The 60564-nt window shown below is 38.6% G+C and overlaps 13 protein-coding genes and 2 pseudogenes across 18 annotated transcripts; 4 read left to right on the plus strand and 11 right to left on the minus strand.

Annotated features, from left to right (window-relative positions):
- The first annotated feature begins 3153 nt into the window (after positions 1-3153).
- LOC106415045 (F-box/kelch-repeat protein SKIP20-like) lies at positions 3154-4845 on the plus strand. The gene has a single exon (XM_013855657.3). It carries the CDS (start codon positions 3395-3397, stop codon positions 4661-4663), a length of 1269 nt encoding a protein of 422 aa, XP_013711111.2. The 5' UTR covers positions 3154-3394; the 3' UTR covers positions 4664-4845.
- Positions 4846-5489: 644 nt separating this feature from the next.
- Positions 5490-8867, minus strand: LOC106415046 (annotated as a pseudogene).
- Positions 6833-8007, minus strand: LOC111208468 (alanine--tRNA ligase, mitochondrial). 5 transcript variants are annotated; one of them, XM_022707461.2, is made up of 4 exons: positions 7739-8007; positions 7463-7583; positions 7345-7387; positions 6833-7063 (listed from the first exon to the last, which is right to left on the minus strand). In XM_022707461.2, the coding sequence occupies exons 1-3, from the start codon at positions 7955-7957 to the stop codon at positions 7362-7364; spliced, it is 366 nt and encodes a 121-aa protein (XP_022563182.1). In that variant the 5' UTR covers positions 7958-8007; the 3' UTR covers positions 6833-7063; positions 7345-7361. The 5 variants fall into 5 exon arrangements, with proteins under 5 accessions (XP_022563182.1, XP_022563186.1, XP_022563185.1 ...); XM_022707465.1 differs by having other exon boundaries at positions 7473-7583; positions 7739-7991; XM_022707464.2 differs by having other exon boundaries at positions 7473-7602; positions 7739-7979.
- Positions 8868-9072: 205 nt separating the features above from the next.
- LOC106413341 (putative histone-lysine N-methyltransferase ASHH4) lies at positions 9073-11840 on the plus strand. Of its 2 annotated transcripts, none has more exons than XM_022709001.2 (12): positions 9073-9329; positions 9414-9501; positions 9581-9692; positions 9757-9856; positions 9945-10023; positions 10109-10280; positions 10364-10444; positions 10524-10677; positions 10803-10818; positions 10916-11006; positions 11135-11183; positions 11262-11840. In XM_022709001.2, the coding sequence occupies exons 1-12, from the start codon at positions 9309-9311 to the stop codon at positions 11331-11333; spliced, it is 1035 nt and encodes a 344-aa protein (XP_022564722.1). In that variant the 5' UTR covers positions 9073-9308; the 3' UTR covers positions 11334-11840. The 2 variants fall into 2 exon arrangements, with proteins under 2 accessions (XP_022564722.1, XP_013709591.1); XM_013854137.3 differs by having other exon boundaries at positions 9075-9329; positions 10803-10833.
- Positions 11841-12066: 226 nt separating this feature from the next.
- On the plus strand, positions 12067-15300 carry LOC106414932 (methylenetetrahydrofolate reductase 1-like). The gene is made up of 10 exons (XM_013855515.3): positions 12067-12606; positions 12703-12785; positions 12858-13031; positions 13382-13555; positions 13653-13753; positions 13868-13979; positions 14197-14277; positions 14386-14563; positions 14655-14989; positions 15086-15300. The coding sequence occupies exons 1-10, from the start codon at positions 12144-12146 to the stop codon at positions 15161-15163; spliced, it is 1779 nt and encodes a 592-aa protein (XP_013710969.2). The 5' UTR covers positions 12067-12143; the 3' UTR covers positions 15164-15300.
- LOC106414934 (aminoacyl tRNA synthase complex-interacting multifunctional protein 1) lies at positions 15252-16411 on the minus strand. The gene is made up of 3 exons (XM_013855516.3): positions 15854-16411; positions 15567-15773; positions 15252-15474 (listed from the first exon to the last, which is right to left on the minus strand). The coding sequence occupies exons 1-3, from the start codon at positions 16310-16312 to the stop codon at positions 15331-15333; spliced, it is 810 nt and encodes a 269-aa protein (XP_013710970.1). The 5' UTR covers positions 16313-16411; the 3' UTR covers positions 15252-15330.
- An 88-nt stretch (positions 16412-16499) lies between these two features.
- LOC106414933 (methionine aminopeptidase 2B) lies at positions 16500-19611 on the minus strand. The gene is made up of 11 exons (XM_022708265.2): positions 19291-19611; positions 18945-18996; positions 18760-18858; positions 18456-18555; positions 18219-18364; positions 18042-18133; positions 17870-17964; positions 17498-17594; positions 17225-17368; positions 16924-17141; positions 16500-16834 (listed from the first exon to the last, which is right to left on the minus strand). The coding sequence occupies exons 1-11, from the start codon at positions 19460-19462 to the stop codon at positions 16724-16726; spliced, it is 1326 nt and encodes a 441-aa protein (XP_022563986.2). The 5' UTR covers positions 19463-19611; the 3' UTR covers positions 16500-16723.
- Positions 19612-19858: 247 nt separating this feature from the next.
- On the minus strand, positions 19859-21561 carry LOC125591187 (SKP1-like protein 4). The gene has a single exon (XM_048764841.1). It carries the CDS (start codon positions 21215-21217, stop codon positions 20756-20758), a length of 462 nt encoding a protein of 153 aa, XP_048620798.1. The 5' UTR covers positions 21218-21561; the 3' UTR covers positions 19859-20755.
- Positions 21562-22707: 1146 nt separating this feature from the next.
- Positions 22708-24192, minus strand: LOC106414537 (SKP1-like protein 13). The gene has a single exon (XM_013855177.3). The coding sequence runs from the start codon at positions 23377-23379 to the stop codon at positions 22894-22896; it is 486 nt and encodes a 161-aa protein (XP_013710631.1). The 5' UTR covers positions 23380-24192; the 3' UTR covers positions 22708-22893.
- Positions 24193-26329: 2137 nt separating this feature from the next.
- Positions 26330-28369, minus strand: LOC106411934 (F-box/LRR-repeat protein At1g06630-like). The gene is made up of 3 exons (XM_013852799.2): positions 26999-28369; positions 26758-26907; positions 26330-26688 (listed from the first exon to the last, which is right to left on the minus strand). Exons 1-3 carry the CDS (start codon positions 27953-27955, stop codon positions 26434-26436), a joined length of 1362 nt encoding a protein of 453 aa, XP_013708253.2. The 5' UTR covers positions 27956-28369; the 3' UTR covers positions 26330-26433.
- A 1437-nt stretch (positions 28370-29806) lies between these two features.
- LOC106414876 (SKP1-like protein 1B) lies at positions 29807-30698 on the minus strand. Its single transcript, XM_013855459.3, has one exon. It carries the CDS (start codon positions 30412-30414, stop codon positions 29953-29955), a length of 462 nt encoding a protein of 153 aa, XP_013710913.1. The 5' UTR covers positions 30415-30698; the 3' UTR covers positions 29807-29952.
- Positions 30699-45823: 15125 nt separating this feature from the next.
- On the minus strand, positions 45824-46691 carry LOC106413339 (SKP1-like protein 13). Its single transcript, XM_022708892.2, has one exon. It carries the CDS (start codon positions 46467-46469, stop codon positions 46011-46013), a length of 459 nt encoding a protein of 152 aa, XP_022564613.2. The 5' UTR covers positions 46470-46691; the 3' UTR covers positions 45824-46010.
- Positions 46692-47522: 831 nt separating this feature from the next.
- LOC106363647 (SKP1-like protein 1A) lies at positions 47523-52033 on the minus strand. Its single transcript, XM_048764842.1, has one exon. The coding sequence runs from the start codon at positions 51065-51067 to the stop codon at positions 50576-50578; it is 492 nt and encodes a 163-aa protein (XP_048620799.1). The 5' UTR covers positions 51068-52033; the 3' UTR covers positions 47523-50575.
- A 2421-nt stretch (positions 52034-54454) lies between these two features.
- On the minus strand, positions 54455-57913 carry LOC106413337 (annotated as a pseudogene).
- A 172-nt stretch (positions 57914-58085) lies between these two features.
- On the plus strand, positions 58086-59596 carry LOC106411818 (E3 ubiquitin-protein ligase RDUF2). The gene has a single exon (XM_013852652.3). The coding sequence runs from the start codon at positions 58489-58491 to the stop codon at positions 59353-59355; it is 867 nt and encodes a 288-aa protein (XP_013708106.1). The 5' UTR covers positions 58086-58488; the 3' UTR covers positions 59356-59596.
- The last annotated feature ends 968 nt before the right edge of the window (positions 59597-60564 follow it).

Genomic DNA, 60564 nt, shown 5'->3' on the forward strand with positions numbered 1-60564 from the left:
GGCAACTAGAAGCCACACCTGACTGTATAGAGCTTCCACATTCGTTCTCAGTACTGCATCTCTAGTCAATAAGGCATACACAGACTTAACAAAAAATAGTCCATCTTTACTCTCTCCCCACGACTATCTATCTCGGGCGCCAGTAACATCATCAATCACTACTGAAGCCAATCTTAACCGATTATGTAATGACATATACGGCTCGATAACTAGAAGTAGCAAGCCGGTTCCATTCTGCCATAGATCACAGGCCCTTGCTTCTGAGACTGGCTCCGAGATATGCACCATACTTAATTCGTGTAGGGGCTCGTTCAACAACCAATTATCTTTCCAAAAATGGACCGACGACCATCCCCTAGGATCCAACACGTTCCTGGAATAACAACTTCTATGATCCCTACCGCTAAGCTTCTCCAAGTCGGTGACCAAGTTCCCTGAACTATCAACCATTTTGGATCATATAACTCCCCCACTCGAAACTTTTTCCGAGAATTTTGACCCATAAAGTATCATGTGTATTCAACAATCTCCATCCAAGTTTTGCTAATAAAGCAATATTCATTTCCTTTGCCAACCTTATACCAACCCCCCCCCCCCCTTCTCTCTTAGGTTTGCAAATTTTATCCCAAGACACCAAGTGTTGCTTTATGTTGCTACCCCAGATAAAGGCCCGAGCGATCTTATCTAGTTGGTCCAGAGTTGATGTCGGCAGAGCTATAGTACTCATCGTATGGACTGGAATAGATGAGAGAACAGATTTGGTGAGTGTTATCCTTCCCGCCAAGCTCAAGAATCTCTTCTTCCATCCAAAGAGTTTTGAGGAAACCTTCTCAATCACTTCCCCAAAAGTCTCCTTATTAATCATCTTCTGCAAAACTGGCATACCCAAATACTTTTTCAACTCCTTAGTGCCTTTAATAATAATGTTTTTAACACTTTGAATTTTTCTAATTTTTCTTTTAGCTTCCCAAATCCCAAAAATTATCGATTACAATCAAAATATATTAATAATTAATTATTATATTGTAAAAGATAAAAAAAATATGAATTAAAAAAGGTGGGATAAGGTGTTGAATTTTATTAAACAAAACTATTGTAGAAGTTAAAAAAGAAGTGGGTGTTGAATAATTAGGTGGAAGAAAAAGAAGATGACGTGGAGTGTTAGTAGGGTGTTTTTTTTTTTTGTAACACGTTAGTAGGGTGTTGAATGTAGTAAATCATTGTAAATACTCTTATAACTTAACATGATGTAATATAAGATGGTCTACTGGTTTCTACTAAAGAAAGAGTTCTCCTATTAGTCCAGATTAGAGATCGATTTTTCTCTAGTAGGAGATTATTAATTCCGTGTGTGGCCACCGTCAATTAATATGAAGAGAAATCGGCAATCTTCCGGAATGTTTCGGTTCCGGTTAGTCAGGTTCCGTAAGGTGTCTGGATACCCGGATCATATAAAAAAAAAATATATACGCAAAAATATATATTCTGTAAATTTATTATAAGACTTTTATTTTGTTCAATCACTAAATTTGTTTTCCTAAGATATATAAATTGGAAATTAAAAGCCAAAAGGCATGGAATATTTGTGTGGCTTCAGGCGTAAGAATACCCACTTGTTTGTTTCCACCTTTAAAGGCGAAGCAAACGAGTACTACAGATGACTGGTCTTCTAGAAAGCATACCTCGTTTTTCATATTTTTAATTTCATTACAATTTTTGTCTTGGCTACAAATCTATACCGAGATTTAATTGCCACAGTACAATTGTTAAAGAATAAGAATGATACAATAAACACTTTACCGAATGAACCAATAGCGCATACAAAACAAGCCGTACGAAGAAAAAGTGAATAGGATGATAAAACAGAAACAGAAACATCAAACATCAGACATGACTTCACTATGAAACATCACATTAACGATCTTTTTATTTTATTATTAATCTTGCAAAATACTCTGATTAATAAAATAATCCTACAAACTTTATAGTATGGTATCACTATTAGTGGTAGTTGATTGGAAACGAACATCAAATGGGGAAAGGGGAGAAAATTAAAGACAAGGTTGGCACACAGTAGGAGTTAGGGATTGGTATTTGGTAGAAATGGAACAGCCCTTTTAATGTCACACCTTACAAGTCCTGTAGATAAATAAATGTCAGACCTTCTCATTACTATTGATCGAGTATGTGATGTATAACCATTACCATATCATCCATGCATTGCTCGAGTTTAGTTTCTCGAGTTTGTTTTTAGTTTGGGCTTAATCAACGCTTCTAAAAATCTATAGCTTTGTTCCTTGTCTTTGGTTCAACTTTTACAGCACGTGAGGTTTTTGTCTAATTTGGTTAAAGAAAAACGAAACAAACATCAAACAAAACCTCGAGGCCGGTAACACAGTTGTCGACGCACACAAAATAAGGCTCTAACAACATCGTCACTCTTTGCAGTATTACTGTAAACTACACAAAATCTTTATCTATTTTGGATTCGTTTTGTGATATTTATCTTTTGTTCGAACAATGAGAGGTTGTGATATCTACGGTGCATGGTCCGTCCATGTGTCACCGTAGTGTCGTTTGGATAAGAAAGAAGATAAGTCATCATATCCACATGGACATCTTCTAGAACCATTTTTCAGAATAATTGAATTTAATTATTGTAAACAAGATATCTCGTACTATTTTGGTGGAAAAAAAAGAAAAAAGAAAAAGGAAAGATCAGAACCTTCACGGCATTTTACAATATTTAATGCGTTTACACACATCTAAAAATAAATATGAATAAAATCGAAATCGTGTGGCCCATTCCATATATGGGGAAATTAAATTATCAGTAGACATTTGAATGAGTTTATTCAGTGTGATCTGATAGGAGTATAATTTTTAAAATATTTGGCCGACATGTATGAAAAATGAACTATTAAGTAGACATTTGAATGAATTTATTCGGTGTGGTTTGATACGAGAATTTTTAAAATTAAAATTGCTTAATTAGCCTGCGTCAGATCGTTGTTTTTTTTTTTTTTGATCAAAACGTCAGATCGTTGTTAGTCCTACAAATAATGCAATATATATTTAAATTCCTATTTCACAGTATTTTTGTCCGTTTGTTCGGAAATATCAAAAATAATTAAGTGATGACAATAATAGAGACGCGGCAAAAATTATTCCAAAAAATAAAAATAAAAAGGTGATAATTATCTAAGGGCCGTCTTCTTCAGAACTAGGCCTATTCAGAATCTTATCCCCTATAAAAGGACCCCCTGCCACTTTGCTTACCAATCACATCTTCTTGAGTGTCTTATACGATTTTCAGTCAAAATCACAAAACATTTCTTCATAATCTGTGTATTTTAAGAAGCTTCCAGGTCTTGTAATAAGAGATAACCAAATAATGAGTGCGTCGGAGGAATTTAATGTAACAGGAGGCTTTCAGAGTCGTCGGGATTTAATCTCGGGACTGCCGGAGGAATTAGCGACGGAGTGTTTAGTTAGAGTTCCGTTCGAGTTTCATTCTTCCTTGAAATCAGTTTCACGGTTATGGCAAAGCCTAATCTCCGACCGTTCTTTTGACCGGGAGCGGCGAAGAGCTGGAAAAGATGAGTCTCTTCTCTGCCTTGTTCAGCCGTTGACTTCACCGTCGTATCCGGTTAATTCATCCGTGGACGGTGAGGTGAGTGAGAAGAAGAAAGTGGAGGAAGGCGAGTCTCATTCTCATCAGCACCAGCAGCTTCAGCAGCCGCGTGTGATTGGCACGCCACTTTACGGATTAAGCGTTTACAACGCAACTTTAGACACGTGGCACCGCGTCGCGATTCCGGAATGGATCCCTTTGTTCTGCGAGTGCGTCGCGCTTCAGGACGCGGGAAAAGTGCTGTTGATCGGCGGGTGGGATCCGGAGACGTTGCAGCCTGTGAAGGACGTGTTCGTGCTGGACTTCTCCGCCGCCGGGAGGAGTTGGAGGAGAGGGAAGCCGATGTCGGCGGCGAGATCGTTTTTCGCCTGCGCGGCTGTTGGTCCGACGAAGGTTTACGTCGCCGGAGGGCACGATGATCAGAAGAACGCGATCAAGTCGGCGGAAGTGTACGATGTGGAGAAGGACGAGTGGGTGACGATTCCTCCGATGACGGAAGGGAGAGACGAGTGTCACGGGTTCTCGATGGCGGCGGATCTTGGATTCTGCGTGTTGAGCGGTTACGGGACGGAGACGCAAGGGCAATTCCGATCTGACGCTGAGATTTACGATCCGGTTTCGAATTCATGGTCTGTTATCGAGAATGTTTGGCCGTTTCCGGATCTGAGCCCGAGAGGTCGCACCGCCGCGGTTATTGAATCCGCCGGAGATTTCAGAGGTTGCAAGTTATGGTGCTTTGTTGACAGCCAGAGACAGTGTCAGCCTCGCTGGGAAGTTGAGGACGATTCGATGAAATGGAGGCTGGTTATGGAGACGATTCGGCTTCCGGTGACGACGATGACTTCGGTTTTCGCGGCAAGCTTGAGTGGTCAAGCGGTGGCGATGATTGGCGGCGGCGGGGAAGAAAGCGGGACGACGATGATGATGATGATGACGAAGGGGGAGAAAAATGGCGGGAAGTGGAGCCACGTCAGCACTCCGTCTGTTTTTTCAAGTCTTCCTTTCTCCTATGCTTCAATCTACGTCTAATGATCTGAAGCTCTCTGTTTTAAGATAATTTTGACTTTTAAAGTCAACTTTTTTTTTGTTTGGGAAATGGTGGGATTTATACGAGAATTCAATGTTTTATATAGTATAAAACATGAAGTATATAGGTTGATATATAAAACATGAAATATTCGTATCAACCTTAATAGAACTGTATTTCACTATTTTGAGATGTAAAATGTAATATTTCGGACAAAGGCACAAATGGATTTAGGGAGACTGGTTAAAGTAATTGCCACTCATCTTCATGCTCCTCACAAGTACATGTCACAGTGCTGGTTTCTGCGATTCCACGATCACCAGTTCTGTGAGATTTAGTCACCGTAAACAACGGAGCGCCATTGGAATCTCCGGCTAGCTTGGTTGCTCGGATGCAGAAATCATCAAAGTCATCTGTGTTACCAAGTAGCAAGTTAATATCAGCAGGGTAATTCGGACCGTACCTCAACAAACCAGTTCATATTGTTTAAGAATATCTTAAAACTCCCAAAACCAAACCGAAACTGAACTTTGCAATCAAACAAACGTAAACCGGAATGGAGTTCAGAGTGTAACCAAAACGAATTAGCATTGGTTTAAAAACTGGTTTCAATAAAGGAAGAACTGAACCGAAACTAAACCAACTTATCGTTAGAAACCAGTGCAGTACCTTTATCCCGGCAGTAGAATCCAAGAGCTAGCGACGGGTCGAGTGACTCCAAGGGAACATAACGTACAGTACTGTAGCAGATAAGCATGAGTAATAATACGTGAAAAATCATGAGGAGACAGAGAACTAAATGAGGCAAAACTGAATCAATCAAGTCACTCACTTGCAATGGTAAGAGGAGGTGTCAACATCTTGAGTTTCTTTGTTGACTGTCACTACCTACCAACCATTACCGATAAGGTTCAACCAGTGAGACCAAAATGTGGATGAAGCACATGGACTGTGATTTAATATCAGTCCCCAAACAGATCATTCAATCCCCAAACCAATCAGACAATACATAGATTAATGTGAAAGAGACAATATAATGAATATGGACCCCCTTGATGTCTCAAACATCAAATCAAAGTATGCCAGATCAAAAAGTTGAGTAATTTTCGTAATTATGATTCTATCCAGAATCTAAAAACGTGGATTCAGAAGGACTGGTCTGGAAAAACCTGTAGGACATCGTGCGGATCAAGGTAGAAGCCTTTATCTTCTTGAACTCCAACTATGTAAGTTGATGCACCTGGTTTGCCACCCAAAATGCCCAGGCTTTGAGGGAATGTGAAAGTGGCTAACAGTGATGGAATGTACCTGACAATAAATTAAGAATCTTTTTATTTCAGAAACATGTCAATGATTGCACACAAATTCCACTAACATCATATCTACTTTATACTGTATATTTAGATTCATGTGTGTATGTAATTAGAAGCGATCAAAATTTTAGACGTTTAGTACATATCTCCTAGCAAACAATTTGATAAAATCACAAACCTTGGGTTCACTTTGTCAAGTCCAAGAACCAGTGGGACCAAGAGAAGAACTGACGTCCACTCAGTTTCTCCTTTTGAATATTCCAAACACGTTTTGGTAACATCTTCTATACAGAGAATCGGAGCTCCACCTCTCTCCCCATCTTCGCTGCCAGAAACGATATGAACAGCCATGGAACACAAATGGTCTTTAACATCAGTTTCTTCTCTTCTCTTCCGAACTAATGCTTCCCATGATCGACAAACAGCATATGGTCTAAGATCTCTAAGTATCCCTCTTCAGGTGGCTGCATTTTCAAACCAAACAAGCTCATTTTCAATGTTCTGGATTCGTGACTAATCAGATGGATGTTCCCAGTACTGTATATTCAGTAAGTAAGACAACATAACTAACCTCAGATTCCTTTTTCCTCCAAGACCTTCCCAGCCTTTGAAATAGCAAAGCCTGTTAAAGATGGATTTTAGACCATATGTTAAAGAGAACTTTGAAGCATAAGAGCATCATTAACCCACAAACTCATTTGGATCTCTTAATGACTATTATATTAATTAAATATTGATAAGAACTTTAATTAAGAGACATCTAGATTTTGTGCTCCAATGCTAGTTTCTTAATAAGGGTTTTTTAAAAAAAAAATTAAAGGCAAGAGAAAAACCTCTAGGAAAAGAGCTTCCTTCTGCACCTCATGCTTTGCAACAGCTGCTGGTTTTGGAACCTTGTGATTCGCTACATACATGAAAGACACTCACCACACAGTCATTAAGTGGATTTCGAGACATACCAGGACGAGAGCCATCAGCGATAGCAAATGAGAGCGTCCTAATATGATCCGCAACCACTCTATAAGCCATGTCAACTCTATCGACAACTTCCACACCAACTTTGCCAGAATATGGCCTAGCTCCTGTGGCCTAAAAATGTGAAAGAATGAACACCACAAGTTAAGATTCACTGCAACTAGGGGAAAAGGTTGTTTTTTTTTGTTTTTCTTGACAGTTTTATATTCAATGTAGCTAGATTCTGCACCTGACACAACAACCTACATTGCGCTCTACCATGAAACAACACCTATCTATTCCATGCTTGTCAAAAAACTATGAATATTAAGAAAGTTTATTTGGTCTCATCAAGATGTGTTTGTCACTAACCAAGTGACATGTTCTTTGTTATGAGTTTATGAAAAGACCAATACCTTGTAGATTTCAATCACTACCAATTCTGAAACTTTCCTACTCCTGCAAGGTCACATGATATTTCTTAAAGACAAAACCAACTTCAAAGAACACATTCATGGAAGGAATCAAAAATACTTGCAGATACCCTTGGACTAATGATCCGAGTAAAAGGATCACCAAGAGTAAAGAGCTTAGCTTTGATCTTTCCATAAGCAGCATATGCTGATCTTAAAGGAAACATCTCCACCATCGTTTTCTGCAATTAGAATCCCAATCTGTTAAGCTAATACACTTTTCTTCAGATTCATTCTACAAAATTAATCATCAAAATCTGAAAAACATTACCCTGATGATTGAAAGTTGGATCAACGAATGTTTTCCTAATCAAACCCCAAGCTTCCGCAAGATTACCTGATCGTGAAGAGAATCTCGCTTAACGACGGAAGAAGCGGCGGAGCAGGCGAAGGCAGTCAGAGACAGCCTGAAACGAGGTCCGAGCAGGTCGCGACACAACTCCGTCGGCGGCTTCTGAGAAGAAAGTTGAGAAACGGTGGAAGCACCAGAAGAAATCGTCGTTCTTCGTCGAGTGAGAGAGAAACTTTTCCTCTGCCCAATAGCAATTAAACACATGTTTTTAAGAGACGTATCTTCCACACCCTAATTAAGATACGTGCCTAAACTTAATATCTATTTTTCTTTTTCTTTTAATTACAAATTTCATTAAGAGACCCCTTAAAAGACTGCGTTAATGCTGCTCTAAGGCTAAAAGATGATAACTCCTTACAAAACCGGACCTGTGCAAAGAGCATTTGGCCGCTTCTAAGCATGCAACCCCAGTTGACATCACTAGTATAAGTTGTGTCTCCAATGGCCTCAAAACCTATAAAAATAACACAATGAGTTTCATGTCACCGCTTAAGCTAGCTTGAGTTGAAGGGGATATACAAACAAACCTCTACGGTATGTCATTAGTACTAAGGACGAAAAGTCTTGCGTAAATGCGTCAGCTACTTGTGAGGATTCATTTTCTGAGATTTTATAACAGACACCCAGTAGCCATATCTCGCTTGTACTGTTGGGAATGCCGGCCTACTCGGCCCTAAAACACGGTCTTGAAGTCTCCTAATTGCCCCACTAGCCATAGAAGCTGTTTTAAGAATCACTGTCCAACCATTATGTGGGGTGCAAATTGGCTGATGCTCGGACGTTGAAGCCTCCCTAAACGTTTGAGAGACTAAGGGAAGCGTCGAATCTGAGACTAGAGACGTTGGGGACTGATCAAGGTTTTCATCGGCGTTTGACGACGAACATTTTGAAGGAAGAAAACTATCACATATAGCTTCCATTAAGTAGACGTAGAGCACCAAATGCAGCATGTCTTGCGGCCTCATCAATCCCAGAGAAGCTACCTTTTTGTCTGCAATAAGAGATCAAAACAAGATCAGGTTAACATTGTAACAGAATTTATCTCTCAAAGTCAGCTCAAAGCACACAAAAGTTATAACCTAGAGGCAAAATGATTAACTAACAAGCGTAACTCACAAATTATCTTCTAAACTCCTGGATAAATGCTCAATCAGTCAACTATAGAGTATTGCCATTAGTATATGCGTATTTTATTAGATAAATGCGACAAACTAAAAATATAACTATCCACGTAATTAGTCTGTTTAGCACGATGAATGCTTCGTCTTGGGTTCGTTATGGGCCAGTACATTAAAGCTCATTTGTTTCTAAACCTGAGATTAGCGGGCCTGCATCAATCAACACAATGACAATATTGCCCTTTAGTCCCGACTTGTGGATTTTATTTATTTTGAAAGGAAACGGGTTAACTAACTGCCCGCTCGTTTCTCTCTTCGCGTCTCTTCACTCCCTCACGATTCATCATCTTCTTCGTATTCAATTTGATTAGAGTTTTAAAAAGTTTCAGAGATCTATACGCTTCCATTGAAGATCTTTGATTGTTGTCTCTATTGCCATGAGTACCGCCAAGAAGAAGGTACGTTCGATCTTAGCCTTCAGTTCTTTTTAATTAATTTCTCTGTTTCCTATCGCCTTAAAACGTTTCCTCTGCTTTTTTTAGGGTTCCGATCAGAATCAAAAAAGTAAAGGGCTCATAAAGTTCTCGAAGAAGATTTCTGAATCTGAGGAATTGAACTTCATAAAGCGCAGTATCTTTTTCAATTTGTTACTAGTTAACTTTCCACACACGCTTTTGGATTTGTTTTCACATTGATCCTTGTTTTTAAGATATATACCTGAATAAGAAGTTCAACAAGAAGGTTAAAGATCATGGCATCTTCTGTTCTTGCTCTGTCTCTCCATCCTCTTCAACTCTCTGTGGCAGTGACTGCAGTTGTGGGTATGTAATGTATCTTGTAGCTAGTATGTTACTTAACCATTCATCACATTTTTATTTTTTACAGGATACTACTCTCTAGCTGTTCATCTAGTTGCCAGTGCAGATGTCAGTGCACTAACAAGCCGTTCCAACAAAGACATATCAAGAAGATGAAACTAGTTCAGGTTGGTACTCGGTAGCTACAAGTTGTTGTTGGCCTTACAAAAGAATGTTAAGTTTTAAGTGTAGCTTTAAGTAAGTTGTTTATTGTAGACAGAGAAGTGTGGATATGGGATTGTAGCAGATGAAGATATCAACGCAGGAGAGTTTATCATCGAATATGTTGGGGAAGGTGATTGTGATTATCTGGTTGCTTATTTCATTGCTTACCGTGTGACATTTTACTTGTCTTCTTACGTCACTATTACTCATTGTAGTTATTGACGAAAAGACTTGTGAAGAAAGACTTATGAAGCTGAAGCATAAGGACGTGACAAATTTCTACTTGTGTCAGATAAACGGGAACATGTTGATTGATGCTACATACAAGGGGAATAAATCAAGATTTATAAATCACAGTTGCAATCCTAATGCAGAGATGCAGAAATGGTTTGTTAACTTCTTCTTATTATCCATCTTCTCACTTTACTTCTGAACAAAGTAACTTGTTATGACATTTTTGTATCCAATAGGATAATTGATGGAGAGACAAGGATTGGCATCTTTGCGACCCGTTACATAAACAGAGGAGAGCATTTGACCTACGATTACCAGTAAGAACGTTTCCTTTACAGAATTTTCATTATCGATGGCCACAATACTGTGTAGTTGTGATACTAAGAGCTATAGCAGGTTTGTTCAGTTTGGTGCAGATCAAGATTGCTACTGTGGTGCAGCGTGTTGCAGGAAAAAGCTAGGTGCAAAAGCTTGCAAAGCTAAGAGCGTACCCTCTGATGAAGCTGTGAACCTAACGGCATGTAAAGCAGTGACCTGGAAACCACCCAAGGTAAGACCTGTATTGCTGAACTGTTTTGAGTTTATGTCTCATGATCTTATATTTTGTATTCCAACTATTAAGTCATCTATATACTCATCTCTTGATTTGGTATGCTATACACAATGTGGTGTTAGGTTAAAAAGACTCGAGGTAGACACTCCCCCGGTTAGTATAAATTCTTAAAGCTCGATTTTCGACAAGCTTCTCGATTCAGAGGTAAGGAAAAAACACAATTTGGATGCGTCAGGACAATCTAGGAACACTCATGGCCAAAGGAAAATATGTTGCCCGAACTGCATTGGTGTGGTAATCATGTTGGCACGTTCCACAAACCAGACGTAAACTTAATTTTCCTCTTAAGTCAAAATGTTCAGTCAGATACATTTGTTATGCTCACTGAGGGCCTCTTTAGTCTTGTATCCTGTTGTTCTCGGACTCTTTTGAGTTTAGTATTTGACATTTTCAGGTGTTTCGGCATCATTAGAGAGTTTGATGAGTGTTCAAGAAAGCATTTGGTATGACTCCAGCTCAATTCTGTTGTTCACCTTCGTTTTATGAATCTATAAAAACAAAAATGTTTGTCTTTTATCCAGGTCATGTACGAGGATGGTGTTACTGAGACCATCGACTTGTCCAGAGAAGTTTGGAAGCTCATAGATGTTTGATATTTGCTTCAGCCTACGTTCTGATTCATTCCATTCTTTTACCTTTTAGTTTCTCATGAATTGTTGAAAATTGTCGTTAACCGGGGTGTATGTGCTATAGTAACCAACCAAACCGTCTCGGTTGGCAAAGGATGTGTGTAATGTAGACTTTGTTGTTGTACCAACTCGAATCATTGTGTGTGAAATATTTTTTGGACAAGTGGTTTTGATGTTAAGACCAGAGGGGTTTGGTTATTTGAGGACCATAACCAATTACCGGTTTGTTCTGTTCGCAAGTCCAGCTATTTATTAAATGAAATAAATAAGCGCACGTGTGGGCAAGCAGCGTTGGTAGATTAGTATTCGTTGTAGCAATTAACACCCACGCGCCGGTGAACGACATGGGATTGGCTTCCGGTGGTAGGTGATGTGGGGCCTTAATCTCACCAACCTTAGCTGAACAGTTTAGAAATTTATAAGCTTAATTATATGTTTAGTTTTTGCATAAAACATGCATTTAAGATTTAACGAAATAGTGAAGTATATATAAGCAGACACCATTATTATTTTTACCACTTCTTGAGTTTTATAATATAAGTAGTTCTAAAAGTTTTCTTTTATTTTAAAATATAAATTATTTTGGCATCAATGTAATTTTTTTTAAATTTGTTAGTTATTTTGTGACCAATTAAATTACGTTAATTTTTATAACTAATTTAATTTATATACTAAATAATAATTTTTAAAATATAAAAGATCTATAGTGAGAGACCACTTGCCTCTCCACCACTAACTCTTCCCACATCTAAGATTCGAATCTCATCAACGACGATGAAGGTAGTCGACAAGATCAAATCCGCGACGGAGCAAGGCCAAACCGCCTTCTCCTTCGAGTTCTTCCCGCCGAAGACCGAAGATGGCGTCGAGAATCTCTTCGAACGGATGGATCGTCTGGTCTCGTACGGACCTTCCTTCTGCGACATCACCTGGGGCGCCGGAGGATCCACCGCGGATCTCACGCTCGAGATCGCCTCGAGGATGCAGAACGCGATCTGCGTGGAGACGATGATGCATCTCACCTGCACCAACATGCCGGTGGAGAAGATCGACCACGCGCTCGAGACGATTAGATCCAACGGGATTCAGAATGTGCTCGCGCTTAGAGGGGATCCGCCTCATGGGCAGGATAAGTTCGTTCAGGTGGAAGGAGGGTTCGCTTGTGCGTTGGATCTGGTGAATCATATTAAGAGCAAGTATGGTGATTACTTTGGGATCACTGTTGCTGGTTATCCTGGTATTATTCAAAAGTTGCTTCCTTTTTTTGAAACTTTGTTGTTTGTTTTGTTAATGTTTCTTTAATTGGGTTTGTGGGGTTTTTGTTTTGAATCAGAGGCTCATCCGGATGTGATTGAAGCTGATGGACTTGCTACTCCCGAGTCTTATCAGAGTGATCTTGCTTACCTGAAGAAAAAGGTTTAGAATTTGTGTTATGGCTTTGTTGATTTGAGTTGTTTTTTATCTCTGATGGGTTGGTTTGTGGAATAGGTTGATGCTGGAGCGGATCTGATTGTGACGCAGCTGTTCTATGATACTGATATTTTCCTCAAGTTTGTGAATGACTGTCGGCAAATTGGGATTAATTGTCCCGTTGTTCCTGGGATTATGCCCATTTCTAACTACAAGGGGTTCTTGCGTATGGCTGGTTTCTGCAAGACCAAGGTTCGTTTCAGTGATAGAACATGTTGTCTTTGTGCTTAACTGCGTAAGATTAGATTGATACAGCTTGCAATGTGTAGACGCATGTTTCTTTCTGCTTAAATGCGTAAGATTAGATTGATATAGCTGGCAATGTGTGGAAACATGTTGTCTTTGGGCTTAAATGCTTTAAGGTTATATTGAGTTTACTGCATATATGTGGTTGATTATTGATCATATTTTACTGCATATATGTGGTTGATTATTGATCATGTAAGCACAGGGTGACATCTTTTAGACCCTTCGTTTTGTCTTTAGCTTAATGTTCTCGGATTTTTTTTTTTAATATTCCATTCATGTTATCATTGCTATAGATACCTGCTGAGCTCACTGCTGCGTTGGAGCCTATCAAGGACAATGAAGAAGCTGTTAAGGCCTTTGGTATTCACTTTGCAACAGAAATGTGCAAAAAGATCTTGGCTCATGGAATCTCTACCCTTCATATCTACACATTGAACATGGACAAATCAGCTATTGGGATATTAATGGTTGTTTCTCATTTCCTTGTTAAAGTTTTTTTTTTTTTTTTTTTTTTAAATGTCACTGTGGACACTGGAGGACTTAACAATGGTGCTGATATTGCAGAACCTTGGTCTGATTGATGAGTCAAAAATTACTCGTTCTTTACCTTGGAGACGCCCTGCAAATGTTTTCCGAACTAAAGAAGATGTTCGTCCTATTTTCTGGTAAACCTTCATTTTATTTCTTGTGCTCTGATGTAGTCTCACCAATCGATGCAAATCTTAAACTTGTATGTACGGAGAGAATAATACTATTTGTTTCTCTTTGAATCTTTGCAGGGCAAACCGTCCAAAGAGCTACATATCCAGAACAAAAGGCTGGAATGACTTCCCACAGGGACGGTGGGGTGATTCACGCAGTGCATCATATGGTACACTTTCCGATTATCAGGTACCACATATGTACAAGACTTGATAATCAACTTTTAGATTTCCTAAGTTGAATTATGAAGGGTTCTCTCAGTTGCTCTACTTTAGCAGCTTAAGATTGTATTTGCATATTACTGTTTTCCACTAGCGTTATAAAGAGATGCTTGATTAATGTGTCATCTTTTTATGTGTCTTTCATTGCCAATAACTTGCACTGATCTATATGCATTTGTTGATAGTTCATGCGCCCACGAGCACGTGACAAGAAGCTTCAACAAGAATGGGTCGTCCCATTGAAAGGCATTGAAGATGTGCAAGAGGTAGCCTCTCCTTTTCGTGGCAGTGTCATATAAACTGATTCGTTCATATTATTTTCACCTTATACACAATTACTTACAAGTTATCTTCGAAACAATGTCACAAACCAGAAATTCAAGGAGCTCTGCCTTGGAAGCCTAAAGAGCAGTCCATGGTCTGAGTTAGATGGACTCCAGCCAGAGACAAAGATCATTAACGAGAAGCTCGGCAAAATCAACTCCAACGGCTTCTTGACCATCAATAGCCAACCATCAGTCAACGCAGCCAAATCTGATTCCCCAGCTATTGGTAATGATCGATCCACTTCTTAGAAGCTTATTCATTGGGTAGTTGTGTTAGCTTATACCAAAAATGTTTAACTCCATTGGGAAATTTGCAGGATGGGGTGGTCCTGGTGGATACGTCTACCAGAAAGCTTACCTAGAGTTCTTCTGCTCAAAGGACAAGTTAGACACATTCATGGAGAAATCCAAAGCTTTTCCTTCCATCACCTACATGGCCGTGAACAAAGCAGGGAACTGGGTATCAAACGTTGGCGAAGCCGATGTGAATGCAGTTACTTGGGGAGTGTTCCCAGCTAAGGAGATTATCCAACCGACAATCGTGGATCCAGCCAGTTTCAAAGTCTGGAAAGATGAAGCCTTTGAGATTTGGTCAAGAAGCTGGGCTAACTTGTACCCAGAGGATGACCCTTCTAGAAAGTTGCTCGAGGAGGTACATAATCATCTTCTCCATTTATATTCTCTTCTTATCTCAAACCAGATTCGTGTTTAAACTGTAATGATGATTGGTATATAATCAAATGTGCAGGTGAAGAACAGCTACTTCCTGGTGAGCTTAGTGGACAACGACTACATCAATGGTGATATATTTTCCATCTTTGCTTGATCTCTGAGAAAACCAAACATTCGATTTCCAGTGATTTTTTGTTGTTGTAATCTTTCCTTTTTAAAGATGTGATTGATGAACCAAGGAAAAAAAAAACATGAGTTTCATTGCAATGAAAGTACTTTGTTCTGCTTTTATCTCTCTGTCAAAAATCAAATAACATTAAATCAAGAAATGTTGGCATTTTTCAAAGTGTTGGAAGTGACAAGACCAGAAGATGTCCGCATCAAATGCTCCTTAAGCATGGAAACACCAGACTCATCAGTCTTCAAAAGCGGTTGCACAGCTTCCCACATCTTCTTCTTCTGAACCTGCAACCAAATAGACAATCAATCACTAGCAACACTAAGAGACCTTTGTTACTGAAAATGAACAAGTCTTTGCAATGGCTTAAATAAAAGACCTTGTTAGGAGGTGAAGGCTCAGGAAGCTGCTCGAGATCTTCCTCATTACCAAACCAAACTCTGTCCCCAGGAACAGAGCCTTGTGGTGGAACCAAAGGCTCAACATTCTCATGAGATGAGTCAGAAGCGCAGAGAAGCATACCACATGACTTGACTCCCCTCATGTTCCTTGGCTTCAGATTAGCCAACACCACAACTGATGCACCCTAATACATTCACACCCCTATGGTCAATTCGATTGTTCTTTCAACCTTAATAAGAAACGTTGGGAACAATGAAAGCTGACCTGAAGGAGATCGAGAGGTACGTATTTGACGAGACCACTGCAGATGATTCTTGGCTCAGCTTCACCTATGTCGACTTCTTCAACGTACAGAGAATCAGCTTCCTCGTGTTGCCACGCTTTCACGATTCTTCCTACTCTTATGTCTAACAGATTCGCCGTCTCCTTCACATTCTCCTCCACCTCCTCCACAGACTCAACCTTCTTCTCCGGTTCAGACACTGGAGACACAGCATCAGGAGCCGCCGTGCAGAAAGTAGTAACTCGAGGCCAGGAGCTTCGACGGCGATGGTTATTGACGGCGGAGACTACAAGAGATCGAGAAACTGAAGCTACCGTCTTCGATGAAAAGGAGAAGCAACGAGGGAGCTGGCCACGGAGAGGAAGCGATGAGATTTGGGAGGCGAAAAGTCCAGCCTTTACTTTGAGACCACCGGAGATAACAGCTGCCGTCGCCGCCATTGACTTAGCTAAGATCTCTCTGTTTTAAGTGTTATCTCTCTGAACTCTCCATCTCTACCATATCTGTTATCTAATTATATATTCGAGAGGATTTTGTTTGCTTCTCTCTTTGACTTTCTCTGAGGTTAGGCATCTAAAAGGTAACTTTTTTTTATCACAAAGCAAGAAGCTTTCAGCACTTTTTATCTTCTTTAATGGAAATTGCTTCATTTTCAACGCAAATACAAGTGTTTTGAACAACCATTGAAGTTTTATAAAGAGGGTTCAAAGACGTCAAGACAGAAAAAAATAACAGTGTACAATCTCAACTCTCAAGACAGAGGAAAAGACAGGGGATCTGAATAAGTACTCAAGAACAGTATATGATATGAAAAGAACAGAGTAAAAAAAAAAGACAGAGAATCTGATAAATCAGTAGTCATCTCCCTTGGAAACAACTTCTTTGCAAGTCGGTCGGAGTAGAATGGTGTGCTCATATTGTGATACATAGCTTCCCTTCACATCACATAGAGGAGGATACGGCTGAAAACAAAAACAAGACAAGAGAACAAGATTTAGCTCTTTTTTCCTCTCGTTAGGATCATTTAGACTGGTGTGTGAAGAGTGTTTACCTGAACAATGCCGGCATCGCACAGATTCTTCAGAGCCATCAAGTATTTGGTTTCACCAATGCGGTCCAAGTACCTTCTGCAGAAGGCTAGAGTAGAGAAATTGTTGTTGATGGTGGCGAGGAGTTGTTTTGCTCTAGGCAACCTCAAAGGGACATGGCCAGCATCAAAATTCTTCATGTAGTGGCTACACTCCAAGTCTTCTCTCACAAATCCTTTCCCTGCAACAGAATCAAAATACAGAGGTTCAGCCACTGGTGAAGCAGTGACCTTTTAATAGCTCATGAGCTGAGTTTTCATTTACCAGTTGATCCGAATGTTTCAATGGCATAGAATTCACCCTCTTCCATCTTTGTCTGCTCGCCTCCTTTAACTATAGGTACTGATTTGCCAGCGTGTATCTGATAAGGTCCGATGCTATGGCCATTCAAGTTCCGGATGCTTTTAACTGCCCAAAAATGACAACAACACAGGTTAAGTTTTATTACATTAGGCAACTAGCGCTGATGTAACAGTTGTTATTAGATTTGACATTAGATATTACTAATAGATACTACATTAGGCATCATATTAGTACCTGGGAAGACCTTTCCATTGATTTCAACCTCATAAGACTCCATGACCTCTTGAATTGCAGCACCAATGTCGCATAGACGAACATCGATTCCAGCTTCCTGAACCAGCCAAAAAAACACACCAGAAAGGTTAAGAGTAATAACTATGAAGTTACTAACAATTCAAAGCGTAAATGAAATCACTTTTACAGTGAGCTTATCTATATGCTTATAAGCGCAAAACTCAGTTACATTTCCATTAAAGAGACAGGACGAGGGACGACATAATCAAGCAAGCTGAGTAGAACAAAGCACTACAAAATGCTTCATTTCATACTAGTAGTAGTTGTACGTTCATCAAGCACTGGATGTTAGCCAAAAGAACAATTAAGTACCTTGATACCGGTATAAGTAGCTTCACGGGAGGCTGCTAAGAGAGGATCATACATAGGATTGAACGCAACTGTAAATGCACAGTCAACAATATGTCCTGCACACAAAAAAAAAAAAAAGAGACGTTAATTTCAATCTGACATTTGTACATAAGAAGCAAACCTGGTGACATACCATCAATATGTGTTCCAAAATCTAGTTTCATAACATCGTCGTATTGAAGCACAGTCTTGTCTCCAGAGTTTGGTGTCCAATGAGCAGCAACCCTGGAATGTTAAAAAAGCCGTTAGAGAAACATGACGACAAAAGAAGTATAGAAAGAGAAGGTTGAAGGGAAAAGTTATAACCAACCAGTTCAAAGAGCATCCTGTAGGGAAGGCAATGCCAGCTTTCAAGCCATTCTCTGATATAAGCTTACGAACAGTATCCTCAAGTGTCTCACAGATATCAGTCATCAACATTCCAGGCTTCACTATGCTTCTCACATATTTTCTAACCTGAAAAATTAGCAAAATAATATATATAAAAAAAGTGCCAGGAAAAAAAAAGCAATCATCTATGGTCATTTTATCTGAAAGAAGGATCAACCTGGCGATGAACTTCTGCAGCCTGGCGTACAGAGTTGTATATTGGTTTATGCAAACGCTCCAACTCTCTCTTCTCTTCAGATGTTGTCCTCCACAAATTGCTACATTACACAGATCATGACCATACCCTTATCAGTTCAAAGAGTGTGATAAAAGGTAACAAACAAAGAGTCTTGACAAGAAAAAAAGACTGAAAATCCAATGGAGTTTAACAGATGCAAAGACAGAAGTTGTATGAACTAAATCCACAAGCTTGTTGCATGCTATAAAGCTGTCCAGATAGAGTTAGTTGTAAGGAAACTTACTCATCCTTATACTGTTGGATTTCACCTTCAGGAAAGTCTCCAGATGGGAAAAGCTTAACGACAGGGATCGTTGGTGGATCAGTCTGCTGAGGCTTCTTCCTGCAAAGATAAGCAAGAGATTATCACTAAACCAAACATCTAAAGCGGCAAATCAAAACAAAAAGACGAACAAACACACTTCTTACTTGCTCTTATTCTTCTTTTTCTTCTTCTTTGTTGTCGTCGTCGAAGTCTCAGCTTAGAACAACAACAAAACACGAAGTAACATATATTAATCAACCATAAACTTGTGGATCAATCTAAAAACATCAAACCACAAGGGACAAGGACATACTTCAAGTCTAAGAAAGCTAGTTCCTGTTTATCAATAATCTAAAACATTCAAAAACGTCACCTTTTCACAATCTACTTGATCAGTAACACATAGAGATAGCAAAAGGATCCTTTTTTTCTCTTAATGGGTAATTGAATTGGAGACACAGAAGCTCAAAACTACATGATCAATCAGAACACTAAGAATAAAGTACTCACCTTTGCTTCCTTCTGCTTCTTCGTTGTTCTCCTCTTTAGCATCTTCTGTGATCTCGAGCTTCTTCGAAAGCTCAGACTCCAATGATTGTTCCTCTTTTCCTTTGGAGGAGGGTTCGGCGCCGCCGTTCTCCACCACGTGAGCTACAACAACCTCAGGGTTCTCGCTCGCCATCTCAATCGATTCTTAATGCACACGATAAAGAAGAAGAAGAAGGAGGAGAAGTAAACAAGTTATAAAGTCTCTCACTTTTACCCTATAGCTCTCTCTCTCTCTCTCTCTCTCTCTCTCTTACACACCTCCCCCCGATACTTTTTATGTCTTGCCTTTGTGGAAGAAACCCTCGAGCTATATCAACTCACACGGTTCCGCTCTTATTGGGCCTTTCCGACATCTCTTTTTGGGCCGGATTGGGCTTTATAATGCTACTTAGTTATTCATCATATAAAACTCTCAAACAGACTCCTTGTTTGGAGAGCAATGGTCTTTTGATTGAAGAAAAGTAGTCTGATTCATTTTACACAAAGCAATCCAACCTCTGTACAAATGCTTGATGGTATTGTTTTACATATATATATATATATATTCAACTAAGAGATTGGAAAATAAAGACTTAGCTGAAGCACTTGTTGTTGCTTCTAAGGTTATGGACAGAGCATTACACAAAATGTTGGAAACTACATGTCAATGAGGTACAAGGGATGGAGCATTTGGTAGCAAGAGTGAGTGAGTAGAAGATAAGGATCATTGACACAAGATTTTTGGACTCGAGCAGGCTCCTAATATATAAAATGTACTTCTACATTATATGTACACATTATAATCACCATACTTCAGTTTTTAGAGTTTTGAAATGCCTTTCTCTTGTCTTTTATGTTGTTCAACGTTCTCTAAAGAGTCTAACTTATCCAGCACCAAAAGAAGAGTCATATTCATGTTGGTGAAAACAACTCTGGTTCTGTTGGTATAGATTTAGTTGCAGCTATAAATTTTTTGAGTTTGTGCATAGGAAAGCCAATGAAGAAAAGTACTTTAAATCGATGGAGAACTTGGTGCCAGACTCGGAACTAGTAGAGAACGATCATTGACAGGATATTTCTTAGAACACAAGCTTCACATGTACAAAACTTCTTTTAGATATATGCAGTTTTGTCATCATATCCTCTGTTTTCGTAATCTTGTTTAAGAATCAAAATTTGCCTTTTCTTGTTCTGCACGCAAGAGACGAGTCATGTCTAGTGAACATAACTCTCTTGGTTCTTACGGTAGGGATTAAGTTGAAGCAATGCAACAATATAATCGATGTAAAGAGATCCAATTCGCAGAAAGCATAAAAGGAGTTGAATACTCAATTCATAGAATCAAGAACGGATCGCTTCAGAAACCAAAGACTTTACATAATACGGTTCATATCCACAAAATTCAAAACAAGAAAGCGATGTTTATCCTAGTTTAGATTTAACCCTCTCACTCATTCTCCTTGAGAACCTCTGCTTCCTCCTCCGCTGTGTAGTCACTCACGATGCCGAACTTTGCGCGAATCTCCTTATGGTCTTTGCAAGCTGCGATCTCATCAGCGACTCTCTGGCACGTGAGATCAAAAAGACCTTTGATGTTTAGGTAGTTCGCAGTCATGATGAGGTCAAAGACCATGGACAGATCCATTCGCGTGATGAACTCAGCGTCCCACTTCTTGAGAGCATCACCGGAGGAAGAAGAATTGGCACCACCGTCGACGACGACTACGACGTGGTTCTTGCAGTACTCGACCACCTTCGAGAGGACTTCGCCTGTGACCTCGTCAATCTTGCATTCACGAGCGCCGCTGCAATCTTCAAAAAGATTCGACAAGAGCTGCGACTGAAGTACCACCGCTTCGTCCACTTCAAAGGATTCATCGTCGGAGCTCTTCAACACGAACATCTCCATCGTCCTTCTTTGCTGCGTGGCGATTTTCTCGTAAGAAGATTTGAACGAAGAATGAAACAAGTAAGCGAGCGAGTGGATAGAAAAGGTGGTGAATGAAGTTATTATGGGCTCATGCACTCTATTTATAGGCGTTTAGTAGGAAGCACACATCAGGTATCTATTGAGAGTCAACTATTTAACTGAGAAAGCTAACAGAAATTCATGAAATATACACATTAGCACCAACGGAGTTACTATTTCGATCCTAATGAATTGGTACCATTATCATCACATCATCATAATGATAGATATATATCTTTTCCATCATAATCATATCAACGTTTGAATTATAAAATACGAAAGTAGATATCTTTTATTGGACTTTTTTTTTAGTTTGGGTTCCCAAATTTAAAGTAAGGAAAAATACTCAACTAATATTTTACTAATTACTTTTGAGATATTTCATTACACCTTCCCAATGGAGATGATCAAGATGCATAAATTTGGTAGTTTATAAAACTCCAAAAAACAAAAAGTCCAAACAAAGAAAAACTCCAAACCATGGAAAGACAACTAAATCCAATCAGAAAAAAAAAAACTAGATATCAAGCGAAACTTCTAGAACCTTAGAATATATCGAAAAAAGCAGTAGATGTCGGTCGCTAGCTCTCACAACATTAACGAAACAATCCAACCTCTGGACAAATGCTTGCTGGTATTGTTTTACATATATATATATATATATATATATATATTCAACTAAGAGATTGAAAAATAAAGACTTAGCAGAAGCACTTGTTGTAGCTTCTAAGGTTAGCCGAAGCACTTGTTGTAGCTTCTAAGGTTATGGAAAGCATTACACAAAAATGTTTGGAAACTATATGTCAAAGGTTAATCAGTTACAAGAGATGGAGCATTTGGTATCAGAATTAGCAAGAGTGAGTGAGTAGAAGAGAAGGATCATTAACACAAGATTTCTTGGACTCGAAAAGGCTCCTAGTTTATAAAACCTTCTTCTACATATGTACACATTATAATCACCATACTTCAATTTTTAGAGTTTTGAAATGCCTTTCTCTTTTCTTTTATGTTGTGCAATGTTTCCTCTAAAGAGTTAACTTATCCAACACCAAAAGAAGAGTCACGTCATGTTAGTGAAAACAACTCTGGTTCTCTTGATAGAGATTTAGCTATACAAGTTTTGAGCTTGTGCATAGGAAAGCCAATGAACAAAAGGACTTTAAATCGATAGAGAGCAAAGATCATTGACAGAAGATTTCTTAAAACGCAAGTTTCACATGTACAAAACTTCTTCTAGATATATGAAGTTTATCATCATCCTCTGTTTTCTTGATCTTGTTTAAGATTAATCAAGAATTGCCTTTTCTTGTTCTGAAAGCCAAAGACGAGTCATGTTTAGTGAACACAACTCTCTTGTTCTCATGGTTATCGATGTAAAGACTCTACTATAGTCTGAGACTTTGAAACCCAATTCAGAAAGCATAAACTCATACGATCAACAACATCTTGCTTTATAAGACTTCTGTTCATCTAATATACGATCAAGAACACTGTTCATATTCACAAAATCGAAACAAGAAAGCCATGTTCAACTATTATCGATTTAAAGATCCGTAAACACAAAGATTCGAAAAGAAAGAGTAGCTAGGGTTTAGATTAACCCGCTCACTCATTCATCAATCAAAAGCCCACTCGTTCTCCTTGAGAACCTCTGCTTCCTCCTCTGCTGTATAGTCACTCACGATGCCCAACGTTGCGCGAATCTCCGCGTGGTCTTTGCATGCCGCGATCACGTCAGCGACTCCCTGGCAAGTGAGATCAAGAAGTCCTTTGATGTTTAGGTAGTTCGCAGCCGTGATGAGGTCATAGACCGTGGACAGATCCATTTGCTTGATGAACTTATCGTCCCACTTCTTGAGAGCATCAGCGGAGGCGGCGGAAGAAGAATTGGCACCACCGTCGACGACGGCGACGTGGTTCTTGCAGTATTCGACCACCAACGCGAGGATCTTGCCGGTGACATTCTCAATCTTGTGTTCAGGAGCGGTGCAATCTTCAACAACATGCGACAAGAACTGAGATTGGAGTACGACCGCTTCATCGACTTCAAAGGATTCATCGTCGGAGCTCTTCAACACGATCATCTTCTTCTCCTTCTCCATCTTCCTTCTCTGCTGCGTGGCGGTTTTCTCGTAAGAAGATTCGAGGGAGGATGAAAAAAGTAATAAGAGAGCGAGCGAGCGTGCGAATAGAAAAGGTGGTGAATGAAGTTATGAGCCCATGCAGTGTATTTATAGGCGTTTAGTAGAAGCACGCATCAAGTATCTATTGAGACTCAATTATTTATGAAATTTTCAATTTTATATTCTGAATGAAGTTATGAGCCCATTGTTCAAATAAATTTATTAGTTAAACCACAATTTTTAACTGAGAAACCTAACCGAAACAGATCTTTGATTGAAAGTATTCAAGTTTTGTCCAATGGAAACAATATGTCCAAAGACTCAAAGGTTAGTAAATTAGTTTAGATTTGAGTTCAAGATAGTTTCAAGTAGTATTAAAAAAAAAGTTAGTCATTTAATTCTGATTATATTTTGCAGGTATAAGAGTCAAGAGATGGAGCATTTGGTATTAGAAAATTAGCAAGAGTGAGTAGAGGAGAAGAATCATTGACGTAAGATTGTGAACTCGGGCAGGCTTTTTATGCATAAAAAAAAACCTTTTTCTACATATGTACACATTGTAATCACCATTCTTTGTTTTTGTAGAGTTGTGAATTGCCTTTTCCTTGTCTTATATGTTGTGCAGATTGATGAAAGTTCTATGAGAAATCAACTTAATTATCCAGCACCAAAAGAAGATCAGTCACTTCATTTTAGTGAAAACAACTCTTGTTCTGTCGGTAGATATTTAGATCTGCAGCTACATAAAATTGACGTGTAGAGATCATATTATAGAATTTTGAGTATGTGCCTATTAACCCCAGTTCACAGAACGAATCAAAGTTGTTTAAATCCCAATACATTTTGAAGGCAAAGGAGATGGACAGTTTGGTGCAAGATGGAATTAGTAGAGAATGATCCTTCAGAGAGAGAAGATTATGGACTCATCGTTAGGCTTCACATGTACAGAACTTCTTCTAGATATATACACAGTTTACCATCATCCTCTGTTTTTACTCAATCTTGCTTAGGAGTCAAGAAAGGTTCTAAAGATTCACAAAAATCAAAACAAGAAAGCCATGTTCATCTCATAAAGATTCGAAAACAAAGACTATCTAGCTAGGGTTTAGATTAACCCGCTCCATTCATCAATCATAAGCCCATTGGTTCTTCTTGAGAACCTCTGCTTCTTCCTCTGCTGTATAGTCACTCACGATGCCCAACGTTGCGCGAATCTCCTTATGGTCTTTGCATGCTGCCATCTTATCAGCGACTTTCTGGCACGTGAGATGAAAAAGACCTTTGATGTTTTGTTATGGAGGGGAGGATTTCCTTTTTGTCTGGCTGGGTGGTTGAGAAGGAGACAGAGGAGAGCCTTGGGAGCTGTTGATTATGGCTTTCCTCTTCCAAGAAGGAGGCCTCTTCCTCTGCGTTTTGCTTCCATTTGGATTCCCGGAGACTCGCCCTCCCGAAGAAGGGCCAAGCTGAAAACCCGTAGGAAACACATGAGGAGCAGAAGCAGAGGACATGTTTGTTGCTGAAGAGTCAGCTTCATCGTCGTTCAGAGAAGGTAAATGCCCTTCTGAAAGAACATTAAACCGAGATGAACCTTGTTTATGCAAAGCCACCATGTCCTCCGTGTAAGAGAAGACATGACCTTTACCCTTGTCCAGCTCATTAGTGATCTTTGTCCAGCTCATTTTCCAAATTTGCAAACTCTAAATGGCTAAATTTTCAACTGTAATTATTAAATAACCACATTAGTTAGTTCATAAATGAACTGGATTTTTTTTTTCATGGGAGTTATATTGTAGGAAAGAAATGTGATGTTATACACTACTATACTCTTTCTTTGTGCTATGAGTTGTATAAGCTTTGGAATGATGTTGAGCAGAATTTTTTAGAGGTTTTTCATAATAATCAGGATGATAAAAAGCTCTCGAGATTAGAACATATATAGTTTTGCATATAGCTTAAAGAATACGATCTAGTTATAAAATTGCGATTAATGACAGAGGAGATCAAAACTGACAAAAAGATTGAGAAACGACTTGTCTTCCTAGACCATAAGATGCTTAACCGCTTTAAGTGTCGTAGATAGATTATACCATCACCTATTATTTCTACTTTCTAGTCAATGAGATTTTACATTTTTTAATTTGCTGATTTTGGAACATTTGAAAATTAATCTGATTTTGTTTCGAGGATTTAGTAAAAAAAAAATATACGTGTGGGTTAGTCTTCCTCCATGCACAGTCACAAGGTTCTTCTCCCTTAATCTTCTACTCTTTCTAAGTCTCTGCTACTTTACCTTTAGCATGGACATGACGTACGCGTTAGAGTATAAGATGGGTTTATAAACTAGTGTGATCGTTGGAAAGAAAAACTAGTGCAATCAAGACCACTTCTTTAGAAAAACTAGTGCAATCAAAACCACTAGTGCAATTAAAACCACTTCCAGTCGACATGCAACAAAAAATTCTAGATAAAACATATTATGTAACTTGGCCACTATATATATTATAGAAGAGTAAACGATAGAATTACATAACTGGCTTGTGTTGTGTGTGAGAAGATGTTATAAAGCTCAAAACCACAAGCATAAATAACAAGATTATGGGTGAAAGGGAGAGATAGATGTTAACCACCTTGGTCTAAAGAAGTTTATGCATGTTTTGGAATCATTATATTATTATAACCCCGTCTGATAGATTCAAACACTGCCGCTCGAAAGAGCTTTAATAATCTAGTTGCCATCTTAATTTATCATGCGGTAAAGTACCAAATGGAATAGAAGAGGAATCCCCGGCTGTAAAAAGGCGGTTTAAACGTTCCTCAAGGGTTTTCACATTTGAACAAAGGGAGCAAAATAAAATCTCAAGTGAATCAATAAAAAATTTTTGAAAATCAAGTGAATTTAAAAAAAAAAAAAGAGGCTAGCAGTGCGACATGAAACAAGTTTTAATGTTACATGAGAAAAGCAGCTCCATACAAAGAGAGAGAAATGAGACAAAGGAAGCAAATAAATAATGTGGTTTAATGGTACACAAAGGTCTACTCGAAATAAGCGACATCGGTTGAAACAACTCCGACAAGGATAAATAAATCCCTACGGGTTTGGATCATTTTGGCATCATCGACCACAACATCTTCAGGGAACTCCACTTGCATTTTCGGGATGCATTCGGTTCCTGCAAGCAAACTCTTCAGGTGTTGAAGCTCTTTAGCAGTTCCTTTATAACCAACAACATGCAGCTCCTTGACTTGGAACAGACCAATGGTAACATCGCCTGTGTAACTATCCAGACCCTGGGGGAAAAAGAAGAAGAAGAAGTGAGCAAGTAAGTTTCGATTATTAGTGAAAAACAACAACATTACCTGGATGATTAATGTTTCAAGCTTTGGAGAGTGCTTAAGCAGATATGGCAGCAGTTTCCAACCACGTTTGTTTTTACTCCCAAAAGATAAGGTAACCAGATTGTTAAACACCGGTAAAACTAGTCCATGTTTAACACATCGAGAAATCAACTGAAACACACACACACATATGCTTCAAGAATGTCCTGAGTTTTATCAAGTAAGTTACAAAAAAAAACACACACACACAAAGAAGACTTACATCAGTAGAATCGGGAGAAAGATGGAGAGTCTCCACGTTGCTTATCCCTACAAGGAGACCCGATAAATCCGGCCTCTTGATATTTGTTTTAGAATAAGAAATGTCCAGCTTAGCTTTGACTAAGGATCCCAAGTTAACAAGTGGATACTCATACAAGGCATAGTCAGTGTAGTTGAGAGAGACAACACTTGGGGCGTCAAATGATATACGAGACCCATCATCAATTCCAAAATCATAACAATAGAAAACTGTTAGCTTCTTGATTGTCTGACTCGATATCCTGTAATTAGGATAAAAATCAGTCTTGTGAACAACAGTTAACTCCTCAAGCATTGGGCAACCAGGAAGAAGCACATCAGAGAGATCTTGGTCGTCAAACATGATGGTATCGAGGAAGAGACTCTTAAGCGCTGGAAGAAACACATCAGGAGGAAGCTTTCCAACATTAGTATCTGTTCCCAGACGCAGCTTAACCAGTGTCTTGCTCCTGAAGAGGTGATAAGGAAGAAAGCAGTTCCCGTGAACCTCATCAGTATGTACAGGGCCTAGCCAACGAGGCCTCAAAGTAACGTCCACTTCCAAAACACCACGCTCAACGACACTGCTTATCCAGCGACGCTCATCAACCACATCGCTGTTGTTGGTAACGAGATATGTTAGAGAGAATTTCTTGATACGAGAACCACAACCGCATTGCAAAGCGAGTCTTCTGTCCACAAAGTTTCTGAAGCTCTCCTTGAGTTCTTCCCTCCCTTCTTCTGGCGGCGGTTGCAGCAAGACAGTATCATCGAAATCAAGACTGTGAACCAGTGCAAACAGATACCTCCACTTTTTCGAGAGAAGAGAGGTTGAAGCAGCAAGTTTGGTTGGAAGTAAGGACAAGATCTCTACCAGAACCTCTCGAGGGAGACAGCTGATTAAATCTCTCGAGCCCATCTCTAGCTTCTTTGATTCCATGCAGACAGATCCAGTCCCTGAAAAATGAAGTAAGTGATTTGAGCATTTAAACAAAAGTTTCAGACAGGACAAAAAAATAAATAAATAAATAACAAAAGCTACCAGCTTTGTCTGAATTTGAAATTTTTAATGGAAGATGGGCAAACTCTGACTGACTACAAGCGGTAAAACTACAACACAGTTTCATCTGAAACTTGTAGTAGAACAACAGAGTAAAACTAACCATGCATATGGAGAAAACAGAGCCATAAGGAAACTAACCATACATATGGTGAAAACAGAGCCATAAGGAAACTAACCATACATATGGTGAAAACAGAGCCATAAGGAAAGAACAGAGTAAACAAACAACCAAACAGAGAATGAAAACCATAAGAGAGAAACTAAAGCTTTAACCTTTTCGATTGTTTTTCCTATTAATGTTTTCCTAGAAACAACCAAGATATTGAAGATGCTAATATTTTGTATTATATAAATTAATTAATTAAAAGAAGAAATAGTTAAAAAAAGGTAATAGAATCTTTTCGTATTTTCCTATTAATGTTTTATAGAAAATTTTACTCTTTCTTTTTCTTTTTTTCAATCTTTCTAAAATCAACAATAAACAGTTGTCCTTTTTTCCTTTTTCTCCCGATTAAATTTAGACTGAAAAAATAGTTGCCTTTTTGTTTTCATAAGACTGAAAAACAAAATTGTGAGCGTCAGTGAAAACATTATTAGATTTGAGTTATATAAGTACACTTTTAAACTGAAAAGAAAATCTCATTAGACTGAAATCTAAATTTTAAATTTGTGTCAGATAAAGACTTTTTTATATCCACAGCTGTCTCATGACACTTGTTTTTTTTTAATCTGTTTTAGGCTTTGTTTTTGGGTCTTGTTTGCCAATTTATTTCTATTACTCTCTCAAGTCCTAAAACCTTATCATTCGTGAATGAATGTAAAATTTAATATTTTCTAAACGACGACTTTTTCGTTACATTTAATTGAAAGACATGCATCAAAATAGGTACCTGATGCATCTTATTTTTATTTTATACTACGACTGATGTCGTTAGTTAACAACGTGCACAAAACCAAGTTTGAAAAATATTATCTCTTTCCACCATATGTGATGCATTTTTCTAGTTTGAATGTAGAGAGATTTTGTAGAATTGGCTCATGGAATGCACACTACGATCCATTGAATACTTTTTTTTTTTTTTTGAGATGTTAAATAAATCATATCAGTGAAAAAAAATAATAGTTAAACCATGATTATCGGGGTTTGTTAATGGAGTTTCTTTACCAAAATTAGTGTGTGAGCCCCACCAAAATTATAAAACCAGTGAAGACCATATCCGTCGCAGGGTTAAGGAGGGGTTCTTTACTCCTTAAAATAATGAAAAAATTAAAAAAAAGAGGAGAGAAGGAAAAAAAAGGTTCTAAAATAGGTGATTTCAGAACAGGTATTACCCTTTACAGCCACTTATCTTTTAGTTATTGGTTAAGTTTATTAAAGTTTTATTGTTTAAATTAACTAAATTAGAAATATTTAGATTAAACTGTTAAGAAATTCAAAATAGATTTCAACCGATGGAGTTGCACTTTTTTGTGGTGGGTTTTTTGCACTGTTCGCGGGTCTCACGACACGTGATGACCCGCGATTGGTGCGCTTTTAATTTTTTTTTCTTTTTTATATAATCAGACAAAACAAAAAATTTAAGAAACCATAAGGGTTATAGGATTCAAGAAACTTGTGTGGTGATAAAAACAAAAACGAAACAACAGAAAGCCAGGTTCAACTTCGAAAACCTTTCTCATCGTGTCACACCAGAGATAACAACTTGCTTTATAAGACTTCTGTTCATCTAATATCGATCAAGAACACTGCTCATATTCACAAAATCGAAACAAGAAAAGCCAAGTTCAACTATTATCGATCTAAAGATCCGTAAACTCAAAGATTCGAAAAGAAAAGAGTAGTTAGGGTTTAGATTAACCCGCTTAATCATTCATCAATCAAAAGCCCACTCGTTCTCCTCGAGAACCTCTGCTTCCTCTTCTTCTGTGAAGTCATTCACGAGGCCGAACGTTGCACGAAACTCCTTATGGTCTTTGCATGCCGCGATCACGTCAGCGACTCCCTGGCACGTGAGATCAAAAAGACCTTTGATGTCTAGGTAGTTCGCAGCCATGAGGAGACCGTAGACCGTGGACAGATCCATTTGCGTGATGAACTTATTGTCCCACTTCTTGAGAGCATCACCGGAGGAGGCGGAAGAAGAATTGGCACCACCGTCGTCGACGACGGCGACGTGGTTCTCGCAGTATTCGACCACCTTCTCGAGGATCTTGCCTGTGACTTTCTCAATCTTGTGTTCAGGACCGGTGCAGTCTTCAACAACATGCGATAAGAGCTGAGATTGGAGTACGACCGCTTCATCGACTTCAAAGGATTCATCGTCGGAGCTCTTCATCTATAAAAGATAAGGATAAATCTTAGAGATAAGGCTAACTAATATCTTGTAATTATCTACATTCATAAACCTTATCAAAAATCAATGCATCTATAATCTAATGGAATCTCAAAAGAATGACACTATGAGCGCTTGTAGTAGAACAGAGTAAACCATATGGATAAAACAGAGTAAACTATATGGAGGGAACAGAGTAAAACATACGGAGAGAAGAGAGTATGCCTTATTGAGAGAACAGAGTAAACCATAAACCAAGTTGAGTTGATAGAACAGAATAAACGATATTGAGAGAACAGAGTAAGTCATCAAGGAGAGAACAGAGTAAACCATACGGAGAGAACATAGTAAACCGTAACAAAAACTAAAGCAGCTTCAACGTTTTACCTTTCTTGCATGCGTTACTAGTCATATGAAACTACGAAACTGCGGAGGACGTCGAACAAACAAATGGTAGGAGGAGTCTCCAGTTCAGATTTTAGGGGTTTATCTATGCTGGGCTTTGCTGCATTTATATTATAGAATATTGCCATATTTAGACAAATTATTACGAATCAAATTCACTTATTACACCATATTTTATATGAAATATTTACATTTTTTTCCAATTATAATCATCATACTTTTGACATAAAAACAAAATCACCATACCTTTTTTTTATAGAGTTGTGAATTGCCTTCTTCTTGTCTTATATGTTGTGCAGATTGATGAATGTTCTATGAGAAGTTTCACATCATGTTAGTGAGAACAACTCTTGTTCTATTGGAAGAGATTGAGTGGCTTGGTGTCAGACTCAGAGTTTCTTATTTCCTTTGACCAAAAAAGTATTATTATTTCCATTTTTTTTTCTTTTTTTTTTCCACAAACCTAAACATGGAAATCTAATGTCACACTCTTATCTCGCTTAAACAAGACGACATGAATTCACATTGTCTTTACCAATAAAAATACTTAAAAAGGCCAATGCAAATCTCATTCCCAAGGATCGAATCCAAATGTTTTACAAAATCGTACTAAAACGAATAGGAAACGCTTAAAAACCAAATCACCAAGTCTTAAAATAAAATAACTTAAAGAAAATCAAACACCCGAAAAGCCAACATCACACCGAGACGACTACTCCTGCACTTCTTCGAACTCACCTAAAAAAGAAAGGAAGGCTGAGTATTTCGACAAATACTCAGCGAAGGAAGCTCTAGGAGCCCCGAAATCAATCACCAACAATCATCACACAACAATTATCTGTAACTTAATGCTGCCATGTTTCACTCTGTGACAGCATTTACCTTTTTTACTCACCTATCTTTACTTTCACTTTATTACTGCAAGTCTAATAAGATTACTCCCAGTCACGGGTTGCATCCCGGTTACAGGTCACTTGTTTAGACCGTTAGCATTTTCCCTTTATATGTACAACTTTGGCATTTTGCTAGAATCATCAATCATTATCCAAACTTATCTTCTCCCTAAACTCTCTCTCTATCTTGTGCATACGCCATTGACGTCGTATTGCTTTGATCATTGCACTTGAAGGTGACATTTCTTAAACTCAGATCATCTTTTAGTCCTTGATTCTTCTCCTCTTTAGATCTACGGAAGATTTACAGAGAGAAACTATCACTCATAGCTTTTGCTGTCTCATTTTGGTATCAGAGCCATCTCGAACCTCACGGATCTAGATATGGTAGAAACACGTAACCAAGAGAAGACGATGCTCGAGCTGGTTGAGGAAATCCGTACCGGTCAAGAACGCCACACAAACGAGTTCCGTCAGCGCGCTGACTCACTCGACGACCGCTACAACAAACTCGAAAGACTCGTTTTTGAACATGTTTCTCAAACCCAGGCGCCAGGGAAACAACCGTTCAACGACGCCGGTGGCTCTCAGATGATGGACCCAACTTCTGCGGAGTCAAACCGACCCCCAGAACCTCCAGATCTACATCGGTTCCAGCATTACACACCCGGCGACCGTTCTACAACTTCGATGAACACCCTCACCAATAGGCTTACGAAACTGACCTTCCCAGCCTTTGACGGTAAGGACTTTCGTGAATGGATATGTCGATGTGAGCAGTTCTTCGACATCGACAACACAGCCCCCGAGTTAAAAGTCCGACTCGCCGCTATGCACATGACCGGAAAAGCCCTTCAATGGCACATAAACTACTTAGCTGAGCAGTTTGGGATCTTCCCATCCTGGACAGACTACATCATCGCGCTCTCAGGCAGATTCCACGGCCTTTTCGACGATCCGCTGGCTGATCTCGTCGCGCTGAAACAAGGCACTGACTCAGTTGAAGAGTATCTGGAGAAGTTTGAGAACACAAGAACTCGTCTTTCCCTTCCCGAAGCTCATGCCTTAAGTATCTTTCTGACTAACATGAACCCGCATCTTTCTCTTCATGTTCGTCAGTTTAACCCCACCTCCATGTCTGCTGCTGCAAGAATAGCTAGCTTACACGAGTCTTCTTTGGCTGCGACACCTCAGCGCTCCTACAGAGCTCCCTTCAATCCTTCTCAACAACAGAAAAGCTACGGTGGTCAGTACAAACAACAAACCCCACTGTTGCCTGCACTTGAGACTTCAAAGAACAACCTTAAACCCTCTTTCATTCCGAAGAACAACAATGACAGGCCTGCGCGCAAGTTCTCTTACCAAGAGATGCAAGATCGTAGAGCTAAAGGACTTTGTATGTTTTGTGATGAAGCTTTCTCACCTGGGCATCAACTAAAGCACAAACGATCCCAGATTTTCGTCATGGAATGTGAAGATGAGGATGATGATGCAGACTCCTTGATCGAGAATGAGAAAATCACTGACATCACAGATGAGGAAGTTCAAGCTGAGCCCACACCAGTAATCTCTGTCAACGCTCTCAGTGGCTCCACCACATTTAACTGCATGAGAGTCATTGGAAAATATGGAAAGCGCAAGCTTTACATACTGGTGGATCCCGGAAGCACTCACAACTTCTTGGACATCAAGGTCGCTCAAGAACTTGGTTGCACACTTGACGCTTTCAGTCCCATGTCTGTCGCTGCTGCCAACGGAAACAACTTGGTCACAACGCACAAATGCAGCAACTTCACTTGGTCAGTGCAAGGGTATTCTTTCACTACCGAGATAAGAAGTCTCCCACTTGACTGTTGTGAACTTGTGCTAGGCGTTCAATGGCTCTCAACTCTTGGACCGATCCTCTGGGATTTATTGAATCTGAGAATGGAGTTCAACCTCAACGGGATCAAACATGTGCTGCGAGGAGTGACGAAGTCTGGTTGCAAACTGATCAAGGGGGCCCGCCTCAACACACTGATGTTACAGCAACCTCAGATAGCCATGTTATAGATTCGGGAAATAGGATCCTCTGAGAAAACTTCCCAACTACTTCCAGAGTCTCTCTTTTCCCACATCTCAGCTCCTAAGAGTACGCTATCTGATGATCCGATGTTGCAGTCACTACTATCATCTTACTCTGACTTATTTGAGGAGCCGACAAGTCTTCCCCCATTCCGAGAAGGCTTTGATCACACGATACCTCTAAAAGCTGGAGCAAACCCTGTGAACCTCAGACCCTACCGATACTCCTCTCTACAGAAGGACGCCATTGATGACCTGCTGAAAGACATGTTAAAGCAGGGAATCATACAATGCAGCTCGAGTCCGTATGCATCACCTATTGTTCTGGTGAAGAAAAAAGATGGAGGTTGGCGGCTCTGCGTCGATTACAGAGGTCTCAACGCACAGACTGTTAAGGACAAATATCCAATACCCTTGCTAGAAGACCTTCTTGATGAACTCGGTGGAGCAGTCTACTTCTCTAAGATCGACCTCCACGCTGGATTCCACCAATTGAGAATGTCGCCTGAAGACGTGTTCAAAACCGCCTTCAAGTCTCACGCTGGCCACTACGAATACCTGGTCATGCCCTTTGGTCTTTCGAATGCACCATGTACATTCCAAAGCCTCATGAACCACGTTTTCCAAGACATCTCAAAGAAGTTCCTTCTGGTATTCTTTGACGACATCCTAGTTTACAGTCCAGACTGGGAAACTCATCTGATTCACTTGCAAGAAGTGTTCTCCATCTTACGTCAGCAGTAGCTCTATCTGAAAGCTTCAAAATGTACTTTTGGAGCCACAAAGATCGAGTACTTGGGGCACTTCATCGAGGCAAAAGGAGTGAGCACTGACCCTAGTAAAGTCGACTCTATCACGCGCTGGCCCATTCCCACAACCACGAAATAGTTGTGAAGTTTCCTTGGCCTCGCTAACTACTACAGACGCTTTATCAGGGCCTACAACATGATCTCACGTCCCCTCACCATACTCCTCCAAAAAGATGGGTTCATTTGGGGTCCTGAAGCCGAAAATGCATTTGGAAACCTCATAACAGCCCTCAGTTCAGCCCCTGTTCTCGCTCTGCCCGACTTCAACAAAACCTTTATTGTGGAGACAGATGCTTGCAACACGGGTATTGGTGCAGTGCTTATGCAAGAAGGTCACCCAATATGCTATATCAGTCGTGCCTTGGGTCCAAGACAACAAGCGCTCTCAGTCTACAAGAAGGAATTAATGGCAATAGTCTACGATGTTTAAACTTGGAGCGCTTATCTTGCACACCGTCCCTTCATCATCAAAACAGACCAAAAAATTCTCAAATACATGGTGGAGCAGAAAGCCACTACTCCTTTTCAGCACATGTGGCTCTCTAAGCTAATGGGATATGATTTTGAGGTACAGTACAAGCTGGGGAAAGAAAACGTTGCTGGAGATGCCTTATCTCGGGTCTCCGGGTCCCAACTACTCCACATCTCGCTGCCTCATGCTCAGCAAGAGTTCTTCGACTCCCTGAAGCGTCTATGGCAGACAGATTCTCATCTCTCCAAGCTGGTCACTGAGTTGAAAGCCAACAAGCTATCTCACCCTCAGTATACTTATATCAATAAAGAACTGCGGAGAAAAGGGAAGCTAGTTGTTGGGAATGATGTGGAGATCAAAACTCACATCTTCAAATGGCTGCATGACTCGGCTGTTGGAGGTCACTCGGGCAGGGACGCAACTCTCCACAGGATCAAATCGCTTTTTTTTTTGGCCAAAGATGTCTCTGGAGGTTCAGAACTATGTGAGAAACTGCAGCGTTTGTCAGAAAAATAAGTATGAGAACGTGGCTAAACCTGGCCTGCTGAAGCCTCTACCGGTACCGCAAGGTGTTTGGGAATCAGTCAGTATGGACTTCATCGAAGGACTCCCTCCTTCCTCTGGAAAACACTGCATTCTAGTGGTCATCGACCGACTCAGTAAGAATGCACACTTCATACCTCTGTCTCACCCCTACACTGCGATCGAAGTTGCTCAAGCCTACTTAGACAACATCTTCAAGTTACACGGTCTTCCGAAAGATATTGTGAGTGACATAGACCCTACATTCCTAAGTGAAGTGTGGAAGGAACTGTTCAGGGTACACGGCGTCGACCTGCGATACTCAACAGCCTATCACCCTCAAACAGACGGGCAGACTGAGATCACAAACAAGACTCTAGAGACCTACTTGAGATGCATGACAGCTGAGACACCGCAGACATTGGGCAAATGGCTTCCATTAGCGGAATGGTGGTACAATACAACTTATCACTCCGCCATCAGAAGCACACCCTTCGAGATTGTTTACGGTCAACCACCTCCACTACACCTTCCTTACCTGCCTGTTGAAAGCACTTCTACACTAGTTGACAGAAGCCTACGTAAGAGGGAGGAGGTGATCTCGATGCTCAAGTTTCACCTAATGAGGGCTCAAAACCGGAACAAGCAAGCTGCTGATTCACACAGGTCACAGAGGACATTCGTTGTGGGCAACTATGTGTATCTCAAGCTCCAACCTTAGCGGCAAAACACACCAAAGAACAGTAAGATTCCACACAAGCTATCTCCTCGATACTACGGTCCCTTCAAAGTCAGTGACACTGTCGGCTCCGCAGCGTATCGCTTGGAACTCCCGCCTGAGGCTGCTATTCATAATGTGTTTCATGTAAGCCAGCTCAAGCTCTGCCCCAACCCACCAACCTCATCACCCACGGTACCACAGTTCTGGTCTGATCTGGGAACATCTAAAGAACCCGAGGTGATTTTGGAAACAAAAATGGCAAAACGTCGCAATTTGGCTGTCACTAAAATCTTGGTGCAGTGGAAGGGAGAACGACCAGAGGATGCTACATGGGAGTTCTACAAGGACTTCATTGCCAAGTATAGACTCTCAATTTTTATGTATTTTCTTTATGCTTTAATTCAATGTTTTTTTTCTTTCTTTTTGTAAGTAAACAATTTTGTGGTAGTCTCTCCTTTCTATTGTATTCTTTTTCATTTGTTTGTTGTAAGATTAATATTTTAAAATGTTCATGTAATCTACGTTTGGAAACCCAAATATATGAGGTTGACAAAAGAAAAAAGGAAACCCAAACATCATCGGACAGGTAATCGTTTTCTAGAATTGAGAGGGCATGTGTTTGGACACTTTGGAATGGTCATTATTTTTCTTTTATCCAAGAGGCTGTTAAGGTTTTGATAAAATAATTTCCATGGTAGAATCATTTTAAAAATTATCAGGTGTTTTTCTCCTAATGTATGTAGGAACTTTTGGGCGAGTTTTTTGGTTTCAAAATCGAAAAGATCCAAGACTGGATGTGTATCGGTTCTAGTGGCGGTATACCAATGGGCGTCTCGAGTCATCTTCTCATTCTGTCTTTTTTAGTTTTGAAACACCATTCTGTCTTCTTTACAATGAAATTTTTTGTAATTAGTTAATAGTTTGACCAACTTTCAAGAGGGAGATAAAGAGAGGAGTCTTCCACTATCTTGTTAAAACATAGATGATTTAATAACCCAGTTTTCATAACAGAGGAAATAAACCATGCTTTCTTTTGATTGGAGAATTGGAGGAGAGGTTAAAAACTTATCTTTTCAGTTTTCAGTTAGATTAAGTGATGGGTTTCCTACAAAAGCAGACATTGATGGAGTTAAAGGGAAAGAGGTTGAGAGATAATCATATAGAGAGATTGAGAGATAGTCATATAGATTGAGAGAGATTAGTCGGGCACTGCATTCAGGTGAGAAGATATACGTTTTTGTCGCCTTTTCGATTACAAATGGCGATGTTGAAACCCAACTACGTACGCCTAAAAGAAACCCATCAGAAGTTGATAAGGCTTAGCAAAATGAAGCCACCTCTTAAAACATGTGTTACCAACTCGGGATAACACATAAGTCACAAACGGTGCCGAAAAATAGAACTTCTTTAACGCCGCCGGCGAGCATACCAAACATCACGAAAGCTCCTTCGACATGAGCACCGGCGCTAACCGAGTAATAGTCTTGAGTTATCAATCAATTTCTTCAAAAAGAAGTAGGAGCTCTCATCCTCATCTCAACTCCATCTCCTCCCAGATAATCTTCGCCATACACTTCCGACGAAGTCCGCTTCACACTGAACGGCAGTGGTCGTAAGGCCGCTTCACCAATAATTTTAACTGCAGTAATTTCTATAACATCTGTGAGAAGATAATCGCTATTAGTACATCATATGGATAAAACAATATCTATCAATAAAACTCTCTAAGCACATATATATATATATATATAAAAGACTGTTTCAATAGAATCTATAAAACTATAAGCCTATATATACAAATGCCGTTTCAATTAGAGTAATTTACCTGGTACTAAAAGAGATGAGAGAAAAGATGATTCGAAGAGCTGAAGTACTGACATATTTATACCGTAAACACACACCGCCATGCCGACGTGAACCATACATTTAAGAGACCCCATCGTGGCCGATCGAGTTAATGGAATTAATCACAGAAGCCATCGGGCCGTTTCAGAGATCGGGGAAGCAGAACAGAAGAGGAGAGAGAATGAGAGACGAACCTGATCCTAGATTCCTCCCGTAAGAACAATTTGGGTTGACGATTGATAATGGTCCACCGGGCCCATTGGGATAAAAATGTAAAAGATACACGGGCAAATGAATAAGCCTAACAAACATAAAAAAACGATTAAATGAAACGGTGTGCAGCGAAGAAGCCTCGATGAAGTGTTGCGTTTCGTATTTTCAGGACACGTGTCGACACCATAGAGCTCGAATTTATGCGCTGGTAGCTGAGGTGGACACCCTGAGAGAGAAACAAAACCTATTAAATATATAAAGATATTTACATTTTTTTCCAATTATATATAATCATCATACTTTTGACATAAAAACAAAATCACCATACCTTTTTTTATAGAGTTGTGAATTGCCTTCTTTTTGTCTTATATGTTGTGCAGATTGATGAATGTTCTATGAGAAGTTTCACATCATGTTAGTGAGAACAACTCTTGTTCTATTGAAAGAGATTGAGTGGCTTGGTGTCAGACTCAGAGTTTCTTATTTCCTTTGACCAAAAAAGTATTATTATTTCCATTTTTTTTCTTTTTCTTTTCACAAACCTAAACATGGAAAACTAATTACACCATTGAAGGAGGTTTAAAATCAGTTAGCTTCTCCATTTATATTTTGTACTCGCTTGGTATTAAGGGTTAATTTAGGAAAAATTAGAAAAATAGGATACTTTGAACTTTGATTTGTCACAATAGTATTTGTAGAAGATGTTTTAGGAAATTAGGATTTTAATTCCTGTAAATACCATATTACCCTTAATTTTGAATTATTATTATAAATTATAATTTTCGTAATTGATTTTAAATATTAAAATATTAAAAAGTTAAAATAACAAAAATTTAAAATAGACAAAAGGGAGACGTGGCCACCCCTATACCCTAATTTTTTTTTTCTTCTTGTCTTCTCCGCCGCAGAGTCGTGGCTCTCTTCCATGGCGATTTAGGATTCAACGGAGAGAAGCCACGTTCTTCGTCGGTGTTTCATTTGCCCGTAATCTCTAATCTCGTCTTTGTAAACACAACAATTGGTTCCTGGAATGTGGCAAACCACACCTGTTTTTACACATGTAATTAAGTCCCATCACGCGTTGGTTCTCCGACCATATAAACGTAGTCAAAACTGATTCTCGTGTGTTTTGTCTTCTGCTTTCTTTCTGCTGTGTTTATTGTTCGGTTTTATGCATGATAAAAACTGGTTTATATACTTGTTGTTCTGACTTTTTATGGTTTATTGCTGCTCATCAGGTTGCTGATTATCTGAATACTGCAAAAGAATCCCTTCTGATGAAGATGGCGTGGGAGATGATGTACCCTAAGTACAAAAAGGTATTTTTGATTTCATCCTGTCTTTGATCTTCTTGATTTCTGCTAACTGTTATGTTGACGTTCTTGTTAATGATACTTACATTTTCTATCGATTATCAAGGAATGCAGAGGAAACCTACAACAGTGAAAAAGAAAGATCCTATTAGTAAGACTGCTACTCCTCCTGGTAAGAAAACTTCTACAACGACAAGCCTAAGCAATGCAGAAAGCAAAAAGAAAAAGGTCAGTGCTACTCTTCCTCCAGCTCGTTTCCTGTTATAGTTTGATATATCTTTGGATCTTCTTTAGATTTTCATCTGTAGCTAAATTTCTTGTGTCTTCTTGTGTACAAAGACTTAGTGCATATATCAATTTGGATGTCTTGGATAAGCTATTTGATGATGTAAGTTTACCCCCGTCTCTCTAGCATTATCTGTCACATTATCTAGCCTCTTGTTTCTTTGTGTAATCTCTTATGTGGATTCACTTCTGTGTAGGAGAACTCTCCAAAGATGACTAAGTTGGAGAACCAGTTGTTGTTGGTGACCAAGTGAAAAATTCACAGCAAAGCAGCGAAGAAGAATGCCTTTTGGTACCTAAGGGTTTTGAAGAAGATGCACCAGAAGAAGATAAACCAGTCTGGAACAAGGATTACAGTACTGAAGAAGCTAATGGAGGAGAGGACGAATTCTATGGCGGAGCTGATCTTGAATATGAAAATCAAGATGAAGCAGAATATAATGAATATATTATTTGGTGATCTCATCTTACATTGTGAATTGATCTCAACAACATTGATTATTATTACTTTTTTGACAAAAATTTCTGAAATTACATTCATCATCTTTCCCAATCTAATAAATGAAAGCCTTCCACACTGTTCAAAAGAGTGCGTCTCTATTTTGTTGTCCTCTGCAGATAGAGTAGTAGTTTCTAATGGACTAGTAGTTTCTAATGTTACCATTCGACCACACCTTTCTTTGTCTACTACGAAACTCCACTCTTCACTGCGACTAGACATCCATTCACCAGATTTAACATAGATTAGAACCATGTTGTATTGATAGAGAGAAGAGATGATTATGTGGATGAAGAAGAGAGAACACACAAAAAACGAAGAGAAAAAGATCGTGGGAGAAGGAGAAAAACGTGGGAGGAAATATTTTATGAGATATTTAGGGAAGATTTAGTTTAGATTTAGGAAACATCTTTAACCGAATATGGAAGTTTCCATATTTTCCGAATTTCCCATAGAATATATATCCTAGCTAACTCAGAACACAGTAGAGTAGATGTGAAACATATTCTTCCTTAAGCGCCACATAAGGTAAAAGACAGAACATGTTATGACACAAAATATAGATAAGGTATATCACTGTGTTGTGGTTATATGTCGTTGTCAAGTTGTAGGTATACTGAAGACATCTTTCTTGATTATAACGTTTCGAAATATAGTTTGTTAGAATATATAAGAAATGCTAGTTTACGTTGTATACCCAAGATATATCTATGTATAAAATTTAGTATCCGATTTCTAGACTAAGTAGATGACCAGAATGAATATTGTAACTGTATCTAGAAGATAAAATAAAATATGATTCCACTTTAAAAAAAAAACTTTTAAACATATATATTGTCATACTTATGTTTCCAATAGTTTTCATATTTTTTGGGGAGAATTGCCAAGTGTGACTCAAAACTTGGAGTCAAACCCAAAACAATACCCCAACTTGGGTCAAAGGCAAAAGTAACCTAAAAGGCTATTGAAATTACAACTATCCCCTTGTGACCAAACAAAAAAACGGAATTTTTTTTACGTTTCTACCCCTCGCAAGTCGTCTGTTTAGACGACTTGAAAATAAGTCGTCCAGACGACTTAACTGAAAGTCGTCTGGACAGTTAGTCTTAAACATAATTTAAAAATTTTGTAAAAAATATTTTGATAAGTGAAAAATGGGAATTATGTAATTAACATATGTCTTAGGAGATATAAATTAAGATATAACAAATTTCAATTGTTTTCAGCATAGATGAGTGAAAGTAGTGAGTCATGATATTCTTTAGTTTATGTTTCATCAACATATGTTGTAGTATTGTATGTGTTCTTAGGGTTAGATTTTGGAAAGCATTAAAACCGTTTTTGAAAATTTTTAAAATTACTTATGCGTGTTCATTTCTGTGTATAGTAAACACTATTTAAGTATAATTTGATTTTATAACGTGGTTAGTTAGTTAATCTAGTCATTTTAGTTTAGGAGTTCATTTTAGGGTCTAGGACGACTTAATATTTTGTCGTCTGAAAACAGACGACTAAATATTAAGTCGTCTGTTGTACATTATCAGCCAGAATAAGTCGTCTAAACCGGACCAAACCTTAAAGTTTACCAATGTACTTTTAAAGCTAACCGGATTATTTACCCAATATATAAGGTGATTTTTTCTTTTTTTGTTTCATTTTTCGCGAAATTCAGAAACCCTAACAGTTCTCTCTCAAAGGCGATTTCGAATTCCCACGATTTCCGAACAAACCATCGTTCTCAACGTCGGCTATCTATCTCACTTCATTCTCACCGTTGTCGCCGCAGCTTCTTCTAACCCTAGTGCCGCCGATTCCTCTAAACCCTAGCGCCGCCGATTCCTCTAAACCCTAGCGCCGCCGATTCCTCTAAACCCTAGCGCCGCCGCTTCCACTATTTCCGAACAAACCGTCGCCCTCGCCACCGTGGTCACCAACGTTCTCACCGCCGCTTCCTCTAAACACTAGCGCCGCCGCTTCTTCTAAACCCTAGCGCCGCCGCTTCTTCTCTGTAAACCTTAGCGCCGTTTCTCTGTAAACCCTAACGCCGGTAAGTCATCAATCTCGAGGAAAAGATGAACATAAAACATTGTCTCTATCACCGTTTCACGTTTATTTTTTCAGATCTATAACCGCAATGACGAGTACTCCAACTCCTTCTGCGACTAATCAGGTCCGCTTTGTACTGGAAGACTTGTAAGTAATTTAAGTCGTCTGGAAAGTCTTCCAACTGGACGACTTAGTAGATGACTTAAATATAAGTCGTCCATTTGGAAGACTTTCCAGACGACTTAATTATAAGTCGTCTACTAAGTCGTCTGGACTTATATTGTTGTCTTTGATTATTTTGCAGACAAAAAGGATGGATATTCCAGAACTCCCCCGTAGGTTATACACATCAGGGGAAGAGCCAGAAGCCCACAATAGTATTTCGTATCATACGGATAACAACAAGTTGCATACTGCTCTTAGGGAAGAAATAAGTCGTCTGGAAGGTTTTCTAACTGGACGACTTACAAATAAGTCGTCTAGAAGGTTTGGACGACTTATTATAAGTCGTCTGGAAGGTTTTCCAACTGGACGACTTACAAATAAGTCGTCTAGAAGGTTTGGACGACTTATTATAAGTCGTCTGGAAGGTTTTCCAACTGGACGACTTACAAATAAGTCATCTAGAAGGTTTGGACGACTTATTATAAGTCGTCTGGAAGGTTTTCCAACTGGACGACTTACAAATAAGTCGTCTAGAAGGTTTGGACGACTTATTATAAGTCGTCTGGAAGGTTTTCCAACTGGACGACTTACACTGGACTTCTAAAAATAAAATACACTGGACGACTTAGTAGAAGGTAGTCTAAAAATAAAATACAATTGAAGGGATAGTAGAAGGTAGTCTAAAAATAAAATACACTTGAAGGGATAGTAGAAGGTAGTCTAAAAATAAAATACACTTGAAGGGATAGTAGAAGGTCGCCTAAAAATAAAATACACTGGACGACTTAGTAGAAGGTCGTCTAAAAATAAAATACACTGGACGACTAAAAATTTAGTCGTCTGGACGGGTAATCAAGACTGGACGACTTAAATTTAGGTCGTCTGGACAACTAGTCAACTGGTTGATACACAAAGACATACTCTATGGGTTTTGAGTATCTCCAGCAAGTTTCGAACTTGTCTATCACTTGTAACATGAATGGGAAGACTGCCTGGAGCCATCATCATTTCTGCTGGTAATGAGTAGCTAATCTCCACACTCACTGTTCTCATGTCCAGGTTATAATCTTCTTGAGCCATTGCAACAAGTTCAGCATGTGTTGAATCTTCATTCAATAAAAACAATCTTGCTCCTTTGAGATCATCAACCACAAAATCCCAACAGAAATCTCTCAACAACCATTCTCCATACACTGCATGTAACTGAAAAATCATTTGCAAATATTCAAAATAAAACACATTAGTAAACATAGAGAAAATGAAGAGGTTCAATAAACATTGCCGCAGACGACTTAGCATTAAGTCGTCCAGAAGACTTAAAGGTAAGTCGTCTAAAGAGGTCACTTTTGCAATTGAAAATTAAAAGGGACGACTTAATTCTAAGTCGTCCGGCTTTGTTTGTTAAAAAAAAAACTTCAGACGACTTATATATAAGTCGTCTACGAGAAACGGGCTAGTTTTGCATTTGACCGAATCGTGTCAGATCTTTGACTATTTCTGGACGACTTATAATTCAGTCGTCTCTGGGAAAGTTAAAATTTCAATATTTTATGAAAACTTGACGACTTACGTGTAAGTCGTCCTAGGTTAGTTTTGTAATTGAAAAATAAAACTTGAAATTTAACTTTCTCCAGACGACTTAGATGAAAGTCGTCCAGCTAAACGACTTAATTTAAGGTCGTCCGGGATAAGTAAGGTTTGACCAGAAAATTGGGAAAAATTCTGGACGACTTTGCTTTCCCTGGACGACTTTAAATTAAGTCTTCTGGAGGGACGACTTTATATTAAGTCGTCTGGTTAAAGTTAAATTATGAAGTTTTATTTTTCAATTACAAAACTAACCTAGGACGACTTACACGTAAGTCGTCAAGTTTTCATAAAATATTGAAATTTTAACTTTCCCAGAGACGACTGAATTATAAGTCGTCCAGAAATAGTCAAAGATCTGACACGATTCGGTCAAATGCAAAACTAGCCCGTTTCTCGTAGACGACTTATATATAAGTCGTCTGGAGTGTTTTTTTTTTAACAAACAAAGCTGGACGACTTAATTTAAGTCGTTCGTTTAACCAGAAGACTCATCAGTAAGTCTTCTACATACAGATGACTTACTAGTAAGTCTTCTACGCGAACAGATCTTGAAAAAAAATTCAAATTCGTACCTTAAACTAGGTGAGATGACTTCGTTTGCACACAGGGTCTTCTCCAACCACCCAGAACTTCAAACGAAAGCAACCGTAAGTCAAAACGAAAGAAATATGCCTCTGTCAACCATAGCCCATATTTTGAATCAAAAGCTTGAGTTTTTTGGATGAATATAGAGAGAAAGTGAAAGAAATGTTGTTTTTAGTTCATAACAATTGAAACAGAGAGAGTGTAAAGAGATTTACGTGCATTAAAGGGCATTAAAAGCTCCAAACAGTTCGTACAAGGTTGTTGCCACTATTCATTGCAGTGGCAATATTGTAAATACTTGAAGAAGATGAGGTTGAGACAGTAAAGAAGCCATTTTCGAAAAAAAAAAAAATGTTAATGGCATTTTCGTAGATAAAATGCAGGTGTGGGGTTAAAATCTTAAAAAAAAAGGAGTAAAAAAAAAATGTTAGTTTTCTGTTTGACTCCAAGTTTTGAGTCACTTTTGCAAAAAGCCCTATTTTTTAACATTTTTAAAATTCAGTTTACTATTTTTCCCATAAAAAAAAGTAAGATATGTCCAAAACTGTCCAAAATATCAGAAGTCATATTGTGACGAATAAAAGTTCAAAGTGTCTTATTTTTCTAATTTTCCCTTTAATTTATACAAATCACCAAAAGAGATGCGTGAGTGTGACGTAACTGTATTGTCAAACAGAAAACCTTGGTACCAGAGAGCAATGGCGGTGAGTCAGAACTAGTAGAGAAAGATCATTGACAGAAGATTTCTTAAAACACAAGCTTCACATATACAAAAACTTCTTCTGGATATATATGCAGTTTTATCATCATATCCTATGTTTTCTTGATCTTGTTTAAGATTGATCAAGAATTGTCTTTTCTTGTTCTGCACGCCAAAGACGAGTCATGTTTAGTGAACACAACTCTCTTGTTCTCATGGTTATCGATGTAACGATTCTACTATAGTCCGAGACTTTGAAACCCAATGCAGAAAGCATAAACTCATACGATCAACAACAACTTGCTTTATAAGACTTTCTGTTCATCTAATATCGATCAAGAACACTGTTGATATTATCAAAATCAAAAACAAGAAAGCCATGTTCAACTATTATCGATCTAAAGATCCGTAAACACAAAGATTCGAAAAGAAAGAGTAGCTAGGGGTTTAGATTAACCCGCTCATTCATTCATCAATCAAAAGCCCACTCGTTCTCCTTGAGAACCTCTGCTTCCTCCTCTGCTGTGAAGTCGTTCACGAGGCCGAACATTGCACGAATCTCCTTATGGTCTTTGCATGCAGCGATCACGTCAGCGACTCTCTGGCAAGCGAGATCAAAAAGACCTTTGATGTTTAGGTAGTTCGCAGCCATGAGGAGATCGTAGACCGTGGACAGATCCATTTGCGTGATGAACTTATCGTCCCACTTCTTGAGAGCATCACTGGAGGAGGAAGAAGAATCGCCACCGTCGACGACGACGTGATTCTTGCAGTATTCAATCACTAACTTGAGGATTTTGCCTGTGACGTTGGTGATCGGGTATTCACGACTGGCGCAATCTTGAACCATAGGCGACAGTATCACTGATTGAAGTACGACCGCTTCGTCAACCACAAATAAGAAACCGTCGGAGCTCTCCAACGTGAACATCGTCTTACCTTCTTTGCTGCGTGGCTGTTTTCTTGTAAGAAGATTCTGAGGGAAGATGAAAGAGTTGAGAGAGAGCGAATGAATCGTAAAGCTATGAGCCTATATATATGCATATTGGTGTATTATAACTTTATAAGCCTTGAGTAATGCGCATAAAAAAAAGGGCAAATATCTATTAAAAGAGTCAATTATTTATGAAATCTTATCTATTTTGTAGTTTCAAATTGTAAATAGTTTTAAGTTAAAATCATCAATATTAAGAAAGTGGTTACTTATTAAAAAATAACATTTAATATATAATTTCAACCAATTATAAAAAAAATTACATAATTTAATTGGTCATACAATATATAATAAATAGAAAAGTCTCATTGAAATGTTTTTTTAACTTGTATATGTTCTTTGTTGACAACTTTTAATGGTATTATGTCTTCTGTTCCCAATTTTATAACCTTGAAGATCAAAAATTTATCAAGGAGTTATTTTAAAAGTGAAGCCAGCATTCTTATGATGTACTATAATGTAAACGTTATGTTCATCATCCATAATAACATTTTGACATATAGTCTCGTCTTCCATTTGAAAAGGCCATTGTAATATTTTAAAGAACATTTTCAGACATTGATTAATCAAATCACCGAGAAGAGAGTTCTGATTCTTTTTTACTTCTCGAGTTTCATTTCATCATGGTTGCCATCAAGAATCCTCTCAAATTAGAAGAAAAGGTTTATTCCAAAGCATATGCTTAAGAATATCCAAAGAATATTCGTTATTGTATTCATGTTCTTGTCTGTACTTTCACATTCCCAAACTTGTTTTTATACATCTCTAACTTCCATGAAATCTATCGGTTGATTACTCTCTTTTGCAACCCTTGAATGTGTTTGTTGATTGACATCTATGCATATTGATCATCCTCGTGTTGATGATCGATTCGTTTAGATGACCATCAACAAATACTTTCATGGTTTTGCATCTCCTCTTGGAATCTATCTGACGTTTTTAGCATCTCTTGTAACCATTTTCTGTAGGATGTTGGCCGTTCAAAACTACTTGCAACACGTGGACAACCTCAAGCAGCTGGAGAATAATCAAAAAAGCTTCCTAAGGATGATGATGATCTTCGTTTGTAACCTCTCTGACATTGTTTTTCTTCTTTTTGCCGTGGTCACAGGTGGGCTCATGAAAAGGAATCTTGTTATTGTGTTTGTTGAGTCGGAAGAGAGTTAAAAACATGTTTAGAGAGAAAAACCTACAATCTCTAGAGCTTGCTGAACAGAAAATCTGTAAACCATTTGATAATTAGTATTGGTATATATTAAATTAAGTTAAATTTTTGTGTTCTTCGTGAGCTTTATGTTCATCATCTATAAGAACATTTCTTCTAGTAGATGTTTGTTTCCAAATGAGTGGTAAGTATATGATAATCACATGAAGAAATAGAAATAGAAATAGGACCGGAAGGTCCGGAAAGACAAGTCAACGAAACTAGTTGTTAGACCATCTCCAATGGTGTTCTTAGCAATATTAAAGTAATTTTTTTTTTAATTTTTTTGTTTAAATAGTTAACAACTCTTATCAAAAATGTGTGTTCAATAGTGTACTCCATTTAGGAATTCTTAGGAAAAAAAAAAGATTTAATTTTTAAACATGTGAAATTAAAAAAATTTATTAATTGCATGATTAAATATAAAGATATAATAATAATTAATTTTCATCACCAAATTTGTTCCAAATATTTTTAATTAAATCATTTTTCAATTGTTTATGTATACGCCTATCGCGAACATGATTCCGAATGCCAAGCATATTACCGAGATTTGTAGGCATGTCGGTATTATAGGACATATTCACCCGCGAACTTCTAGTTACGTCGCCTTCTTCAAATTCAGATATATCGTACTGAGTGTATCCATCTCGTTCATTTTTTACTATCATATTGTGTAGTATGATACAGGTTCTCATAATCTTCCCTATCTTTTCCTTGTCCCATGAAAGCGACGGGTTTTTCACAATCGCAAATCGAGCTTGCAATACTCCAAAAGCGCGCTCCACATCTTTTCGGGTTGCTTCTTAAACTTTAGCAAATAACTCTGCTTTACGACCTTGAGGAAGTGAGATAGATTGAATAAATGTTGACCATTTTGGATATATACCGTCTGTGAGGTAGTACACCAAATTATACATTTGTCCGTTGACCACGTACTCTAACCTGGGAGCTCGACCTTGTAAAATGTCATAAAAAATAGGAGACTGGTCGATGACATTAATATCGTTTAAGGTACCTGGAGCACCAAAAAAATCGTGACATATCCAAAGATCGTGTGACGCTACAACCTCTAAGACAATTGTCGGTTTTTCCGATCCACGTGTGTACTGTCATTTCCAAGCGGTTGGGCAATTTTTCCACTCCAATGCATACAATCAATGATTCCTACCATCCCAGGAAACCCGCGTTTCTCTCCAATATCGAGTAGTCGTTGAAGATCCTCTGGTGTGGGTCTTCGTAGATACTCATCTCCAAATAACTGTATTATTCCTTCAGTGAAATTTTCTAAACACGAAATTGCCGTGCTTTCACCAAGTCGGAGATACTCGTCAACCGTGTCAGCCGCAGAACCATAAGCAAGCAGACAAATTGCAGCCGTACATTTTTGCAGTGGAGATAGACCATACCTCCCGGTTGCATCTCTTCTTTGTCGAAAGAATGGAACGTCCTCTGAGAGGCGATGGACTATACACATGAATAATTCCTTGTTCACGCGGAAACGGCGTCTAAATAAATGTGCCGGAAATATCGGATCTTCGCTGAAGTAGTCATTCCATAAACGGTTGTGTCCTTCTTCACGGTTTCGTTCTATGTAAGCACGTTTCCTTTGCTTTTTGGTTTGGGCCTCCACTATGTTGTTGTATATATCTTCGAATATATCGTCGAAAGCTTCATTCAATCTTTCTTCGAGTTCATCGGATGAAGATGATGACATTTTGCTAATCCCTCCTTGAAACAAAAAAAAAATATCAAGGCAAACGGGTTATATTTATTAATTATATATATAGCCATCTAATGAACTATTTTATGCAACAAAATATATATATATATATATAATATAAAACACAACAGATCATATATATAAAAATCAAAGATAAAGAAGTTCATTTTGTACTTCGAAATGCATTAGTTGATCATTTGTGGAAAAATTATACTAATTCTAATGAATAATTTAAGTTGATGTATTATTGTGTTTAAGCTATGTAATGTAATTTTATGTAATAAATGTTTTCTTTTTAAACATTTTCGAGTAATTTTATTTATATAATAAAAATTTAATTGTGATTAATATTGTATTTAATATAATTTTTACAATCTGAAAATGGACTGTTTTACAAATAGTATAAATAAAAGGTGATATTACTAATTTTTAAATAAATATAAAATATAATATATTAGGAATATTCTATTTTGAAGTAGAAAATGAAGTAATACTTTAGAGTAAAACTTAACTCCATTTTGGAATAGAAAATAGAATAATACATTGGAGATGCTCTTAATCTATACTAATCACCGAAAGAGGATGCGTGAGTGTGACGTAACTATATTGTCAAACAGAAACCCTGGTACCAGAGAGCAATGGCGGGGAGTCAGAACTAGTAGAGAAAGATCATTGACAGAAAATTTCATAAAACACAAGCTTCACATATACAAAAACTTCTTCTAGATATATATGCAGTTTTATCATCATATCCTCTGTTTTCTTAATCTTATTTAAGAATCAAGAATTGCCTTTTCTTGTTCTGCACGCCAAAGACGAGTCATGTTTAGTGAACACAACTCTCTTGTTCTCATGGTTATCGATGTAAAGATTCTATTATAGTCTGAGACTTTGAAACCCAATTCAGAAAGCATAAACTCATACGACCAACAACAACTTGCTTCATAATACTTCTGTTCATCTAATATCGATCAAGAACACTGTTCATTTCCACAAAATCGAAACAAGAAAGCCATGTTCAACTATTATCGATCTAAAGATCCGTAAACACATACCAACACAAAGATTCGAAAAGAAAGAGTAGCTAGGGTTTAGATTAACCCTCTCACTCATTCATCAATCAAAAGCCCACTCGTTCTCCTTGAGAACCTCTGCTTCCTCCTCTGCTGTATAGTCACTCACGATGCCCAACGTTGCGCGAATCTCCTCGTGGTCTTTGCATTTCGCGATCACGTCAGTGACTCCCTGGCAAGTGAGATCAAGAAGTCCTTTGATGTTTAGGTAGTTCGCAGCCGTGATGAGGTCATAGACCGTGGACAGATCCATTTGCATGATGAACTTATCGTCCCACTTCTTGATAGCATCACCGGAGGAGGAGGAGGAAGAAGAATTGGCACCACCGTCGACGACGGCGGCGACGTGGTTCTCGCAGTATTCGATTACCTTGGCGAGGATCTTGCCTGTGACATTCTCAATCTTGTGTTCAGGACCGTTGCAATCTTCAACAACATGAGACAAGAGCTGAGATTGGAGTACGACCGCTTCATCGACTTCAAAGGATTCATCGTCGGAGCTCTTCAACACGATCATCTTCTTCTCCTTCTCCATCGTCTTTCTTTGCTGCGTGGCGGTTTTCTCGTAAGAAGATTCGAGGGAGGATGAAAGAAGTAATAAGAGAGCGAGCGAATAGAAAAGGTGGTGAATGAAGTTATAAGCCCATGCAGTTTATCTATAGGCGTTTACTAGAAGCACACATCAAGTATCTATTGAGACTCAATTATTTATGAATTTCTCAATTATATATTCTGAATGAAGTTATGAGCCAATTCTTCAAATAAATTTATTAATTAAACCACAAATTTTAACTGAGAAACCTAACCGAAACAGATATTTGATTGAAAGTATCCAAGCTTTGTCCAATGGTATTGTTTACATCTTGTGTTGGAAACAATATGTCAAAAGACTCAATAGTAAATTAGTTTAGATTTGGGTTCAAGATAGTTTCAAGTAGTATTAAAAAAAAAAGTTGTCTTTTAACTCTGAATATATTTTGCAGGTACAAGAGTCGAGAGTTGGAGCATTTGGTATTAGAATTAGCAAGAGTGAGTAGAGGAGAAGAATCATTGACGTAAGATTGTGAACTCGGGCAAGGCTTCTTATGCATAAAAAACCTTTTTCTACATATGTACACATTGTAACCACCATTCTTTGTTTTTGTAGAGTTGTGGATTGCCTTTTCCTTGTCTTATATGTTGTGCAGATTGATGAATGTTTTATGAGAAATCAACTTATCAAGCACCAAAAGAAGAGTCACTTCATGTTAGTGAAATCAACGTACAGAGATCACATTATAGAGTTTTGAGTTTGTGCCTATTAACCCCACTTGATGTTTTGTCTGGAAGCAAAAGAAACTTGTGTGGTGATGAAACAAAAACGAAACAAGAAAGCCAAGTTCAACTTCGAAAACCTTTCTCATCGTGTCAAACCTTATTATAATCTTTTCATATTTTTCCCTAAAGTTTTATAGAAAACTTCTTAAATCAGCCATAAACAGTTTTCTTTTTTTCCCCGATTAAATTTACTGAGAAAATAAAATAGTTACCTTTTTTGTTTTAAAGATTGAAAAAAAAGGGAAATTGCATCTAGTAGCTATGAAAAAAACTAAAATTCACAAAATGACTAAAATTTCATTCTCTCCCCCCTTCTTTCTTCATATCTCTCTCTACTCTTTCTCTTAAAAACTAATTTTAATTTTTTTTTTTGGTTATTTCACAAATAATCCCATAAAAAACGTGTGTCATGTGGACTTTTTTTTTATTAAGTTAATTTTTGAGTTATACCTTTTTTTGTCATGTGAAATAATTTTTGAGTTATATAAAAAGTAAACGCCTCCATCGTCTCTCCCTCGTCGATTTACAGGCGGTTAGGTCGCATCGACGCTAAAGTGGTCGTCTCTGAGAAAAAGAGAATGACGCAGTTTGGCGGGTATGATTACTGCACTGAGAGAGCAATGCAATATCTTACTCTAGAACCTGGCAAAGTACCTGAAGCCCTAAAATTATACGCTGAAGCTTTTCAAGCAAAGTTAATCGATCGCTACGAAGACCAAAGTGTTCAACTGAGGATCCTCAATTCGTATGTAATTATTACACCGTGGGCTAGTTCAGATTCTTTCTTAGAACTACCTACAGACCTCAACTCTATTCGACGGATAAGACAGGACAAAAGATTTGTTGAAATTGATGGAACAGAAAACAAAAGTGTGATGATGAAAGATCCTTTTGGTATCACCTTTCTCCTTCGGATGGAGAAAAAGAAGATGAGTCGGTCTGGTGTTGACCACGGTCTCTTGTTTAGGCGTGCGTGTAACCCCATTGCCTTCGCATTTCCTCAAGGTATCAGGCCCAATGACCTTTGTACTATTAAGCTCACAGCGCTGTTTGTAACGCGGTATGGGATGGCTTTTAAAAAGGCTTTGAAGAAGATAGCGTCGTTACTGAGTTTGGGTTTCTGGATCTTAATCATATCTGGAGGGGTCTTTTTTTCGATTTTGTGGGCGTCTACACCTCAATATTGAAGCCTTCTAAAGAGGTGGATAGAAGTTGCGATTTTATGGGCAAGGCACTCGAGTTGTTTTTCCACCTTCTTCAGCTGAAAATGGGAGGGAGCAGGAGGAGAGTGATGGAAGTGGACGCTTTTACTGGTGCAGTAGACTACTTTGCCTACATGGACGTTGTAGGCTACTCTGACGTCATGCCTCGACCTCAACGCCGTTCCGTGATGATAGCGCAGCTAGGGCATAATACTCTGAGAACGCCCCTGTCCGCTCCTCCGTTTCCATCTTGGTGTACTACTATCTTTTTTGTCTCACCCGAGGTGCTTGGAATTATTAAGCTCACGGCTCTATTTGTGGCGCGGTATGGAAAACGCATCGGTTGGGAATTGATGGAAAAAGTGGGTAGGAAACCACTTTTTAGTTTCCTGGACCCAAGTGATTGCGGGTTCCCTTGTTATAACATGGTTGTTAAGGTCTATTCCAAAGTGTTGAAGAATTTTGAACTAGTTTATACGGTGGATATCGTTCTTGAAAGATATTTCCAGTCTTTTTGGGATGAGGAAAAGGATTTGGATGATTTGTATTCTTTTGTGGAGTGTGTAAACTCTTTTGCTCAGATGGAGGATGAAGAGTTTTATCATAAAATGGGGACACGTGAAGCACATGTGTACCCTTTCCATGATCAGACCTCTCGAGTTCACAGTCGACCACATGTGTACCACCCTTTTCATGATCAGACCTCACCAGCAAATGTTCAGGAGGAGGAGGGTCCTTCTAGTATCGAGGTTTGTGTTCCAACATTGGATGGAAGGGTGATCATTGAGATCATAGTGGAGTCGTTTTTTGGGGAAAAAGTGGCGAGTCTGAAGGAGAAAATAGTGAAGGTGATTCAAATTCCTTCCAAGTATCTCAAGTTAAGGGGAAAATCAGTTGGACTTTTGAGAGAGGACAAGTCACTTGCAGATAGCAACGTTGAAGCAGGAGAAATCTTAATAGCGACTTGGCGCTTTTCGAGATGGGAAGTGCAAATCGGTTAGTTGCTTTTCTTTGTGTTTGGGGCTAAGAGCATGATTAACCCGGGATTCTTATGATGCAGTTCTTAGCGGAAGTTAAAATATTGTTTCTTAACTTTTAATTAAAAAAGCTAAGAACCGGTTTTTAAAGTAAGAACTTCATTGTAAGAACTCCGGGTTTTATCCCTAAGAAACCCATTTAGGTTTTTTTTATCTAAAAAAAAAAAAGAAAAGCAAACCAATCCTTGGCCGCCACGAGTCAGTGGGGCCCGCGAACAGTGTAAGAAACTCACTAAAATATGTTCTTAATTAGTAGTTTTTGTAACCGATCTTTAAGGATTTTGTGGGGATTCACACACTAAGAACCTCACTAAAGACTCCGGATAAACATGTTCTTAGTCGCTTAGTTGCTTTATTTAAAAAAAAAAAAAACACTTGTTTTTAATTTGCCTTTATTTGTGTTTCCATTTCGATCAGAAAATGAATCGTCTCCAGTGACTTTTGTCTATTAATTATTATGAATGCTTGAATTGGTGACTTTTGACTATTATTATGAATGCTTAATTTGCTAAAAAAACAAACTGAAAAGTAAATCTTAGCTCTGTTTTGACCCAAAAAAAACTAGACTTTCAATTTGTGTCAGACGACAAATCAGCTGTCCCTCTCCACTTTTGGAAAGCATGTGTTATCATGTTCTTATTGCAAACACAGGAAATAGAAATGGTTTACTCCTATTCTTTGCCCTTAAAAAGCCGAGAACCGCAGAGCCCTGTGAAGGTTATATCGTACATGTTTAGGTTTGCATATACCTACGATTAACAAATTTAAGGGCTTCAGAAGAGCAAATAGTACATCTTCGTCATTGAAGAGCAGCTCAAGGCCAATGAGGAAGCTAGGTTTTGCGGGATTACGGGCTTCTCCAAAAACAAAAGTCCGAACAAATAAAAACTCCAAACCATGGAAAGACAAACTAAATCCATTAAACCATAACACACAGCAAACTACCATAAGAACTAGATATCAAGTGAAACTTCTAAAACCCGAGAATATCGGAAGAAAAGAGGCTCATGCAAAAGTAATGCTTCATGAAGCAATTTATAAGTATAAGAAGCTACTTGAAATATGCGACTTCTACCTTTCCACTGGGACGCTGCATGCAACAACTCCAACAAGGGTAACTAGATCCCTACGGGTTTAAGTAATAGTGTCATCATCCACCACCACATATATTCCTGGAACTCCACTCGCATTTTTTCGATGCACTCAACAATACCCCCAAGCAAACTCTTCAAGTGTTCGAACTCTTTAGCAGTTCCTTTATAACCAAGAACATCCAACACCTTCACTTGCAACAGACCAATTGTAACATCGCACGTGTCGCCATCATTACCCTGGTGAAGCATCAAGAAGATGCATTGCAACGATATTTAAGTACGTTTCTTTACACAAATATAGAAATTTTTGCTTACGGTCCCGAAATTTACCTTTATGATTAGTGTCTCAACCTGTGGAGACTGTTTAAGCAGACAAGGCAGCAGTTTCCAACCTTTTTTGTTGCCAGTTGCAAAAGATAAGTTGAGCAGATTCTTGAACACCGGTAAAACTAGTCCATGTTTAACACATCGAGAAATCACCTAAACACACACACAACCATAGTTATCAACAATTGTCCAAAGCTCCTATTTAAAGAAAATTGGAAGACTTACATCAACAGAACCGCCACAAAGATGCAGGGTCTGGACGTTGCTTATCCCTATAATGAGACCGGTTATATCCGGCCTCTTGATATTTTCAGAATAACAAAGGTTCAGCTTAGCTTCGAGTAAGGATTCAAAGTTAACGAGTGGGTACTTATACAAGGCATAGTCAGTGTAATCGAGGGAGACAAGACTTGGGGCGGTCAAATGACATATAATCATTTCGATATTTAGAATCATAGTAAACTTTTAGCTTCTTGATGCTCTGAGAAGATATGCTGTAAGTGTATAGCTCATTTAAGTCATTCTCGTGGCGAACAGTCAACTCATCAAGCATTGGACAGCCAGGAAGAAGCACATCACAAAGATCTTTATAGGCAAACACGATGGAATCGATGGAGAGACTCTTAAGCGCTGGAAGAGACACATCCGGAGGAAGCTTTCCAATATTAGTATTTGTTCCTAGAGACAGCTTGACCAGTGTCTTGCTCCTGAAGAGGTGACCAGGAAGAAGACATTTCCCGTGAACATCATCAACATCTAACGGGTCTAGCCAAGCCCAGTTTCTACCAGGCATCACCCTAAGGTCAACTTCCAAAACACAACGCTCAACGACATTGCATATCCAGCGGCGCATATAAACCGCGTCCCTGTTGTTGGCAACTTGATATGTTAGAGAGAACTTATTGATAGAAGAACCGCGTTGCAAAGCGAGTGTTCTATCCACAAAGCGTCTGAAGCTCTCCCGGATCACAGGCCACTCCTCTTTGCCCAGTTCCGGTTGCAGGAAATCAATATCGTCGAAATCAAGAGTATGCACCAATCTAAACACATGCCTCCACTTTTTCGAGAGAAGAGAGGTTGAAGCAGCAAGTTTGGTCGGAAGTAAGGACAAGATCTCTCCCAGAACCTCTTGAGGGAGACAGCTGATTGCATCTCTCGAGCCAATGCCTAGCTTGTTTGAATCCATACAGACAGATCCTGTCTCTTCCTTAAAAGCGCCTGAAAGATAAAGTGAGCACAGAATGATTCAACTGCTGGAGGATTAACCACAAACCATAAGATCTAGTTTTCACATGTACAACAATGAAACTGAATATAAACAATAACGAGAAAACAGAAGGTAAATGTTCAAGCTTTTCCCCTTACAGACTAGTAGTGGTAAGCTAGAAACAAGTTTCATCAAAACCAATGCATCTTTAATCTAATGGAATCTCAAAAGAATGACACTAAGCCATATAGAGAACAGAGTAAAAAATATTGGGAGAACAGAGTAAATCATATGGACAGAACATAGTAAAACATATTGAGATAAGAGAGTAAAACATATTGAGAAAAAAAAGAAAGAGAAAACCACATGGAGAGAGCAGAGTAAACCATAAAGATAGAACAGAGTCAAAAACCAGAGGGAGAGGACAGAGTTAACAACCATAGGAGAACAGAGTGAACAACCATAAGGAGAGAACAGAGTAATACACATGGAGAGAACAGAGTTAACCCTATGGAGAGAACGGACGCTAAAGACGAACCTGCGGAGGACGTCAAACAGACAATGATGGGATGGGATGGGATGGGAGGCTCCGATTCAGATTTAGGGATATCTATGTTGGGTGTGCGGAATAAAATATGAATATTGCCATACTGGGTCTGCTTTCGTTAATTAATACTTATCCAAAATATTAAATCAAATTCACTTATTAAACCATATGTTATATGAAATAATTACATTTTTTTTTTCAATTTTAAGAGTCTTACCAGTGAAACCACTCATGTTTCCTTGTCTAACTTTCAATGGGAAAAGAACAATATAATGTAAGTTAAAATCAGTAAATGAGAGAAATAACAACCTCAATTAACAAAAAAATATCCCTAACATTATCTCCTATATTTCATCATCTTTGGAACTAAATGAAAATGATGACCTTTCTTCACCATCTCATTACCTTGCCAGCCTCAATAAGCTTCATGCCTTTCTCAAATAGCTCACCAATGTACTATACACTACGATATTCGGGTTACACCATGAAGCTTCCATCTCCTTTACCAAACAACACGCTCCTCTGAACTCTCCCGCCATGCACAGCCCGCGAATCATCGAGGTGTATGTGAAGACATTCGGCAGCTGCCTTTTTCTTACCATCTATTTGAACATCTCTTTCGCCTTCCCTACCTCTCCGGCTACAACATACCCTGTGATCATCAAGGTGTAACAAACAACATCCACCATTTCATGGGAGTACTTGCAAGCTTCTAGATTCCCTGCTCGGCTCAGACCGTCTATCAAAGTAATTCAATGTAGTAAGAGCAGCCAGCAGTTTTTGTTAGTTTATCTTTGTCATTCAATACAATGATACATACCATACATTATATCTAGGATTTAGATTTAGACGGGTGACAGTAAGACATTGATGATATAAATACAAACAATAAGCTTATATGTGAAAACAACAAGCTTTCATAAAAGAAAAGGAGAAGAGTACTGTCTTCAGACAATAAATAGCAGCAGCAAGCAGTGCAATGCAAAGACTTAAGAGAATAAATAATTGAGAATAGAGAGAGAGACCTCTCACCAAACCTTCCAAATAAAGCCAAGTAAATGGTGGGCCCAACGTAACAAACTTTAAGGGGCCTTCAGAGAGGCTTCTGACCAATCATGGATCCATTATCACTGGCTACTAGTATACAAACAACCACAACCACTAGCATTTCTTTTTTTTTTTCCTCTCGTGTTCGCTTACAAGTCACAACCACCACCACTTCCCAATGTCGTCTTCCCCAACCACCACCGTCCACGGCGAGCCTGATCGGCGAACGTACTGGTGCCACGAATGCGACATGAGCCTATCGCTCCTCTCGCCAACATCCTCCGTTTCATCTCCTCTCGTATGTCCTCAATGCGACCTCGATTTCCTCGAGCGTATGGATGACGAATCATCTCCCACTCTCTTTGACGTTACCATCGGCGACGGCGAACAGGATGATCATGACGATGACGACGACGATGAGGAGGAGGACTGGTGTTTCGTTGATCCAACTGTTAATTCCGATGATAACTTCCTCCTCGACAGCCCTTACCTCCACCGTCTTCTCCGCCATCTCGCCTCCGAGAACTCCGGATCTTCGTCTTCCTCCTCCTCCTCCTCTTCCGCCGCTTCCTCGCTGTTGAAATCGTCCGATATCGATTCGATTCCTACGATCCAGATCTCGTCATCCATGCTCTCTTCGGATCCCGATCCGGATTCCGTCTTGCTCTGCGCCGTCTGCAAAGAGGATTTCACCGTCGGAGAATCCGCTAAGAGACTGCCGTGCAGTCACATCTACCACTCCGATTGCATCGTCCCTTGGCTATCGGATCACAACTCGTGCCCGCTCTGTCGATTCGAGCTCCCCACGGCGAAGAAAGCGGAAACCGTCGGTGGTGGTGGCTCGGACGCTAGGATCCGATTGTCCGATCTGGCTTCGATCGTCGACGGAGACGAGGAGGAAGACGATTGGCTCGGAATCAGAAACGCGCTGAGACGGCTCGCTCGTCGTCATGAGCAGATGAGATTGGGTGTGGGGGAGATGGAGCGGAGTCTTGCTCGGACGGTCTCGGGTTTGGAGAATGCGATGAGAAGGGAAAGGGATTGAAGAAGGAAGATAGAAGCAACGTGACGGCGCGTGCGTTCTTCTTTGAACAGTTTCTAAAGTCAAATAAAGCGCGTGTGCTCTTCGTCGTCTTTTTTAAGTCTCTTGTTTATTTTACAGATTCGGCATTTTTAATCGGTTCTTGATTGTGTGACATGAAACGAGACTTGTTGTTTTATGTTCTTGGGGTTTCTAGTCAAAATGATGGTCTGCAATAATTGATTAAATAAAACATTAAACGTAATGATTGCTCTACAACTTTCATTGGAATATTGATCAAAAAAATCTCTTACTATATATCTTGATTTTCAGTTTATTTTTTTTTGCTTGCTTATTGGATGTTAATTGCAAAATTCTCAATAGTTTACTTGGACTTCAGCTTCTTTATCCGTTCCTATAATTCTTGATGAAGTATATGTCGTTCAGAAACAAAAAGATCGTTGCACCAAAAAAGAAGAGAAAGATGAAACGGTACAAGATAAGATGGTAGGATCATAGGTTTTTATGAAATCCATGTTTAACTTTGAGACATCTTAGCTAGTCGTGTAAATGGATTAGTTGTGCAGTGATCCAGCGTGAATGTGTTCTTAGACCATCTCCAATGTATTTTTTCTATTTTCTCCTCTAAAATAGAAGAATTCTATAATATAGATAGATTTGTCTGTATTTTTATATTTCTTCCTCTAAAAAAGAATATTCTTGATATATTCTTTTCTAATTTTACAAATAGTACTTTTTATTTGTGAAAGTTAAAAACCAACTCAATTTATTAGTTTAACATTCATAAAATTATGATATTATTTACACTGAATATTTTTATAGAAACTATTATGTAAATAAAAAGTATGATATATGTTTATATAAACATTACATTTTCACTAAAAAATATTTATTTTGGTTATAATTGTTAAAATAAAAAATTATTGGATCATTTTGTGAATAAAAAAATATGTCTCTATTATAGAGGAATGCTATTTTTTCCTCTAAATATAGAGGTGAAAATAGCAATCTCTATTTTAGAGGAAGATATAGAGTAGGATTGGAGTGATTTTACCTTTAAATGCTATTATAGAAGCAAATATAGAGATGTGTTGGAGATGCTCTTATAAACACATTTTACTGCTCTTTCAAATTAGATTATTGATTGAATCCGGCCATAACCGGTGAGTTAGTTGGCAACACCACAATTATATACATGGTACCAACTCTTAG

Source organism: Brassica napus, chromosome C8 (genome assembly GCF_020379485.1).
Source record: "Brassica napus cultivar Da-Ae chromosome C8, Da-Ae, whole genome shotgun sequence".
In the NCBI taxonomy this organism is placed as follows: domain Eukaryota; kingdom Viridiplantae; phylum Streptophyta; class Magnoliopsida; order Brassicales; family Brassicaceae; genus Brassica; species Brassica napus.

What these genes read in the sequence shown, in the direction of transcription:
- LOC106415045 (XM_013855657.3), top strand. Translation starts at nt 3,395, where the DNA reads ATGAGTGCGTCGGAGGAATTTAATGTAACAGGAGGCTTTCAGAGTCGT.
- LOC111208468 (XM_022707461.2), bottom strand. Translation starts at nt 7,957, where the DNA reads ATGTGTTTAATTGCTATTGGGCAGAGGAAAAGTTTCTCTCTCACTCGA. An exon ending in GAGATTCTCTTCACGATCAG is followed by an intron (nt 7,584 to 7,738) that starts GTAATCTTGCGG and finishes TTCTAATTGCAG; the next exon opens with AAAACGATGGTGGAGATGTT. An exon ending in TAGTCCAAGGGTATCTGCAA is followed by an intron (nt 7,388 to 7,462) that starts GTATTTTTGATT and finishes GTGACCTTGCAG; the next exon opens with GAGTAGGAAAGTTTCAGAAT.
- LOC106413341 (XM_013854137.3), top strand. Translation starts at nt 9,309, where the DNA reads ATGAGTACCGCCAAGAAGAAG. An exon ending in AGAAGATGAAACTAGTTCAG is followed by an intron (nt 9,857 to 9,944) that starts GTTGGTACTCGG and finishes TGTTTATTGTAG; the next exon opens with ACAGAGAAGTGTGGATATGG. An exon ending in TCGAGGTAGACACTCCCCCG is followed by an intron (nt 10,834 to 10,915) that starts GTTAGTATAAAT and finishes TGGATGCGTCAG; the next exon opens with GACAATCTAGGAACACTCAT.
- LOC106414932 (XM_013855515.3), top strand. Translation starts at nt 12,144, where the DNA reads ATGAAGGTAGTCGACAAGATCAAATCCGCGACGGAGCAAGGCCAAACC. An exon ending in GATGTTCGTCCTATTTTCTG is followed by an intron (nt 13,754 to 13,867) that starts GTAAACCTTCAT and finishes GAATCTTTGCAG; the next exon opens with GGCAAACCGTCCAAAGAGCT. An exon ending in ATCTGATTCCCCAGCTATTG is followed by an intron (nt 14,564 to 14,654) that starts GTAATGATCGAT and finishes GGAAATTTGCAG; the next exon opens with GATGGGGTGGTCCTGGTGGA.
- LOC106414934 (XM_013855516.3), bottom strand. Translation starts at nt 16,312, where the DNA reads ATGGCGGCGACGGCAGCTGTTATCTCCGGTGGTCTCAAAGTAAAGGCT. An exon ending in TACCTCTCGATCTCCTTCAG is followed by an intron (nt 15,774 to 15,853) that starts GTCAGCTTTCAT and finishes TGAATGTATTAG; the next exon opens with GGTGCATCAGTTGTGGTGTT. An exon ending in AGCCTTCACCTCCTAACAAG is followed by an intron (nt 15,475 to 15,566) that starts GTCTTTTATTTA and finishes ATTTGGTTGCAG; the next exon opens with GTTCAGAAGAAGAAGATGTG.
- LOC106414933 (XM_022708265.2), bottom strand. Translation starts at nt 19,462, where the DNA reads ATGGCGAGCGAGAACCCTGAGGTTGTTGTAGCTCACGTGGTGGAGAAC. An exon ending in ACAGGATGCTCTTTGAACTG is followed by an intron (nt 18,134 to 18,218) that starts GTTGGTTATAAC and finishes TTAACATTCCAG; the next exon opens with GGTTGCTGCTCATTGGACAC. An exon ending in CAATGGAAAGGTCTTCCCAG is followed by an intron (nt 17,369 to 17,497) that starts GTACTAATATGA and finishes ATTTTTGGGCAG; the next exon opens with TTAAAAGCATCCGGAACTTG.
- LOC125591187 (XM_048764841.1), bottom strand. Translation starts at nt 21,217, where the DNA reads ATGGAGATGTTCGTGTTGAAGAGCTCCGACGATGAATCCTTTGAAGTG.
- LOC106414537 (XM_013855177.3), bottom strand. Translation starts at nt 23,379, where the DNA reads ATGGAGAAGGAGAAGAAGATGATCGTGTTGAAGAGCTCCGACGATGAA.
- LOC106411934 (XM_013852799.2), bottom strand. Translation starts at nt 27,955, where the DNA reads ATGGAATCAAAGAAGCTAGAGATGGGCTCGAGAGATTTAATCAGCTGT. An exon ending in TTTCTCCCGATTCTACTGAT is followed by an intron (nt 26,908 to 26,998) that starts GTAAGTCTTCTT and finishes TGTGTGTTTCAG; the next exon opens with TTGATTTCTCGATGTGTTAA. An exon ending in TTGAAACATTAATCATCCAG is followed by an intron (nt 26,689 to 26,757) that starts GTAATGTTGTTG and finishes TTTTTCCCCCAG; the next exon opens with GGTCTGGATAGTTACACAGG.
- LOC106414876 (XM_013855459.3), bottom strand. Translation starts at nt 30,414, where the DNA reads ATGAAGAGCTCCGACGATGAATCCTTTGAAGTCGATGAAGCGGTCGTA.
- LOC106413339 (XM_022708892.2), bottom strand. Translation starts at nt 46,469, where the DNA reads ATGTTCACGTTGGAGAGCTCCGACGGTTTCTTATTTGTGGTTGACGAA.
- LOC106363647 (XM_048764842.1), bottom strand. Translation starts at nt 51,067, where the DNA reads ATGGAGAAGGAGAAGAAGATGATCGTGTTGAAGAGCTCCGACGATGAA.
- LOC106411818 (XM_013852652.3), top strand. Translation starts at nt 58,489, where the DNA reads ATGTCGTCTTCCCCAACCACCACCGTCCACGGCGAGCCTGATCGGCGA.